Source organism: Rissa tridactyla, chromosome 1 (assembly GCF_028500815.1).
Source record: "Rissa tridactyla isolate bRisTri1 chromosome 1, bRisTri1.patW.cur.20221130, whole genome shotgun sequence".
Classification (NCBI taxonomy): Eukaryota; Metazoa; Chordata; class Aves; order Charadriiformes; family Laridae; genus Rissa; species Rissa tridactyla.
Genome location: NC_071466.1, coordinates 171,793,243 through 171,865,331, shown reverse-complemented (window position 1 = coordinate 171,865,331; position 72,089 = coordinate 171,793,243). Strand labels below are relative to the sequence as shown.

The following is a 72,089-nucleotide window of genomic DNA, read 5'->3' as shown; positions in this document are numbered from 1 at the left end:
TGTGTGTTGGGTCTGAGCCTCCCAGCTATTCTTCTTAAGCTTCAAGCAAAAGTATTTATTTAGTGAATCATGGCATCATATTCCAACAAATTTCCTATTAAACTGGGGGAATGTAATTACTGCGTGTATTTCATTACCCCACAATTAATGAAGGGCACAGGGCCACACAGTATGAAGCAGAGAGCAACAGGTCCTAAAGAAAAGACGTAGTGTGGTATGGTACTCTTCAGAAAGTGTGAGTATTGTTCTGTATTTGTTCCTGCATCCCATTCTATTTCCAACTTCCTGTCTCCATTGTGTTTTTCATTTGTTCTTCTTCACATCATTTAGGTGTGCCTTCCCCTTGTGGTTATCTTGTCTATATAACTCAGGTGCTACACTTAAAACTCCCACTTCCCACAAAAAAGTACTCTAACCTTCTCTGAAAGGTTAGAATACCTTCTATCACTTTGGTGGTAGAGGTGCTAAATATCAGCAAGTGTTGGACCAGACAATCTCCAGGCATCCCTTCCAATCTACATTCTTATCCTATGGTTTTGATTTGATATTGTGGTTTAAGGATGGACAAGGCAGCATGTACCAGCCAATTCTCCCACTTTGGGGACTAAACTGCACCTTTTATGGGTCAACTACTGGCTCTGGGTTTTTTTATATGTGGTAACACATGCCTGAGAAAAATAGATGTTTACTGTCTTCCTGGCTAATCTTTCAGCTTGCTGAATCTACTATAGGAAAAAAAAATCAAAAGCAAAATAATCCACATCCCCCAAGCACTATGCAGTGCCTCTGCCAACAATGGAGAGCTTGTTCTTTCATCCTCTCCTAAAACCCTTTACATGAGACACTTAGCTCTGCCTTTTCTTGCCTTCAGTTGAGACCAGTCCATTGTGTCCAGCCTTTGGAAACTGGTGTCTGCGCAAGAATGTTTTATGGGGCTGTACACGACCAGATGAAATATGCTCCAGTATGTTCTGCTGTGCTTGTGTGTCTGGATGGGTGTGTGCTGGGGCAGGAGGAGAGGAGAAGGCCACTCACAAAGGGCAAGCTTGCACTTACCTAACACTATCCGAATTTTGAATGCTGGGAGCTGTGTACTTGTGTCTGTGGGTATAGCTTTAAGCTTGAGTTTGACTTTGCATAGGCTGGCAACCTACAGACTATAGACTAACGATGGATACCGAACACCTCCCTCCTTCCTGTGTTGTCACTTAATCCTGCACTTGCTTTCTCCTTATCTCCTTTCTGCACTGGAGCTATTAACAGCTTCCCAAATAATCTCTTCTGCAATAGAAGAAAGCCCTACAGTTTGGGGGATTGTATTCCCGAGAAAAAAGTGAAAAATAAGGAAGTCAGCAAGGCACGTTCTGAATCAGACTACAATCCTAAGAGGCAGTCTCATTAACGGTGCTTGCTGCCAAACGCTGTTTCACTTGCCTTCAGAACTGTCTGCACTAATGACTACCTCCACTTGGAAGTTATTTACATAAAGTATTGTTCTCATGTCACTGCTACAGATACTAGCTCCTCGCTAGGTGAGATGAAAAAGAAGCAGATAGAGCAGGTTGCAAATGAATTCAGAGAAAATTGGGTTTAACGTGGTGGTGGGAAGGATGAAGTATTCCTCCCATAATGTCCCTGCTATGCACAAGGGCAAATACGTCACCACTGGGGATGTCCTTACGTGAGACCCTCACAGGTAGGTTTCCACAGTGAAGGTGCTGATCTGTGCTAAGGTAGTCTGTGCTTCACTAGTTCACATCATTTGATGTGTTTACTTGCTTCCCAACCTTTCTTGGTAAACATGGGTGGGTCTATGGGGCAAACAAAGAGGACAACCAGATTCTTGAGGAGAAGTCATAGGAAAGAGGAAATCACAGACCTGCTCAGTGTCTGGGCTGGGCAGTAGTTTTCCATAAACCCTGAAGGAAAAGTGTGATGTCTAACTTTGTGACTGGCAGTGAAGGACTTTGCACAGCTAGAGATGTCACCTGCCCGGTGGCAGATAAACAAATACATAATAGTCTGAAACGTTGCATCCTCGCCCTTGAATTTAAGTGGCTTGCCAGAAAAAAGGAGACCATTGAAACATGTAATGATACTTAGGTGTGATTTAAATTCTGCTCAAAATGAGTATCTTTTGTGCTTTTGACCTGTGACACAGAATTGTCTAGAGACATTTTATCTGAAAAGCAAACCTTATCATATGCACGTCCATTGGTATTATAAGCCACATTTTACAGACAGTTCTAATTAATAGACTTTGAATAATCTAGTGCTCCAAAGGGTGCTAGGCTGATGCTATCATTTGATAGTGAGTCACTCTTCATCTAAGCAAGAAAGAAACTGAGTGTAAAGGCTATGTCTAAAAACATAGATTTCATTGCCGTTTGTTGCTGAAATGCCAGTGGCCCACCGGTCTCATTCCAATATGACTCAGAGAGCTTTTTATTCTCTTTATTGTTTTGATTTTTTGCCCAAAAATGTAAAACTTGATGGCTTTGAATGACTGGAGCCCAAAAGTTGATAGCACTTTTACTTAAGTGAACAGATATTTAGAGACATGATTACTATATAACTTATATAATATGCATTTATTGAACGTGGTGGAATGATATATACTAATATTTTGAGAAAGTCCTGTAATAATCAAATACATTAAAAAGTTGGGTGAATAATTAGTTCCCAGGTGATGTATGTTCTCCAGCTTTGTACAAGCTATTTGTCTAATGGCTTTTGATGCTTTTCCATTGCTGGCATTTATATTGCACCAGAAACATGGTTGGGTTGGTGACTTGTTTGTCAGTAAAACTCATTTCTATCAAAGCAGGGTTTAAATTAAAGCAAAAAACCCTCTTCCTCTTTGTCTCCATTATGCAGTTAATTTGTACATGATGTTGGACATCCTAACTAAACATGCTTGTATAAAATCTCTTAAACTTAATCCTGTTTCAGAATGGGTTAATTTATTTGGAAGCAGACAGTATTAGCTCAGATTTAGAAGGTCCACTCCTGTATTTAATCAGAAGTAGCTATTCTGGAGCAAGTCCCGTGTAGGCAAACTTTTATTTTCCTTCAGAGACAGAGCTGGAATTTCCTTCTTTCGGGAAATGCTATACTATCTGAAAAACATTTATGTTTTAAAGTCACATACAATTACTATTTTTCAGAAAGCCTAAGGAAAACATCTTCTGAACATTTCTGTTCAATATGTATAATGGGTTCTTAACAGAGAACTTCAGTAGCACATCAACAATTCAATGTTTGGAAAAGCTGTGGCATGGCTGTGGGGGGTCACAGTGACTTCATAGCTGAAAACCAGATCTGAAATAGCTATGTCTAATTTCATCATAACACACTCAAAAAAGAGAGCGTCTCAATATACAACATAATTTTGTTGATCAAAGCCACTATATGGTTGAACTCACTTGTTGACTGTTGATTTAGTTGTAGTATTTTCTCATTTGCAAAGTTCCCAACTTGTTTTGTTCTGGACCACTGCTAGTTGTAAGACAAAAATGTTTCCATATTTTGGACAACATTACTTTAAGTAATAAAAATAAACAGGAATACCTACTGCTGTGCTCTTCAAAAAGTGATAGAGTCCACAGAAAGTACTCTGACCCAGAAAATATATAAGCAACAGGAGCTAACTCATACCTATGCTGTATCAGAGAAAAGTAAACAGAGGGATTCTGTGCTAGTGTTTTGGTATCTACTGATCAAGCCCAGAGAAGTAATAAATACTTTCATCCTATTTCAAATATCACTTCAAGATACCACTTCAAATACCACTTCAGAAATGTACTGCTAATTTATAGACACTACCTTTCAGATATATTTGAACCAGTTGGAGAGTTCAGAGGAGAGCAGCAAGAAAGGAGAGCTTGCTGGAAACATGGCCTGTGAAGGACTGAAGTAAGCCGGGTGGTTTAATCTGGAAAGACCCTAGTTGTTAGACTTCAAATGTATAGAAGGCTTCTGAAGAGAGAAAGGGAATAGCCTGTTCTCCATTCTTTAGGGGGGTAACACAAGGGAAGTAACTGCAAGAGAGCTATAAGTGAGACAGTAAATGACACTGTTTTAAGGACAATCTTTTAAGTAAAGATTGATGTCCAGTTGAGTAGACCCAGGGAGACCGTGGGCTCCTTACCACTGGCAGGTAAAAATTACTTGCTTCAGGACTGACAAAGATACCGGTGACTCTGTACTGGGTAGGAAGATGGGTTATTCTTCTAGCCTGTTTTCCTAAAATACCAAAGTAAGAAACTGATCAAGTTTAAAGCTTTACAACATAGTAGGAACTTCTGATAAAACATTTCAGTTCCTATTTCTAGACACATGGGAGAGGAGAAGTTACAGATAGTTGTAAGTAGGAGGAAGAAAACAGATTATCTCTCACAAGCTGAAATGGCCGTGTTTTATTACTAAGAGGCTTATTCATCTTTTGTATCTTTGTTATGCTACCTACTTAATATAAGGACATTTATGTATACCCACCTTAACATGCTAAACCTGAGTTAGATCCACAAAAGATTAAATACTAGGTCTTTCAAAAAAATTAGTTAATAGGTTTTTTTTGCTGAAAACGCTTTAGTATTTTTTTAAAGCTTCCATTTGACAAAATGTTCTAGATTGTTATTCCTAGAGGTAGGTAGAAAAGGTCAAAAAGAGAGAAATAACCAGAAGTGGCTGAAGTTTAAGACCAAAAAAAAAATGCAACAGATATTGTGAAGAAAAAAGAAGACAGGAAAAGCACAATATTCCTTGGAATAAACAATGCAGATACTATGCTTGGCTGAAGCCTAAATGGAACATTTTTATAGGCAGTAATCAATTTTGTACATGGTAAAGTAAATATTCCCAATAGACAGATAAAATGTAACTCATGTTATTTTTCTAAGGAAAAAACTTGAATCTTTGTCCTCAAGGTTACAGCAGGAAGTAAATTCTGCACATCGCTACTTGCAGCAAACAAACTGTGTGATACAAAGGCTTTTTTTTTCAAACCCAGAGAAGTAATGTTTTTAAAAAAGCACTTTAAAACTCCTTTATCTTCCATATCTGTTTCCAGCTGCAACAGCAAGTTGATTTGGCTATTTTTGTCCCACTGGTACTCTGATGTCCTGGCTGTCATTGAGAAACACTGCCTGGAATGAACAAAGTATGCCTCATATAACTGGAAATTAGGCAAGAAGGGAGGGTTTCATCTTCCTGATTATCGTAAATCTAGTACTAGGGAATAACTTCAAAACTGAAGCTTGTGCTTTGATGTTTCTGAAGATCATATGGTACAACCAAGAATCAGTTTTTGTGCTAAGTCAACATGCTTGTTCCCTGGGTGGGTGATTTGCCAGCTCAGTCTGTTGGCACGTTTGCTAGTTTATTTTTAGTAGCAGACTGCAGTCAAACAATTGCCACTGGCTATGATGTGATTTTTTTTTACATTTTCAGGTGTCCGTTAGCAGTCCTTTGCTGGATGTTATCCCTCCTTCCAGAGCTGGCAGAATGTATGATGAGAGAGGTCCTCAACCTTTGCAGTGCTGTATAATCTACATCAGTTTCATTTATTAAATAGCAGTGGTTTTTAAAGTGTTTCAAGTTGGCCTGATTGATTGATTTTGCATCAAAATGGGTGAGAAATGCTTACCTGAGATGTTCTGCCAGCTTTGTTCTGAAAGCAGTAACCTCAGGCAGAGGAGCTGTGATAAATGGTGGGAAACTGTAAAACACACAACCTCTAGAGACTTCTCTGCAGATAATTTTTTACTAGAGCTGTAGCTTTGATTGATTTCCAGAAATGCTAGGATCCAAAACATGTGTTGAAACAGAAAGAAACTTATAATGAGACTGGAAACAATTCATGAAGAATCAGTCATGAATTAAGTTCAGTTCAGAAATGTATTCAATGGCTTTGAAAGCAAGTTACACACATTACTGATAGAGCAGAGAGGAATCTAAGGTCATAAAAATGGTTGTGAACAGAAGGGATATCTTACACTCTTCAAAGAAAAAAACTTGTGTTTTCTTGTTTTGCTGCCTCCTTCTCGAACAGATTTTTATCTTTGCAAGAAGAGTAACATCTTATCAAGTAGATGTCATGTTCTGATATTTCAAGTGCTTTATTTAATTGCCAAAATCATATGATGGCTGTCTCTGTCTCCTGCAGTTGAACTTTGCCCTTATTAGAGCACTGTTATCACTTTATAGAACCACACAGAAAAGTTTGAAGTGGAAATGAAATTAATTTTTTACATAATGACATTTAATAGTTTTCTGCATAATGAATTTGATTTCCTGTCTCTTTCAGTTCAGATTAAATGAATATTTGCAAGGTCCATTATAAATTGGCAGGGTGAGTTCAGGAATATCTGTGTGAAATTCTATGGTTTATATGCAAGGTTTTCATATAATTAACTGGTTAATGTGAATTCATAATTTGCTACGTTCTCTTCTTTTATGTTTATTCTGGCCTTCGGAAGAAGTTATAGAATTCCAGGACCTGGAATTAATATTTTCTAAAAAATAAATGACCTGCAAGCCTCCAAAACCCGATCTCTTGAGTGCAGAGCTGCTGTGCAACATGACTTTTTTCTTTGATGTTGCTTTCTTAATTTTTTGGGTTGCTCGCTTTTATCATATACAGAGTTAGGCAGACTTAGTATAATTTAAAACATCACCATTTTTGTGAAGGCTATTTAACTTTTTGCTACTGTGCTGTTTCTCAGAGTTATTTAATTTTTCTAATTTTAAAAAGGTAGAAAAGTCAAATATTGCAGTTTATTTTTTAAGTCACTGTCATGATATTTAGACATGATATTTACAAAACCATCAGAACAACAATATCAGGCTGCATTCAGTTATACTGACTTCCCGCATTGTTGGTTATGTTCACATTTTCTTTAGAAATATTCCTTTCTTTTTTTTTTTTTTTTTCTTCTTCTTTTAGTATTGGGGATCAGGCACCTGCCTCCCCATCACTGCATACAGGGAGAATAAAGCATATTCCTCCTGTTACTCAATAGTTTAATTGTTAAAGTATTTGCCTGGGAAGGAGGAAAAATGAAATAAAGGGATTCTCAACCATTTGTTCACCAGGCTGGGAGCAAGATCATGCTCCTTTCTCCCTTTGAGTCTGAGTTGCTGTGCAAAACATGGTGCAGTGCTCCTGGGACCAGGGCAGAGGAAAGCTAAAGACAGTCACGGCATGGCTTCCCACAGCCTGTGGAGCAGTGCTGCTGGGGCAGGGTAAAGAGGAAGTGGATGCTGTTTGCCCCCCAGGGCCATATGCTTCCCTCTTGGTGTCTGATGGGTCAGAGCATGTAAGCCTGGCTGCTGGATGGCCATAAGGAGGTACAGACGGTGCTGGGCTGGGTGTGTTGCATGTCTTGGATCAGGAAACACACGCTGCTCCTCAGCCTTGGGTCAACACAGCGAGGTTTGGTAACGGACACGTAGTTAGGGGTGGGAAAAGCACAGGCATTGCATCCACTCGTGGTTGGAGAGGCAAGGGTCACAGGAGGTGGTAGGGATACAGCAAAATGAAACCCATCAAAGTGAACTCTGAGCAAGACCAACAAGAGGTTCACCAGACGGAGAGGTTACACTTCAGTCAGTTTGTCAGCTTTAGCAACAGGAACCCTATGACAACCGATTGCACAAACAAGAATCTGATTAACTTGACCAGCTGTTGCTATAGTAAATCTGATGGGTAGATATTTTTAGGGGAAAACAGGGTTAGCATATCTATGCAGTGTAACCTTTTTATTTTTTCTCTCTGAGGAAAAACTCTCAGGGAGTTTCTGTGCTCACCGCCTGCATGCGTACAACTGCGCAGTACACTTTGCAGTCAGACTAGCAGTATCCCAGTTATAGCTGCACCATGCCCATGTCTTGACAGGCCTGGTGACCTCACCCTTCATTAGAGTTACAAATACAGATTAAGCAATCTGGGACAACTTCAGAAGTCCAGTCTTTTGCTAAACAATTTGAAGTGTTTTCTTCCTAAATACTGTCAGATGTTTACTGCCTACATAAAAACTGCTAATGGCAGGGCTGCTAAGTGCAACTGGGATCCATGAGGCTTTAATTGCAGAGTGTGACTCAACAGGACAGCATGGAGAGTCGAGGTGGGGGATGAAGGAGGGACTGGATAGCGACAGGACACAAAGGTGTATGTATGCAAGAGAGGAAACCTGGGGCTTTGGGGAGTTTCCAGTTATGGTCCAGGCTGAAATGCAGAAGACCTGTTTGAGTCACGCAACGCAAAGACAGATTTTGACTCTCGGTGAAATAACCATGGTGGTCTATATGGAGATTTAGATGGATCCATTACAGGTGCCCCCAGGAATGCGGTAGGTACATTTTATTCTGGCACAAGCAGCCATGGATCAGGAAGGGTGATGCTGCTGAGCTGCTGATGGCTGGGGAGCGCAGCACAGGGTGGGGCACCCAGCGAGCCTTTTGATCAGCCCATGGGGCTTGGCAATCCTGAGGCTTGATCTTTCCAAGGGTTGGATTTATGAAGAGATTCTGCAACGTGCAGCCATTCCTTCAGGGTGTATGATTGAAGTTCATGGTAGTTACCTGTAAAGTTTGCTAAATGCAAACATTGCCTCCTCCCCCATCCCGCTCCCCCCCACCCCCAAACCTCCCATCCAACCCACTTGCACGCAGTACATTACAGGCACATTAATATGACAGCTTAAAACTTTGCTGTGTATCAGTGATTCTATTTGAACAGTAGTGAGTACCCAATTACAGCACATAGCAGTATTGTTCATTTGCACAGCTCTTTGTTTGATCCAAAGGTTAAAGCATTTAAAAAAAATAAATCAAGAAAATACAGCGATTACTGACTGAGGCAATTGGATTCCTCTGGAACAGTATGCAACAAGACTTAACAACAAACTGCCGAGTGGTACCACCATGGTGATGGGATACTTTCTTCTCAACTTCTGGCAAAAGAGTAATTGCCCCAGATAACTCACTGTATTATTCTCAGGGATGCAATTCAAAAGATTTAGATGCTATGTCTCTGCCTTCACTGACTCTATTAATTGGTTTTAAGACACATCCCCATTTTGTCATTTCTAAAGGTGAAGGCTGTTCTGTGTTTTGTTAATGATGACAGCATTGCTGAGAAAAAAGAAGGTCTAAAATATTTAACTTTAAGAACATGACAGATTAAATAACCTGTAGGGTCCTAATAATCATCAATCACAATGTAGGAGATGACAAGGTGAAATTTCTAAGATGACATTTTGTCACTTGGGGTAGTCACTTAAACTGACAAAAGCTATACATTCTGCTCTGCAGCTTCTTTACTCTAATTGGGCCAATTTTACTATCATGCTATTATCCTGCACAGCAGAACTGGTGACAAACAAAGAAGCTTTTGTGATCTTAGTCGACTATTTTTCCATGAGCTCAAGAAAATATCTTCTTTGCCAAAAAAGAATGAAAATTGTCCCTGTATTTTGTGACTGGCCAGAAGCCCAAGGCTCACGTCTGTCTGGAAAAAGTCTAATCTGTATTTTTAGTTCCTTCTTGCTTATCGTGGGATCTTGCAGAAAGGGGCACAAGTCAGGGGAGCTATAATCGCATTTGGGATTTTTCCTGTTACGTGTTGAAATAACTTTCCTCAGGCTATGGTGGAGGAAAAAGAGGGCTAAAATTCCATTCTGTCACTCTTCACGCTTTTGGCAGTCTGCTTTAATTTAGCCTTATTTTCTACTATGCACCAGCACATAATAATTCCCTTTAAGCATATAACAACATGAAACTTCATTGTGTTAGCGCGTGCTTCAGTGTAGTTATTGGGAAACTTAACCAATTTTAGAAATGTTTGAACTTTGGAAGAAAAATTCTCATCAATGGCTACATGAAGAGGAGTAAGGAAGTGGTTCTATAAGTTGTTAAAGTCGTGTGAAATCTGAAAACAACCCACCTCGTTAAAACTAAAAACATCTTATGTATTACCATTCAGAAACTTTGTGCAAAAATACATTTAGTAACGCGCTTATGTTAACACGGAATAAAATTACACTGGAGTGTAACGTGGAGTGGGCATCTATCCAGCTGATCTAAAATACTGTCATTTTGGGGAAGTGTTAAGCTGTTCAAATGTATTGCTATCAACAAACAGTAGTTTATTTAAATAAGCTTTGTTTTTCTGCATGACAGAAGTAGGAAAATGCCGTTATTAATGCTCTTCATGTCTTGGACAAAGATTGCCTTTGTTTTTGACCATTAAACAAGATGTTTATATTCATTGCTTTGGAGACATAGAAATTGGAAAACCAAAGGTAAGTATTTCTCTCGATCCTTTAGCACATTTAAGTTTCCAGGGTTCAGATTAAGTGGTGGTGGTGGTGGTGAGGAGTAGTTAGTCAGCATTATGTAAGGCACCAAAAATTGTCAGACAACCAAAAACTTCATGGTGGTGTCTCTTTGGCTGAACAGTTACATCTGTTTTAACAGACTTTCACTCTTACCCTTTATCCCATCTATGTATGTTACAATTCATAGAATCATAGAATAGTTTGGGTTGGAAGGGAACTTTAAAAGTCATCTAGCCCAGCCCCCCCCTGCAATGAGCTGGGACATCTTCAAAAAGATCAGGTGGCTCAGAGCCCCGTCCAACCTGACCTTGAATGTTTCCAGGGATGGGGCATCTGCCATCTCTCTGGGCAACCTGTTCCAGTTTCACCACCCTCATTGGAAAAAATTTCTTCCTTATATCTAGGCTGAACCTTCCCTCTTTTAGTTTAAAACCATTACTCCTTGTCTATTGCTATAGGCCCTGCTAAAAAGTCCGTTTCCATCTTTCTTATAAGCCCCCTTTAAGTACTAAAGGCCTCAATAAGGTCTCCCAGGAGCCTTCTCTTCTTCAGGCTGCACAACCCCAACTCTCTCAGCCTTTCTTCACAGGAGAGGTTCTCCATCCTTCTGATCATTTTTGGGGCGCTCCTCTGGACCCACTGCAACCAGTCCATGACTTTCCTGTGCTGAGGACTCCAGAACTGGACATGGTACCCCAGGTGGGGTCTCACCAGAGTGGAGTAGAGGGGCAGAATCATCTCACTTGACCCGCTGGCCACGCTTTTTTTTATGCAGCCCAGGATACGGTTGGCTTTCTGGGCTGCGAGCACACCTTGCTGGCTTATGTCCAGCTTTTCCTCCTTCTCGGCAGGGCTGCTTTCAATCCCTTCATCCCCCAGCCTATATTGATACCAGGGGTTGCCCCAACGTAGGTGTAGGACCTTGCACTTGGCCTTGTTGAACCCCATGAGGGTCACATGAGCCCACTTCTTGAGGTCGTCCAGGTCCCTCTGGGTGGCATCCCGTCCCTCAGGCATGTCAACCCCACCACTCAGCTTGGTGTCGTTGGCAAACGTGCTGACAGTGCATTCAATCCCACTGTCTATGTCATTGATGAAGATATTAAACAGTACTGGTCCCAATATGGACCCCTGAAGGACATTGCTCATCATCAGTCTCCACCTGGGCATTGAGCCAGACTACCAACTGCCAGTTTCTGACTTCAGCAAGAGCTTTTTTGTTAGCTAAGAGTTCTCACACTTCATTTCCAGGTACCCTGCTGTTAATTCTGCCTTCTTGAACTTCCAGGTCAAGTCTGCCTCCTTTTTTTTACATTAAATGCTGCCTTCCACATGAAGCACGGTCATCTCCAACATCTGCAGCTACGTGGTGCTCACCTAGCCCTAGCTGAACCAAATGCCCATTGACCCACCTGAGCCACCAATGCTCCTCCTCAGGGCGTGACTTCTACTACACCACCAGTGCAGGGCTCCACGGCTTCATGGCCTTCTTCAAGCCCATCAGCTCTGAATTTCTTGCTGTGTCCACACCAACACCCACAGCTCTCATTCTTGTCCATGCCCTAAATTCTGCTATCCCCAAATGCTGCTTCTCTTTCTCCCAGCCCATTAACCCTGTTCTCTGCTCTTTCTCATTAATCCTTTCTGTACCCCACTCGTATTTGTAAACCCCCTATATCTCCCTACTGCCTTTTTGCCTCTCTTTCTTCCAAGGCTCCTTACCTCTCTCTAAGGCAGGTTGAAAGCCTCAGCAGGTTTATCTGTTCCTCTTAGGCTGGTGTCCTTTCATTGTCTCTCAGAAGTGGAGAGGTTCCAGAGCTCCCTGAGCAGCTCATTTTTTTCCTCCAAATCTCATCCCCTGTCCTGGGCTTCTTACTGAAAAGTCACAATAAGCTATTGAAACCTGGAAGGAAGGATGTTACCCTTACAAGATAAGCTCTGGTCAGAGCTGAAAATCCCTGTTATTGTTGGTAAATGCCACTTACTGCAAAAGATGTGCATCAGCAACATTCAGACTTTTTAGTGGTAAATTAAAATAAAATCCCAATATGTGTCTAATAGCAAGAATGGAATGTTAGAAACTGCCTAAATCAGGGCACAAACAAATTTAAGCTCATTAAGGACCTACAAGAAACTTTTAATTTTGAAGTTGGAATAATTTTTATAATCAGAGATATACTATAGATCAGCACAAAAGGCTGATAATGAGGACATATACTTTGGTGGCACAAGACTTCAAAATGCATGATTAAGAAATGAAATGTATTATGAAGGAGTCTGCATCAAGTAGCATATATTCCAGCAGAAAATTCCTCCAGGAGATGACAGAACTTAAAAAAAGGTTTTAGCGGGACCGACACAATGCAATGTACTAATTATTTGGCAGTGCATAATATCTTTATTTAGAACAATAAAGTATATGTATATAATGTAAATTCCAAATTTGAACTGGTATAAAAAAGGATCTGGGAAAACATCTATCTTTAAGAGGACACATATATACATACACATCACATTTTATAAACTTTGTTGATTACCTTCAGTCAGAATGTAACTATGCAAGACTGTGCTGACATTTACATTGAAATAAATGAATTTGCCCATGATACAACCAGCAAACGTCTGTGTCTCTATCACTAAAGAGTCTGAAGTTTCCGCGTTCCATCAATTTGATAACATAATAGCAACATGCCACCATTACTGTAGATCTGCATTTAATAGACAGTTGAATCAGATTCCTGAATTGAAGAATGTTGGATAGTTCTTTAATGTAAATCTAACTCGAAATATCTGTATTTTATATATACAGTTAGCTTTTCAATTTAATAGTTGTATTGTGTGTACTGAACAGTTTCAGCATATTACAGAGAGCAACAGAGAAAACAGAGCTGGTGAAGATCAGAATCTAAAAAATGTGCAGGTTGTACACATAATCCATAGTATAGCACATTTTATAAGCTTACTTATAAAATGACCTTGCGATGAAGTAAGTACCATTAATTTATTCAAGTAAACACACATCTAAAGTAGCACATTGAGATACTCAGTATATCACTATCTGCTTTTTATTGTCACAAGGCCACTATTAATTACATGCAAAGTTCAACTACTCCAAAGAAAACCTAAAAATGTTTGTTTCGCACAAAACCACAGATATCTGAAAAACAAATTTGGTTGACCTTTGTATAAAAAATACAACACTCACTTTTCCCCAATTTCAATTTTAAGAGAAAGGGCATTCATTTTCTAACTGTGTTAATGCATGGGCTCTGTCTACCTAAAAAGACGACTGAAAAACTGTTCACTCTTCATAAGTTAAATCGCTTAAACTGGATAAAGAAGGAATTAAAGGACTATTTCTGCCATCCCTACTCCCACTAAACAGTAACTTATTTTAATTGATTTCAAAGATGCCTCACAAGCCAGTAGTCTTTCAAAATTTCCTACATCCGAAGTAAGGGCCCCCTCAGTGGGTAGACAAATTGGGCACAGAAACTTTCAAATAATTTCACGATCATATTTCCAAGACCCGAGTTATCCACTGTATCAACAAACGTCTAGAAGTGTCTTTCTGCTTTGCAAAAATGATTGAGAACACCCAAATTTTGTTCAGATCTCTCAAAAGGTGCAGAGAACAGGAAATCCAGGAGCTCTGACAACAGTTCTTTTACTCCTTGTGTTGAACAATTTTGATGCATATTTAAAGAACAATGTTTGTGATGTGAAGCTGGAATTTTCTTTCTGTTCTCATGTAGCCTTAAATCTGCCCTGCTCCACGGAAGAGATTAAAGTGTTCGACACTACTGGAAAGTGACTTAGCTACTATTTCAAGATGTTACTTTTGGAGGGTGAACATTTTGCAGTAGTCTATCTGGCTTTAATGTATGTTTCAATTTACAACTGATATTTTCTATAGTATTGAACAGTAGACTAAAGAGCCTAAAACATCGTGCATTTTGAACATTAAAGTATAATTCGGGGGACACCAATGTGCAACATTATTGTGTATTTGATTTTCTGGAAAAACACATTTAGGAGAACTAACATTATTATGAACAAAGAACTTGAATAAATACAAGATTTTTTTTTAAATGAATTGGAGAAAAATACTGTAAAGCATCAAATGCATAAGCTTGCTTTGAGAACATATTGTATAGCAACATGAAGTATTGAAGGTTTTTGTAAAATGTGTAAGGATAATTGCTTCCATTTATTGTGGATACGTTTCCATTCTGTCAAAATCAATACACAGTTACTCTCCACATTACCAATAAGGTGCAAATTTCTCATCAATTAGGTCATGCTGACATTTTTTTCAGGCTAACTGTTAAATAAGATTGAAACACAAAGTCTGAGGGCCTTGTGAGTAAAGAACTACACAATGTCAAATGAGACTGAGCTGCAGATGGGTAATTCTGTTGTTTGACTTTTGCAGAGCTAAAATTTGGGATGCACTTGCTTTTTAGAAGTGATGAGCAACCTTGATTACTCTTTATTAAGTGGTGAGTGCTCCAGCATCTTCTGAATAAAAATTAAGGCCTAATTCTCACACTAGGCCTCTTTAGATCTAGACTAAGAGAAGTTCCTCAGATGATCATAGAATCATAGAACCATAGAATCTGTTAGGTTGGAAGGGACCATTAAAGGTCATCTAGTCCAACCCCCCTGCAGTAAGCAGGAACATCTTTAGATCAGGTTGCTCAGAAACTCATCAAGCCTGGCCTTGAATGTCTCCAGGGATGGGGCCTCCACCACCTCTCTGGGCAACCTGTCCCAGTGTCTCACCACCCTCATTGTAAAGAACTTCTTCCTAATGTCTAATCTAAACCTACCCTGCTCTAGTTTATAACCATTGCCCCTCGTCCTGTTGCTACATGCCCTTGCAAACAGCCCCTCCCCAGCTTTCTTGTAGGCCCCCTTCAGGTACTGGAATGCTGCTATAAGGTCTCCCTGGAGCCTTCTCTTCTCCAGGCTGAACAACCCCAACTCTCTCAGCCCGTCTTCGTAGGAGAGGTGCTCCAGCCCTCGTATCATCTTCGTGGCCCTCCTCTGGACCCACTCCAACAGGTCCATGATGATGCAAACCCCAAAGCTCGGTTAATGTTAATGGAACTGTGCTAATTTATACCAGCTAAGCAGGGCTTGAGGACCCTTTTCTGACACTCAGAAAGTGCAAAAAGGCCTCAGTATAAATAAAAAATATTTCCACATGATCAAATCCTTGGATCAGTGAATTCATGAGAAGTTTCGATATTGATCTCAGTAGGGTCAAAATTCCATGCAGAGTGGCTACATGCACACATGAGCTCTGTCATCAAACATAGTAAGGTTTTGAGGTTTTGAGGTTTTTTCTTTTTGGTAAGTATGAAAGACAAATCAGTTTTACTAATAGTACACACACACACACACACACACACGTATATATTATATGTATGTCATATTCCTTTTATGCATGGTTCTCAGAAAATTCATCAGATGATTAAAATTTCCACAAGAATTCTTAAAAAAATGAAGTAACTATACACTTTAAAGACAACTCCAACTTTATGGAAAACTTTAAAAGGGTGGTGGGTTTTTTATTAAGTTTGCAAGTTATTTAAACTAAAACTTGTGCTGACTTGGTCGGTTTGATGACAGACGACAGATTGTCATCAGAAGAGCCACCCTTAGCTTCTGAAGTACAAACCCCTAATACAGATAAATAATTCATACCCATTATCTGGAAAGAGCCAAGACGATAATATGCACAACTACACTTATAACTTTTACCATGTTATTTTTAGGATTTACTTGAAAATGCATGTCTGTAGATCAATCCTGTACAGATTCCATGGATGCTATAACAGCAATAGATGCAGAAGACAAGTGAGAAAAAAAGCCTTTCTGTTTTGTTTTGAGAGAATTAACTTTGAGTGGAGAATGCCAGGATATTAAAGCTTACTAATCACTTAAAACACAATGCAAACATTAATTACAGCTGATGTAAATAAATGCTAAATACATTCTCAGGATCTTTCAGATTTTCTATGCTATACATTTAAAGACAAGGTATCAATGGCATGCATCTTCAGCGTTTAAAATGCCTTTCATGGGTTTGTCTTTATTCTGATGTTTGAACGCAATTCAGACTCCTTACTTTCACTTCCCTTGGCATGGCTGGAAATTTCACCAGTGTTCACACACCCAGCAGTTACTCTTAATGCTTCGAAGCTCCATGAGGTACATTCACCTCCTGTTTACTTTGTCTTCATCCAGTATTTGCTCCTCCTGAACAGAGACCACCAACACTGATGAATTCTTGAAGCTTTCTGGGGTGGGCAAGCAGCCACCTGGCACCCAATAGAGACCACATGTTGCTGTACACACGACCTTTGCCAGGCATAAACACAGCTCCTTATAAGTAAAAGGCTAGAACACAGGGCCATGGAATGATTTTGCTTTCAAGTTTTATATACAACATTGAAGAGTATGTTATCTGTATCCATTTCTGCGTTTTCTGTCAGTTCAGAGAACTCCATCTGAAGACACCAAGGTAAGGTAAAGGACACAGAACTTAAATTAAGGATGCAAAGGTATTTATGACTTTCAATGATTACACATAGTTGGAGGCATTTGAAAGATGCTTTTTGTTCAGGATGTACTTTGTTTGGCAGAGTCAGCTGCAAAAACTAATGCAATTGAAAATCCCCAAATGCCACACAAGGTAGATATTCACATAAGATACAGTCCTGCTAAGTGCACACTCTTCTTATCGTTGTTCAATTCAGTGTTGGTTTCACAGTAACAAACACAAATTGTCCTCATTTCTATATCATGTCTATGGAGTCATGGGCAGCAACAACAGATGCAGACTCAGTCTGTCACTCCAGAAGGAATACGAATGTGCTTAAAGCTGCTTCATTTATGAAGCGAACATGGAACTGTTACCTGCCTGAAGAAAAAAACCAGAAATTACAATTTTGCTGATTAGTTTTCCTCTCTGTATTACTAAACAGTAGAGCTTTTCAAAGACAGATGACATAAACATTTTTTCTTATAATTTTGGAAATGGATAAATTCAATGACACTTGCATAGACATTCCTTTATTCTGAAAGAAAAAAATATTGTTGTAAGATGTATTTTCCTGGTCCAAGAACACACTTGCCTGCAAAAGCTCATTGACATCATCTATGGTGATGAAAAAACTCTCATGGTTTTACAGAACTGTTACATTTGTGCATTTTGGTATCTGGCAATCTCTGGCAGCAAACTTCCCTTTGAAATCGTCTGAACAAGCCAATATCACTCTGAGTTTATTTACATTTTGTAAAAGTCAAACAACTTGTCCACTGCAGAGATGATTTCCCTTCTCAGTGAGCAGTTGTTAGCATAAAGCACTTAGGGAGACTGGAAATCTCTCGAGTTGTAGCTAATGAACTCAGCTAACTCACTAGATCACAACGAACACTCTGTAATACACCTGAGAGTGGCCGCTACAGGATGACCTGCAAAACCTGGACTGCCTGTTGTACTCTTATGCTGCTCTTTCCACTCATGTTATAAAATGAAGCATTCAGTGCTGCCTGCATCTTCCAGACCCTTGCCAGAGATGCTGTGGTCCTGCAGAGATTCCTGCGGTCAGAAGCCCCTTGCCAGAGACGTGCAATGTTGTGCAGAGGACAGCTGGGAATGAGAAGGCCCACTCGCCTTTGCTGCTCACTCTTACATACGAGAAGATGCAAGAATGATGTACCAGATAAGGCTACAGAGACTGCAAGCTGTGACGAGTAAGCAACAATTAAGAGAAGCTCAGCTCTACTCGGCCTGTTCTCCTACACTCACCAGCTAGTTTAACGATTGTGTTTTTCAGGTCACGCTGCTTTGAAACAGCTGTAGGACAACAGCCGAAGACTTCTCTGTACCGGTTCTCATGCCAAAAAGGAGAAGCAGTAGCCGTCCTTCATTTTGGAATTCGGGCATATGTCATTTTGTAACATTCAGGCTAAAAGTCAAACACCTAAATTAATGATACAGGATTAATTACATTAGCTGCTAAGGATCATAGGGACAAATGAAGCCTACTGATAGCAAGTTTGGTTTTTTTTTTTTTTCCTAAAATGGACTCTGACTCACTTTATATTTCAGCAGCCAAAAGTTGTTAAGCCTATGGTAAGACTCTCAACTGCAACAACTTACCAGTACACGAAACAGTAACAGTGTTGAGGGAGAAAAAGCAACAGCTACACTTGTAGATGTTCCTTTTCTTTTTGCTGCAACATACTGAAAAAAAAAAAAAAAGGTATTTTATTACTACAATGCTAGTGTTTCAAGGAAATAGAACTGAATGGTTTATCAGTTAGTTACAATAAAAGGGAACTGAAAGTATTAGAATTTATGTTTCCTACTAGGTCTTCCTAGTTACAGATGAATATTACAAATTTATCAGGGAAGAGGGAGAAAAAAACATATGCCATATATTTAAGAAGACATCTGATGGAGAATGTAACCTGTTTAAATTTCCTTTTAAGGAAAATTCTATAAATGTATATGAAGTGAAACAATATACCTTATCTCATTTTCCTCTTGACAGTCGTGACACTGTGTAGTTTCATCACTTTCTGGTCTGGATTTGGGATGTGTTTTCTAGGCAGAAAATGCATTAAATATAAGTATTCTAAAGCTTTCTTTAACAACTCCCTAAACAATTGTTGTATGTTTCAGTTTGCTTCAGATTTTCAATATCGAAGTCATCTTGCAAAATGTAGGCCAAATCTTGTCCTCTAACATATATCTGCTACTGGTATAATTTACTATCAAAGCCTTTGTACTCTAGGCAGGGGCACAAGGGGCAAAGGCAAAAGAATCCTCTTCTCAAGATAAAATAGGAGAACCAGGAAACTGGGGGAATCCCATGTTTTTAATTTCCAATTAGACAGCTATCATGCTGATAAGATAGGATTTGCACTTTGGTGGTGGAATCCAAGAATTTGACAACATAGATTTATATTAGCATGTCACACAGTTCAGTGAAGATCAAAAGAGATGTCTCTTGCTTTCAAATGCAGAACGGTTCTGTTCTTCCCGCCTCCCCATAGCTATGAAATGTAGTATCACTAAATGCAGTATTTCTTACCTTCCAGTATATGGCTCCCAAAATAAAGCCAATAAGAAGAGACAGCAATGAAGTCAGTGCTATGCTGATCCCTTGCAGGCTGGAGCTGCTAATGAAGCCAAGTGCCTCTTCTGTAATTACAGATGTTTTTGTTAGTGAAGACAGATTTATAGCAGCAAACTATCTTCAGGGCAACACTACTATTAGCAAGAGCACTTTTATGCACCACGTACCTAACAGCATCCTAAACAGCAGAACAGATACTTCAAAGTGCTGTGTACACGAGGCACACTTCAAACAAAATCTCATAGGAAATTTTTGACCACAAGGATGCTCCTCCTATTTCTGGAACAGCTGCGTTGAATACTTCCAACACTAATTCTCTTTTTGTCATTTGTAGAGAACTTTCTCTTTCCAAAATTTCAAAGTTTGGGGTTTATCAATTTTTAAAGGTCTTATTTTGTAACACAAAGTAATTCTTTGGAAAAGAATATATCTGTCACTTTGTGCCTTTGCTTAAGTTGCATAAGGTGCATCCCACTGACTGCAGATAGACACTTTGCCTTGCCACTAATGAATGACCAACACGAAGTCTCTTGAGGGAGGTTAATTTAACAAAATAAGCCTGACTTCACTTCTAATGTGTGTCTGAAAAGGTCCCACTGACCTCAGTAAGACCAAACCCTTGTACCTTGAAGTCCAGCTATGTGTTATTTTGTTGCTACCATTTCTTGATATCTTTTTACATTTTACACGGAAGAGCTCCATATGTACGTAAGCAATTCTATTCCCTTCACAGGGAGCTATACGCATGCTGAGACTAAAATGTGGCCCTCCAGTTAATTAATCAAGAGCAGGATGTGAAAAGTCCTACAGAGTCACCCTGGGATCCACCTTCTGAAATGCAAAGCGAGCCATAGGAGACTGACAGTTTAGACACCATCCACCCAGATTTAGTTCATTTCGTGATCTGGTGTCTGCAGCTCGAATGGTGGGTGTATTGTCAGATTACAGGAAAAGAACCAAACTGTAAGCACTGAAAAAGTGTAGGTGATTAGATACAGAAATGAAAATGGACTTATAACACTAAATTTGTGTGACTCATGCAAACAGCAAATGTCTAAGCATGTATGTATGATATACTGGGTCAGGCAATGTGCATTTAGTACATTATTAAACAGCCTCTAAGAAAACACTTTAGTTTAGAAAGGAGCATTCTCATAACTAGCAACTCATTTTCAACTCTCTGAGGTTTTCTGGTTAACATTTTGCAAGCTTTTACACAAATGTTCTTTTTGTCCCTGAAATTCAGCTGTGCTTTCTAGGATCGCAGTAGACAGAACTAAAAAGTAAGAAAAAAAATAGTCTGCCTCTTATATGCTCATATACTACATGTATCTCTGTATCTCATACACTGTTTACAAACTCTAGGTTCTGTCTATAGGAGCTTCAATTTTATTTACAACCAGTAGACCCAGCACACTAACAGGAAACATTGGTCAAGCAGAACCAATGCTAGCTTACCATGACAGAAATCTGTCTACAGAGAAGGGAAAGATAGCAGACAAAGTTCTACACAAGTGAACATCATCTGAAGAAGAGAGGCTATCGATTAGTCTGCCTCTGTCTGCTCAGACATTAGAACTAAGAGCAGAAATTAACTGGAGGAGCATATCTTTTCTCAAACTGTCCATCCCAGGCTAGGCAGAGAGGAGGTTTCTTGCAGGACTGACCTTCAGGAAATCTGGACAAATTCAAGCAGGGCAGAGCCAGCCTGAGCATTTAAAAAAAAAAAAATCCTGTCGTTACTTTATCTGAATTGTATTCTCAGAAGAAAAATCCTATATTGCTCTTGTGCTCTAGTCAAGAAAAATGCAACTCTGCTTTGCCTAATACCATTAGCCATTCTTCCCAGTGACAGACCGCTGAGTTATACAACTGAATTATGTAAATACTATGGGGATGGTCATATTTTCTGGATTATGCCCTGCAAACTTCAGAAAAAATGGAAAAGTGAAATAAAAATCAAAGGAAAAACTCTTCAGGTCATATAGAGCATAATTTATTTGATAACATGTTATGGTAGAGTATGTAACCTCAAACATCCTCTGCCTACTCTGCAATGCTGGGCAGCATGTCATGGCAAGCACTCTAATTTTTATATTAACTTCTAAAGAAATGTTCTGTATGCGGGGCGATCAGTGACAGCCCTCATTATACAATTATTTTTCACAAATTTCAGAGCATCTTAGACGACAGAAAAGCTCTCTTTACAATGAAGTATCTAAAAGTGGAAAAGTCTGATTTCTGAGAAGATATGTCCAACGCAGATGATTTCTATGGAAAACTGAGAGGAATTCATTATTAGCTTTCTACGTGGGGACCTGTAACGCAGGGACCAAGCCTAAATACAGTCAAATTGTGACACCCTTCCCAGCCTACCTTTTAAAAATTGCAACAGATGTTATTTTCATAACTTGATAGTGTGTGAATTAATTTGAAAGTTAAGTAACTCATAATTAACTTAAAAAACAAGCAACAACGGATTATTTAATTCTACTTTCAAGTCTAGAAAAAAGTCTCGAAAGATCTGGAGAGAATGAAATGAGTCATGGCAGGTTTCTTCATGTGCCTTTTATTTATAGTAACATGTAAACCAGAACAGGTTGGAGAATTTTCAGTCTGGAGAACCTCCCAGGAACTGGTGTCCTAATGAAGAAAAGGGAGTTAAGGAAAGCAAGCTGGCTGCCAATAGTTTGATTTTTTTTCCTTCCATAGGGACCTTTTTCTCCGTTAGAAACTTGAGAGCTCTACACAAAAAGAGTCCCACTCCCAGCAGTTGTAAAGGCAGAGTAGGAGAAGGAACAGGAGGAACCAGGTGTATCAGTAACTTTGTGAACTCCCTGGGCAACACCAGAGGAACTCCTGGCTTTGCAGTTAGTTTATTATTCACTTAAAATAGACTCTATCCAGCGCGGTGCAAAAGGGGAGTGGAAGAAGGCCAGCATCTCTCAGAGCTCTCACTCTGCACCTTGTGGAAGATTCCCTAAGGAATTGATCTCATCTGATGTTGATTTATGTTTCGTCTTCATGGACATTGGGATATTAAGTTGTGAACAAAATATATTTACATTAAAAGCCACTTAGCCACACAATGAAGTTATTGAGCTGCTCTCTACCTTGAGCCATGTGTGCAGGTTTAGCAACCAATTATGATTCAAGGCACTGGCTCAATTTTTTTGTCGTATATGTCTCGAAGGAATTTTCATTTACCTCTGCTCAGCTCCAACACAATTACCACAAGATCTTATCTATAAAAACGCAGAACAGCTTTCACCTGTTCATTAGAGTTTTTCATTAAGTATAAAGATGAAACAAAGGCACAGAAGGCAACACCAATTGCATTAAAGCCTCGAGTGAACATTTGCACACTGTTGTGCAATTACAGATTTAAACTATGGCATTCTTTGTTTAATTATAAAAGTAGGCCTTCTTCCTAAAAACAGTTATAGAGATGCTTGTGTTTACACATTCTTTGAGCTATTCAGTACTGAATAATAAAGCTAAATTACTGTGTGGAAATTATAGGCAATAATGGAAAAAAGCAACACTGAACTTTCCATGAAAATAAGAATAATACCATGGCATTAAATTGAGTGAGAAGTGTGAGTAACAGCTAGTAAGTTCTAGCTGTTCGAGCTTTAACCATAGCAACATGAGATTCATCTGATGGGATGGGGGGGGAAGATTACTATTTATTGTTTGGTTCAACCACTGAAAGAAGAGATCAGGACTCAAGACTTCTTATCCAGACACTTGTTCTTTACATAGGAACCATCTTATCTGAGTTCTCTAGACTATGCATGCTATAAAGATGCAGAGAAATATCAATGAGACTGGGACTTAAACAGTTAATTGGAATTTAAATTGGACTGCAGTCATGTAATACAAACAGAAGAAAATAAACCAGCCTAAAAAAATTGTGGGTGGTGGTGTTTTGAGAATTTTATGGGGGAAAAGATGGAGTAGGAACATGCCACAAATCTACATTCAATATTACAAGGATGAAAATAGCACTATTGCCATACAAAAAAAAAAAAAAAAACACCCAGGATAATTGTTCCATTTTACACTTAGTTGGGGTAAGACTTTTGGTGTAGATTTAGTAAAGATTCTAATCTATTATAGTAGTTTAATTTTATTGTCATGTAATAACAGTGAAGTCATGAAATACGCTGCAACATCATGAAAAGTAACAGCATAATGAAAAAAAGTATTTTAGCTAATTTATATTACATAGAATTTATATGATAATTATTTCACAAATTACTTTATTAGATGATGCACTTCAGGTTTGTCTCAGTTTAATTTAGAATTAGGAGCAGTTCAAGTCATCTGACTACAGAGACTTTATTAATAGATTCAAAATTTATTATTAATCTGGAGGGGTTCTTTTGCAAACAGTGAAGGCTTCTAAATGGTCTAGAAACCCGAATTTTAAATAGCTCAATTTAAAACCTTTTAAAATTAAAGACGGTAATTTAAAAAGAAAATACTGCAGTAGTTTGTATCTGGAGATGCTTTTGTCAGGTTTCTCCTCTTCTCCAAATGTTTTCCTTTTTGAAATTTCAATCTAGTGGTGCTGTTCTGAGAACAGTACTGACACCAGGAGACAGGATCCCCTGTGCTGGGGATTCTTCACATGGGAAGTAATAAGGTTTATTCACTGTTGTTCCTTCCAAGAAGGTAGGGATTAAGTAAAAAAGAAAACTTACTCAGCAATAAAGCCAAGACAAAACTAAAATCAGTACTGAAGAGCATTTTCAGGGAGTAAGACAGATGCCAATAAAGATGCCACAAGTCCTTCCCCGCAAAAAAGCTCCAAACAAACAGCTAAAGTGTAACAAGTCAGCAGCCAATGTCCAAGTTAATTTAATTTAAGCTGATTAAGAGTTCAAACTGTCCTCAGCCCAGACATGCAGTCCTCATGTCATTTCTATATAAGGCTGTTAAGTGATATCCAATTTTCCAATAAATTGCTTAAGAGAACAATAATCAGTTAAAACACACCTGTACAGCATATGGCCAGCCAAGCAATTTCTTTGACTTACTGCATTATTTTAATTAGGCTTTTTTCCTACTTGATTATCAGTTCCAGTTTTAAAACAAGATTAATAAACCTGCTTCTGTTCTCCCCCCCAGAGTACAGACACAGGTGCCACACTCCACTGTGCTGCCTGGCATCCCTCCTGTCACTGTACTGGGTCAAAGTCCTTTCATCTGAATGCTCCTGTAATGTATCTGTCTTTCTTTTGGCTCCTTCATCCATTCCCATTGCTTCAGGCTGCAGCTGAATACTCTTCCTCTAACAGTGACAGCAAAAATTATCACATGTTCAGACCTGAGAGAGACAGGTCTGCGCTCTTTAGTCCCCTCATAATTGGCCCTGGGCTCATCACATTATTTGCAGCCAGCTCTGTGACCTCTTGGCACGGATTTTATGGCAGTGAGACTTCTCTTTTCCAGAGAGGCAGGCTGGCAGCCAGGAGCTGAAGGTGGTTTTTGTTCTAACCTTCTACTCGGGGGGTTCTGGGGAATGATGACTTAAGAACTTCTCTTAATTAGAAAGCAATCAGGAAGGGCTTGAAATCTGACAGCAGCTGTGAGGCAACTAAGAGGTAGCACGCATAGTGATAAAACCCTAGAGAATAACTAGATTACACATTCCCTAGAGAAAAAGCATGAGAAGAAACTCAATCTTAGCAGTATCTGTCCCATTGTCAGGAGCTACCGTTGTGCCCACCAGGCTACATCCTGCTGCCTCCTTGTCCATATTTTCTTAAGCGCAAGGAATGCCAGCCACACACTTCATCATCACACATTTAGACAACATAGATACTTGTGAAGTGAAAGGGGGAAATTGTAAAAGAGATACACATTGTCATCCTGATGTGTCTGGGAAACAGGAACAAGGGAAACAGCAACATGGTTAAGCTTTAATCACCATTTCACAAACCTCTAAGGAAAATCCCCTTCTTTTGTTCACATGGAAAGCTCCAGAGAGTATTCACCTTGTTGTACATGATGTCACTAAAAGCCCCTGAAACTTCACTGCTTCTCTTCACCTTAGATTCCTATACCCCTTTTGACCTCATGACGGGTAATGTTGAGGCTCTTACAGCATCAATTCGGGGCTCTCTTATCTGTCAGTGACCAGTCGTGTAATACACTGACAAAGACAGGTGAGAAACATGGAGATGGCCATGCCAGAGAAAGATTACAAACTGCCAAAACTGTAGTGACTTTGTCCTTGACCTCAAACGAAATCACACTGACTGTGAAGCTGGCCCTACTGTGACTACAGCAAGCAAACACGGGGACTGTCTTCAGGTTTGGTGTCAAGCTTGGGATTGACAGTGCTCTCAAAATGCAATGTACAAGCAACCTCTTTGTCCACGTGACTACCCTGGGCCTGATTTTGGACAGCTATTCTGATCGTTTGGAGCAACTTCCTTTTCTGAGAGTTAAACTGAAGTGTTTGGGACAGCCAAGTTTGCTGAGGCCATATGACTAATGAGACCTCATGACAGCCAAAACGAAGAGACCTGCCCTCTCCAAGTTGTAGAGAGCTGTCACATCATTGTAACTTGATAGCATCTCTAAATTTTGATTAGATAAGTTCATTGCATTTCAATATGACAGCTGAGAAACACATGGTACACCATCCGGCACAAGTAACTTCCCATTAATTTGCACAATTAATGACATTCTTTTCCTCTGAGCTCTCATAACAACCAGCTACCAGAACAAAATGGAGACACATATATTAATTCAATCACTTGTACTTACTGTTACTGCTAGTGTTACTGCCAATGCTGTCATTCCTAAGGGAGCTGGCAGCAACAGGAGGAAACAAAAATGTTTTTGTGACAGCGACTCTGGAATCTAAATAGAAAATCAGTGTGTCAGCATTATGTAACTTTAAAATACAGTTCCCTCTATATAAGATGATGGGCTATAGGGCTGCTGTGATTTGGCCATAGGGCTGTTTTAAAAATCTGGCCACAGGGCTGTTTATAAAGTGGATTAAGACCCAAAAGGCAGTCATATTAAGAGGCAAACATGTCTACACACTGAGCTGCTGCTGAATAGCTATTCTGGAAAAGCAATTGCTTTAAACAAGTTCTTCCGTTAAGGCACTGATCTACTAGTTACTACAGGTGTAACTGTGCAACTGGATACGTTGCCCTAATTAAAAAGCTAATAGCTGTCACTAGAGAGAGTAAAATAAAAGATAATACAAACCCTCCATTTAGTGGAAGGATGAGAATGAACTGCAGGAGCCTGGCTTGAGCCTGATAAATTTTATAAATGAAGTAAATGTGGCCCTTTTCAGGGGGGTGGGATGAATATGGAGGTGACTTGAGGCTGCTGCAATTTACAACTTGTCCTAGCTTCCTGTCCTGTCAGTAGTGCAATCTTAGGCTCCTTTACTGCATTATAAAAATTAAATAGAGCATTAATGGAAAATAAGGAGAACAACAATGTAAAAATACAATCCAGGACATATTTGGGATGAAAAGAAACAGAGCAGAGTATTGTGAGGTTATTTGGATTACATTAAGGAATGATGTCACTAGGAATGACAGCACTAGTTTTACTGTCAGATAGAACTCTGACTTAGAACAGAAATACAAGCTTCGGCATTGGTAGTAATTTTAACTGGCAGTAGGAAGGAGACATGGAGATACAGCATCAGATCCTTAGCATCTCTTAAATCAAAGGGAAGTCACCCATTTATATCTACTTAGATTCTGTTCCCCAAAATGAGAGCCATCTTACCATTCTCTGGTGTTTCTACTGTTGAAGGCAGAATGCAGTCATTCTTATCCAACCTGTCTGCAAACTCCTTGTAGACCTCAATGGTACTATTAAAGTGCCTAAAAAAATCCTCAGGAATGAAGCGATCTTCTTTATAAAGGTGACCATTTTCTTTTACAAAATCCTAGGGTAAAATATAGAATTCCGCTTGAAAGAAGGTCAAGAGAGATGCTCATTTCAGCACCCCAACAGATGATCAAAATATCCAAAGATGACACAACAGAGTTTAAGTTTTTAACCTGCAGAAGACCAAATTTTCTGTATACAATCTTCATAAAACATACAAGTCCTCTGATCTGAGAATTTCAGATTAGCTTTGCAAATAGAAATAAATTATTAATCCAGTGTTGTAAAATTGCCAAGGAATGAAAGACATTCTCTCATTCTACGCTGAAAATGAAGAAACATTTTTTTTTTTATTTCCCTCATTGAAAAAGTTACCTTGATTTCACATTACTTTGCGATGTTCTACATGATCCTTTTAATCTGAGCACAGGAACACAACATAATCATAGCTATTGTCATAAGAGTACAGGGAAGAAAATACAATAGCTGGGATACACTACTGCACAGAAACAGGCCGAGATCCCTGATAATGTACCTAGAAATAAGAGCAGGACTACAAACAAGGAAGCCCAATTACACTGAGGTTTCACAAACAAGTGTGTTATGCCAGACTAAACAACAAGACTGAGGTCCGTGTTAAGATCATTGATGGTTATCTTTATTTCTTTTTACCTGACGCTGGCTTTCATAACAACTGTTTCATGTGCCAGCAGGTTGAATTTGGCCTGCGGTTACTCTGTACTCCCAAGGAGGACAGTGGTAAGACCAGGGGTTAAATATGTACTAAGGAAAACTTCCTAGTTTTGGCTCCAAAATTCTTTTATATTTAATGCTGAAAGTATTAGACCTCCTTCTTCTCTGAGGAAATCAATAGCTAGTTTTTTCTCTGAATTACAGGATATTTACTTCTTCATTCTACAAAATAAAATCCCTCTTCCCCAACCACGTACCAGCTGAGTGCTTCGAATCATCAGGACAAGAATAGAAAAAGAAATATAAAGAAAGAGATACATCAAAGACGGGACAGAATTCAGTTTGAAATGGAAAGGTAGGGAATGCCGAAATACTCTCAGCCATATAATGCCAACATATGGCAAGGTTACAAGGTTATGCCATTCTGAATTAGCTTGAGTGTTTCAGTCCATTTGATTCATTCGGGATGTTAAAGAGGTGCAATTACAACAGCTAAGGACTTGACAAAAATAAACGTATATGGTAGATTAAATCCTTGGCCTAAAGAACATGATGGATTTTGCCCATTTTGTTCAGTGGGACAAAACCTTCGACTACAGAACTTTTTTTTTTTATTACTGATAGACTGGTTAGAGCTAAGTAAGGGATTGGAAAGTTAATTTTTTTTTGCCCCCATCATTTTCACACCAGAAAATCAGACATCTCTTGAGTGAGACTCCTGGAATCCTTCCAGCTGCCGTTGGCATCCATAAACACATGGGAAAAGGACGATATCCTCTAGTCTTTGCTGTATCTTTGTAAAAAAAAGTTTATTAAACCATGGTGAAGCTTTCAGAGCTGTGATACATACTAAAAGTATATTAATAGCTTCAACAACATCATCTTTAAATTTACATTAGGATCACTAGCAAAATGAATAATTTAAGCTGGATGCACAAGGAAGATTTCTGCCAGTTTCAAACAGACCAGAATGAATTAATTATCTTAAGGATGATGGTTACATTTTTGACTACTTAAATAACTGTATACAGGTCATTGTATATACTGTAATTCCTTGTAAGCCACTTTCCTTTGAAACAGGAGATAACGACTAGCCAATGTTAGCACAGTGTACTCAGCTCATTACTAAACAAAGTAGGATTTCAGATGTACAGGAATAGAAATGAGAACAAATCTAATGAAGCTTTGGACATTTTTAAACTATTACTGAGTACTGTGCAACAGAAAGTTTAAATAAAAATATCCAGTATGAAAGTAGGAACTCTGCATAAGATTACCTTATTTTTATCAAAAGCTAGGCATGCCATAAGATCATTAATTATCCTTGTGAGATTATTGATGATTGAATAGTTGCTTAAAACATCAGACATATCTGAAATATCTGAAAATTTCTGGAGAAGATTATGTAGACTCCTTGAAAACTCAGGCACCATCAAATGCAACCAACAGTGATTAGGCTGTCAGAGGATAAAAAGAGAAACAGAGAGGTAGATTAAATATCAGACTTTTGCAAAAACTGGTTAAGCAACTCAATGTGCAAAAGTAGATTAGACTGTCCTTTCCCATTTAAATTATCTTGAAAGTCTAAATTAAAATTCGTCTTCTTTAGTGTGGCCAACTTTCTCTTCAGTCCTTCTGGTAAAATTTCTATTCTCACTCATACTGACATATTTATGATTGTCTGTTAAATGCCCTCCCTTCATTAAATTCTTAATGAATGCTAAGCATCAGTCTGTTGAGAATTTGAGCCTTGAGACATACTACCACGAACCCTCTTCCATGCTTTCATTAACCGATTTTTTTTTTTAAATAACTATTACTTTAACAATTTTCTTCAGACTCTCTTTAAACCAATCTCAGTTTTCATTTATTATTCTTACCCTACATGACTCAGTTAACCCCAAAGGTCCTTGATTTAAATCTCTTCTGAGGAAGGTTTCCATAAACATTTTGCGTGAAATTCATGTGTGCTTTTATCCACCTTTAAACTAGTTAGCTCGGTTAACTCCTTCTCTTCGGCTTTTTCACTAAATGCCATTCCTGGGAACAGTTTCTAGATCTAAAAGTCTTTCTTTGCCTGAGTCTTGGTGAATAAAAGAGTTCTGCACAGCCTGTTCTGGTATCTGCCGCATCTTTGCCACTGAATCCTTTCACTGACACCTAGGCAGTTAGTTTGCAGATAAAGTTTGTACAGCTGTCCTTGTGATTGAAACCTGGTCATTCATCTTGCTTCCTTATAGGGAGCCATTGCTTCCTTTACTTAGATTTACATAACAGTAGTCAAGTAAATAAAAAAGCCACGCAATCCAGGAAAAAAACATAGCCCAATATGGTCAGCAAAAATACGGGTAATGTATTAGTCACACCGCAACATGTACCTGGAAATCCATTCCCAATAAATGCTGAATTTTTAATGGTAAATGTTATGGGAATTTATTTCATATGTGAAGTTATTTTTTAGTGGTAAAAAATGTCTTAGGATCATTAAAGCCTGCCCGCTATGAAGATCTTGGCCTGGCAACCCCTAAGTACTCTCAGTACCACTAAATCAGTTTCCAGTTGCTGACCAGTGGATGGGCAGCATCCACTGAATCCATCCATTCCACCTTCTGAAACATATGGGAAAGATTTGGTGTTGTATCTGCTCCTAGGCTTAATCTCATTTTACTCAATTTCTGCCATAAACCTGCAGACAGATTCTTTATTTAAAACCCCCCCACCTTATTCACTACTGTCAATACCATCACTTGGTGACAAATTCCTTTCTCGGTGACACAGGTGTTGTTCTGCCTTGATGTGTCAATGTTTTTGATGAGGAAAAACACACTTCACGCTTTTGAACATTACCCACACTGTTAGGCTTCCAGGCTTAGAGAACCAAATGGAAATACATTGTTCGGCTCCACCTGACTTTTCACTTTTGCGTACAACTCTCACACACTGGTAACAAATGGCAGGTCAGTATTATCACCTTTGGTAATTACCTCAAGAATGACTTAAAAAAGAATGAAATAAAATGTGAAATGGATGGCGTTTGTCTCAATTCTGCTTCCCTTTTCTCCCTCAAACACAACAATGGGAGGGGAGATGCAGAAGTAAATAAATCACAGAAAGCTTGTTGAAAGGTACTCCGTTCAAGCAGCATGCCTTGTGCCACATCCCATTGCCCTCACCGGACAGACAATATGTTGTCCTCTGCTCTCGTGTAGGAACATGGACACAGAACTTCTGTGCTTCCCTGAACTTCCCTGAACTTCTTCAGTTCCCTGAACTGAAGAAAAGAACTTCCCTTTTCTCTCTGAGGTTTTGTGGGTGTGCATACTCCTCTGGCAGGGACTAGCAAAACCTTGCTGCTTCTCCTAGTGAGCATTTGGTGATTCCAGCAGGGAATCTATTTTGTTGCTCCCATGGTTTAGCATGTGCGTGGGAGTCTCCTCACTGAACCGTTCTGACCTACAAAGCTGTATTTCACGAGAGCTTCAAGTTTTCTTTTCAGTAATATCAAGCTGTGCAATCACTTGTTTCCTCAATAGCTACCAAACACATGGATGAAACTGTTGAAATTGAGAAATGTGATGTTGTTTGCAAGGAGAAATGGGGGCTTATCTCTGCTTTTTTGTGTAAATGTTGACCAAGATTTACGTTTTAGGGCAACCGCACACCTGACTTGCCTTGTACTTCCAGGTAGTCCTCATTTAGCTTTTTCTCTCTACATCTATCTAAAAGTTTCAAGTTTATCTACTTTTCTGAATTCAGTCTCTGCTACTGCCATCTTTGCCTTTTAACCTTCGGGTTAGACTACACAGTTCACTCTATGCGAGACTACTTTTAAAGCCGCTCAGATGCCTTGAGCTAGTGCATAATGCAACAACCCTTCTGTTTAATGGATCAGGTCAGTCTGTTCCTGTTATATGCACTACACTGGCTTCCCATCTGCTTCGCGTTCACCCTGCCTTCCTACCTTTAGACATCTACATTTGAGACATGCTACCTTGAGTACATTTCCCACCTTATGCACGCACTGAAGACTGAAATCTATTGGAAAAATATTGCAGAGCACCATTTCAATCCTCTCAGAGCTGAACAAAGAGCATTTGCCTTATGCAAAGATGTGGGTCTCCCAGCTTGCAGGGGCCTTGTAGAACCCAGAGCAAAACCTACTTATTCAGCCAGCCTTTGCTGTGGTATGCATAACACAACCTGAAATCCCCAGAGAGGAATTTGGCAAAGTGGGATGTGAATACCGCTGAATACTTCCTCCTGCGAAGGCATGTGGCCAAGAGCTGTACCTTCCATCACCGTGACTGAAAGTGGTGTACAAGCAAAGGGAATACGGAAATCCCAGCTCTAAGCTTCTTTTCTTCCTATTTATTTCTTGGCTGCTCGTTGTAAATGTAAACTGGACCTAAGTTTCTGGATATGATGCAGCAAGATGACATGGCATTTAAACTATAGAAAGGAAACTGTGTACTGGCAGCCAAAACTGAACCATGGAGTGAGGTAAGAGTCAAGCAGTGAGAACGACCAGGACCCACCGCTCAAGCAGGCTCCCTGGCCTTCTTCATCTGCAGTGCCAACCTTCCCAGGAGTGCAGTGAACAGCCCCGATCCAGCCCAGCTCTGACCCGTCAGCTGCTGGGCTCGTCCCAGAGGCTGGGGAGCAGCGCTTTGGCTATGGCTGCCCTCCACAGACGTGAATCTTATCATATCAGACACCAAAATAACTGAATTTCAAAAAGCACCGCAGCCAGGGGATGGTGGCTGCCAGTCTTACTTCCCTTTTCTCTGGGTACCTGCTATTTTCACAAATGGAATTTTTTCCATAAGTTTTAATTACATTATATAGGATCTTGCGCCTGACTTCCATCGTATTTTTTCTGCAGTTTTTCTGTCTAAGGAATCAAGTTTAAACTGAGTTTCCTAAATTACTCTATGCTCTAGTAAAAGCCTTGAGCTTCTGACAAAACTCATAAGAACACTGCCAGATCTGCCATAATACCTCGTAATCTCACAGTTTAGGGCACTTCACTATCCCTCAGCCTCCTTTTCCTCCAGCCATCTTCTTGTTATTCAGGACTGAGAGAATGTTGCTCCTGCCATCGTTCTCCAATATCAATACGGAATATTGCTAGATTTGCTATGATGTTGTAGGATAGGATGCATTTTTATATATGTATTGCACACAAATTGAATTTTCATAATGAAAACTTTGTACAGACACAAAACCAGCTTCTTAGACTTACCAGATGATTTCCAACTACTGATGTATGTCTACAATAATTCATTGTTAACAGGCACAATATTGTTCAGTTTTATTTTCAAACTATTGCTTTTCTTACCTTTTTTCTTTCCTTAAATCTATTGTTTTAATATATTACAGTAGAGCATTCAGCATAATTCCTACTTTCACCTTGTTTCCTTCTCTCCTTTTTCTTGCAGTGTATGCAACATTCAAGAGAGTATTTTCAATACATCATTCTAAACCTATTTTTTTTTAATTAAAAGAAAAACATTGAAAGTATGTAGTGGAATAAGCTATAAGATAATATGAAAAAGTTTTTAATACAAAATGTTATAAAATTTTAAAGAACGTAGATGATACTTATTTGAAAGTATCACTATGTATTAGCTGTGGGATTATATAGAAAGAATAATACAATGCATGTTTGAATGAAATAATGTCCTCACTTTCTAATGGTTTGTTTAGTTACTGGTGCTACCATTTGCTGAACTTGAGGTTCTCTCTATTGGCTACTCAGTGTTTGTTGTGCTTTAATGGCATTTCCACTAGCTGAAATGAGAAGGACATTCTACACTATATTCCAAAGTACAATTAGAAAGAAACTACTTCCTTAAAAAAGCAACAATTTTCAATTGACAGCATGAAATAATACCGTAGTTTGACTTTTTCCAGAGAAAATGTTAAAAAAATTAAGATGAAAAAACATTTTCCTAAGATTCCTGTAATTAGAAATGTTTTAAGTGACTGCAGGAATCTCTCTATATTTCTTTTAAATGCATATTTTTGAAGCATATGAAAAGTGAAATAACCATTATTTAATTGTAACTTAAGAAATCATAGGACTAGGTATAAAATGTTATGGCCATCACTGGTTCCAGTGGGCTATTTTATTGGGATTAACTTGAAGTGGTTGTACATACCAGACTATCCATCTTCGGGACATATTTAAGGGTTATCATATAATCATTTGGGAGATTTCCGACCTACAATAAACAGATAATAAAAATGTTATTACTGACTTTGCAAAGTAAGATTTCATTTCGATCACTGTATTCAACAAAACCTATAAAATATTCAAACAAATTTTCAGTAACCTACCATTTAGAGCTTACAGTCAGTTTCCTGTGGAACTGCTACTGACTTCACTTGGTCACAAGTGAAGCATCTTTCCACACCTCTGTAACATTCCCAGATCTGATGTGATCATGTTTAATGCTACCCCTTCCCAGCAGAATTAAAGTCAGTAATGTGGTGAGGAGAAGCAATCTGAGGTTATTCATTACTGCAGAAACTCCATTGCATTTTCATTTTTTAATGGCATGTCTTGAAGTGTTTATGTGACAATTTGTATGTAACACCAACTACTCCAAACAGCAGAGGACCTAGTAGTTTCTAAGCCTTTTTCCTTCAAATAACTTGCAACTTCAGCAAGCATTTGAACCTAAAGAAATACTTGCCTGCCTTGTGCTTAGTTACGTATCAGGTCATAAAAACGCTTGAGCACAACTTCAACTTTGAAGCTGTGCCTATTACTAATGATAAGCAATGTAATTATACCACAACAATGTCCTGGGGCAAAGGAAAGCTTCCACAGAAGTAAGCTGAGCGCAGCTTTGCAGATGTAGGTGAGTATGGGGCGTGCTGAAGCAAAGACAAGGAGTGGAAGAAGGGTTCTCACTGAATTGTACAATGCAGTATCCCACAGATGGGATCCAACACTACCATGAGACATGGCTGATCATCTAGGGAATGTGCTCAGTGGGGAGATGAAGAGGGAGGCGCTGCCACGATCCACAATCTCTTGAAGTACTTTTTTCAAAAGGTTTACCAATGCTATGATGCTTAGTGATACAGCAAATCTATTTTTTTTTGTATCAGTGAAAGATTCAATTTATATTTCTCATCCTGGTTTGAAATACATTTAGTCAAAAGACAATAAGCACTTACATAATTCCTTTGGTGATCCACAATCTATACTTTGTTCAGCAAAATATTTCTACTTCTTCAGGTTAAAGATCATCCTGTTATGGCTGCTTTTGATTCTGCTGCTATAGCAACCAGCACAGGGATATTTTTTTTTCCTGTGCAGTTTTTAGGTACTATTTTGTTTGACACAACAGAATGTTTTATTTGTTAATTAAAATTTAGTTTCAATTAAAAATTAAAACAGCAATTTCAAAATGTTATGGTTCTAGAAATAATCAAGGACAATACTTATGCACAGTCACTAGTGAATTCCAAACATCTTTTTTATTTACCACGTGGGCTGAGTGACAATCTTGCAGTTCAATGACATCTAGCTTTCTCCTATAGCTCTAAAAAACAAGTTTTATACAAATGATCCTGGTACATTCCTTTCCATAGACCAGTTTTCTTTTTTCTTTTTAGTTTTTATATACACATTCCCAAAGCAGCAGTTGCAGAAGTGCCACTAAAATTCTCTGTATCAATTTCCATTTACTTGGCATTTTGAGAGTTGATTCAAGAGGCTATAAATACTGAAAAATATTGCAATACATTCTTTCTTTCTTTACAGCATCTGATTTATTCTAAATCCCTATCCACAATTTTCATATATTTTTCCTTCCTCTAAAAACACCCTGACATCATGACACATTAATAGGTAATCCAGTTTCTTTTCCAGCTTCCTTTGCATGCCTAGAGAGGTAGGATTAGCCGCACTTTAAGCAGCAAAGATAGCGGAGACGCTACTGTATGTGCAAAAGTTTCCCATGCTCACTCTAGAGGGATTCAGTACTTAGCAATGTCAGCAAAAGCACCATTCTTTAAGAAAGGTCACTGGAAGATTAAATTTGTTCCAAATCAATGAACACTACAAGAATTGATATGCATTATGTATACAATCTACTTTACTGGCATTAGAGCCTGTCAAGCACTTTTCATGCACAGTTAAAAAAATGTAACTGCCCACGAGCTCTTACAGTTTCTCAAACAAAGCCGGAGAATACAGCTCAGCCTCAGATATTTTTCTCCTTGACAGACTGTGAATCAGAAAAGATATTTTTGAATTTACTACTAAAAATGAAGATCGCTGGGGGTGAGGGTGTCAAGCACAAAATATATGCCCTGCCTCAAGACGAAACAACTTGTTAAAGTTTTATTGATTTTTTTATTAAACTCCACATGCCAGATGCTCTGCTGATGGTAAACGATGGAGCTCAAAGTGAGGGAGTTATATTTGTGTCCCAGTTGGACTTCCCAAATCACGCATAGAAAATAGGGTAGAGCCCCCAATGTAAGAGTGAAGGATGTGTTTGTACTAAATCTGTGCATTTTGTACTGTCTTGCTTTCCTGAAATGAATCTTGAAATTTCCTTGAAGACTAACCACCAAGACTCTGATCCAAAACCAACCACTTGATTTTCAACTGCTCAAATGATCCTGAAAGGAATGAAAGGACTCTGCGTATGGTGTCTTTGACTGCTGTGGGTGTCAACAAGGAGCAGAGGACAAGAGGGCTCTGAGCTGCCTGAGCAAAGGGGGATGGAAAGTGACTGTCCCTTGAAACTCTCTGAGTCCCACAATGGCTTTTTTGGTTCCTATACTCAACTCCTTGACTACAGTGATAAATCTGAGGACTACAAAACACCTGCCTGCATGACTTTCCTTGGTTCAGACAAAAGTAACCGTTTTGATGATTATAGAGAACGTCAACTGATAATCTTGGAAAGTAATGTGTGGAACTATAGAACTAAAATAACCCTGCATTGCAATTAATATGCCACAAAAAATGTCTCTGATTTAGTGGGTGTGTGTAGTTGTAGAAATCCTATCAAGGTTTGAGAAGAGGTGAAGAACAGACGTATGTCTTTAAATCCATATGAAACCAACATTAAGTGCTATATTCCCAGTTGCAACAAAATCTCAAAGTGGGGAACGTAAGATTCCTTTTGACATACAGAGGTCTGAATATTTAATACAGCACTGCTAACATTGCATCACCCAAATATACTTTTAAAATATGCTGATGGTCACATAGACGGGGAGATGAAAAAGGGGTGTTGTAAAAGCAATTTGGGTTCCATACACTACTCTTTCATCACAACAGCGCAACAGAAATTAGATGATTTATCTCTGCAGCTTTGAAAAGAGAGCTACTGCTTTTGGAAATTCTCTTTATTGTGACTGTTCTGAAAATTTTAAGGAGACAAGCATAGATATCATGATTATTATTTTTTTTTACAGACCAAAGATAAAGTAAGTCCTTAAAGTAAAAATTACCATTTACCATTGTCAGTGATTTCTCTTTTACTCCGAGGCATATGATGGGAAAACCATACTTTCCTTCCTGCTACCAATTCTACCCCGCATTTCTCTCTTCCTCATCCCCCTTTCCTACTCTTTAATGTCTCTGCATCTCCCTTCTTTGCATCCTTGGCTTTTTTTTCCTGCAGGAGCTTCCACTTTCTGTCCATCATCTCTGCAATCTACTCTATCTATCTCATCTGCTAATGAAGCAGTTAATAAAATCTTCATCATTTGGCTTACGACAACATGCTAACGATTTCCGTTCACACTTCTTACAGCCATAGTGGCAGATTATCTGCAGGATAACAACACTGGATCATTTTTTATAACCCTTTCACTCAGGAGAGTTAGATCCATTTAAAAATAAATATCAAATGTTGCAGAGAGTGTAAAGTACACATTTACAGCAAAGATGCAATGTGAAGGCAAAGTGTTTGAAACAGCGTGTCTCCAACAGGCAACCTGATCAGTAAATGCTGACTGTTGTTTGGGCTTCCAACATTCAAAAGAAAAAAATTGCTTTAGAGAAGTAGATCATCGTATAAGAAGTGAGTATCTTAGATTTTGTTAATGGATGAAAACAAAATATGTAGGTACATTCTATAGACACTGCACAGCTCAGTGAAAATGCTACTCATATGTAAAGTTGATGTTCATATTTAACAAACATATATACAACAGATTCCCAATTCTTATGCAAAATCAGTCACAATTACAGCAATGCAGCTTTCTGATGACTTACTGTGCTGAAAAGAACAATGGGGACAGGCTTTATTGACAGGTGCTGCAATTACAGTTTCATAATACAGAACATTTGTTCATCAAGTAATGTGTTTCCCTCCAGACATCTTCATTAAAAAAGAAGCAGGAGTTCAAGCAATTGGTAATGCAGAATGAATACTCTTTAAATACTTTCATTCTCTATAGGTATGAAATTCTGCTCTTTTAAAGTTCACGCTATTAAAAAACAAACAAACAAGATTATTCTTTGCTTCTTAAAATCATTTTACTTAGGACACATTCTTGATATGACAAAATTATGTTGTAAAGATTTGAATAAATTCAATCTTACAGAAAATACAAGTTATTTTTGTATGAACAGATACCTGTGTGATTTGGTCTTAATTTGATTAATGCTCTTTGTTATTGATGCTTATTGTTACTGAATCCGCTCTTTCTTTCCGATTCTAGCTTCTGGTATGAGTCTAGTATGATGCTAGTGAAAAGCCAGGTTAACACCACTGAAAGCAAGTTACACCATACATCTGTCCTCAATTTATTACTCAACACAAAGTTGATTGGCAAATGACCCACATTTTCAGGCACTGCACTGTGTGCCTTATTTATTCTCCAACAGCTTAGGCTTAGTAGACATCCCTGGTCTATATTCACAGAAAGAGTTGACTAAGGCATGTTCTTCTCATATTCCTAGAACACAATACAGTCGAGCAGAACACAGCCACAGCCATGCTCAGGGGTTTTCTGCCAGTGATATAAGGGGTTTATGGTACTTTGAACAAGAAGCCCTGAACCAAATAAACAAATAAAGACTAAGATGTACAAAGCTACAGGCAAAAGAGGTTGGTAGGTAACTGTGGCACTGTTTTGCAAGCTGTAGGTGAACTGCAGTAGAGGTAGGGAAGAATAGAGTAGGAAAAAGAAAGAAGAGGGATATGGATTCACGCTGCAAAGAATTCTAGCATGAGATAGGAAGAGGATGAGAATGTACCTGAAGCTCATCAAGGAGCACCCTTCCTGCGGCCACAAACAGAGTAGCAGATACCATGGAAATAATGAGGAGAAGCAAAGAGGGCAAACTCAGCATGTGTTAAGACATCACAGGCAGTGTTAATAGTTAGAGCCTTTGAAGACAAAACCAAGAAGCTTGCCGTTGATAATGAAAAAAAGGAGGAACAGCTTGAAGGAAAAAAGTAGAAGATACAGGGTCAGAGCAGCAAATTAACAGACAGAAGGGCAAAATTACAGAAGTTGAAGCCAGAAAAAGACTTTTCAGTAAACTGGATTTTTATCCACCAAGGATTTGAAAGAAAAGTGAATTTTTATGGACAGAGAGCTACAAAACCTTTTTTTTCCTATTACGACAGAAAAAAACCCCAAACATGGAGGTTTGAAAAGTGAACATACAAGGATCTGTGAAGCATCAAGAGCCAAAATGGACACCTTTGTTATAGACCCGAATTGCTGGGGGGAGATGGTGATATACATTTACAGTGAGGAGAAAAGGCACAGAGAAGACTAACATTTTGGGGAGATGAGGAGATCATAATCTGCTTCAGTGGAGGATTCAGGCGATACTGAATCTAAGCTGATGTCTGAGCATTTGTGATGAGACAGCAGGAAGACAAGCCAATATCCTGAACTAAATGATGGGACTTTTGTACTACTGACGAACGGCAAGTTTATTGCACATAGATATGGGACTATACTCATGACTGTGGACAAAAGTGTTTAAAGAACATGACAGCGTGGCTGAGAATAAAGCCGTTAGAAACAACTATCATACCACTCCCAGCAAGTGTGATAGAGCTTGTCGATAACATCACAATAACTGTGGGCAATAACTGTACACGTAACATTAGCTTCTGTGAAATCCTCGGTGCTACAATTTGTTCTCAGTGTGAAAGGGGAGGACATTTATTAGACACTGTATGCAGCGCACAAAGTCTTTGGATCAGCGGAGAACTAAGACTTTTAAAGGCCAATAGGATCAATAACGAACCCGACACCCTATGGGTGCTACATCTAATTTTGAAGATGTAAGTCATCAGAATATCATTCCTTAATTCAATGAGCATATTTTGTTTCAAAAAGGAGAAGTGATACAAAAACATTTAAAGTAATTTATAAGAGTTGAACAGTCTCCTGAACTATATTTTTAAGCAAAATCATGTTAGAGTCCGGATTCTATGTACTAAGACTATACTCCATATAGCATAAAAAAATTGTACTCTTTAGCAAAGTAATGTGATCTGTCAGGATTCTCTGTGAACTTCTCCCTTCCCGTATTCACACTGTCAGCTAGCGATATTTTGTTTTAAAAGTACTGTAAGCCTTATTATATTTTTTTTTCATTTTGTTCTCAATGTCATGTTGTCATGGTGTAGCATTTCAAAAGAGAATAACTAACTTGGAATATAGTCAGTTCAATTGAAACCAAGAGTTCTTATACTAAATTTAAGATACTAAACTTATTTCCATGTTATCCTTTTCAATTCTCAAGTGGCTTTATAGAAATTGTTTCCATATGAAAAATCTATGCAAATATTAACACAGACAAAATGGGGATACAGACTTTCCTTAAAACATTCTCAAATGCACAACTCAAGACAGAGAGAATCCAGGTGTCTGGGCTTTGTATTTTCTGCGTCTCTCTGTTATTTCTCCAGCCCAAAACATCTTTAAACTCGCCAGTTGACTTCACCCAAATTTTGCATTTGGTAGTGAGATCTGAAAGGTATGGGTGACAGTCAGAAGAAGGATCATACAGCATCCTCACTGAGGAGTGGGAGAAGCTCAGTCCTACCCGGCTGAGTCCTACCCTCAGAAACGCAGGGCAAGCTGGACAGTTGGCAGAGGTTTTCTTCCAGGACAAGCAGCACATACACCGCAATAGTCGCCACACGAAGTCCTTCCCGCCCAGCCAGCAGCCCAAGTAAAAGGGGATACAAATCCGGCAAGATCTCAAAACATTGCTCAGGCAGGGATCGTGCCTAGGGGGACACGGGAGGGAACTAGTGACCATGCTGCATGTGGAGAACTAAGAAGGAATGTGGAGGAGGGTGGGCGTATGGAGACATAGTGCTGCAAAAACTGCAGTTGCTGGACTGGTCTGGAGGAAGGTGTAGGAACATGATATGGAAAGTCACAGTCAAATTAAAGACTAACCTAATTTTTATGATATTAGGTTTCTTTCAGAATTTATTTCAAAAGCAATTCTGATTGCTCAAGCTGCATGCAAATTTTTGTAACCTGCTTTTATACATTCTTGAAGTTTAAGTGGTACTAAAGGGAAAGTTAAAGCATTTTTTCTGAGGATACATAATTGACAAAAAGTTATTGCTAACCCCGTACCAGACAATTTCACCAGCCCTCACGGGATTTCAACAGGTTTAAATCAAAGCTTAATTCTCTTTCAAGAGATGAACTATTATCTTGAATAAACATGCCAACACACCAGAATTCTGCCTAAAAGGACTAATGCACTAAGCATTTGAGTAGGACTATAGAGCACCCCAGAGATTTACACTATATAACAATGCCCGAAGAAAACAAGTTAAGAACATTATCCTGGCAGAAAATGCAAGGTATTCCAAATTAAGTGTTTGATAAAATTAATGCTGGTTATTGCAACTTTTTTTCCATAATGAAGCCATAATTTTCATCTACATCAATATATAGATGAAAGTATGCTTGTTAAGTTTCAGTATATATTATTTCTTAAAATCTTTGGTGTTAGATCCTGCACTACTGCAAGTTAGCATAATCACTGACCTCAATGGAGTGGAGTAAAATACCAACTGACTTCACACAAGGACATGCAGTTTTTCAAGTTAATGCACTGCTCAATTAAGTAACAGTTAAAATGTACTTAAATGAATTCAGTTTGTGAGTCCTTCAGACTTAAACTTCTAGGTACAGCAAGTAGAGAGAGAAACAGACAATAAGTGTAGCCCACTCACACCCAAAGACTGTAAGAGCTGTTCAATTGTTATTGCCTTGATTGCTACAATGATGCCTAATACTATTTTTATATATGGCACAAGTTTCCCATGTACCTAAGGTAAAGACTTCTGGTTCATTTCAGTTGTGTTTGCTGCCAGTCTGCTCCACACAAATCAGACACACAAAGACAATAATCTTTCATCTACACGGGAAGCAATCTGATCCCATACAACATTTGAGGAAATCAAGAATTTTGATAATTTTTATGGAAGTCTGGAGGGAGGAAAATACATATGTATCTACGCTCCAGCTTATCAAGAAGGTCAACTCTTCAATGAACTCTGAAACTATTCTCTAGTCTCTGCAATAAAGATTTTGGTTTTGATCAAGTGACAGACATTGATGGATTTATTTATCCTTTTTTTCATATTCCCCTGGTTCTAATATAGATTTACTAACTTTGCTTAAAAATTTAAGTGCCATTAGCCACTGATTATTGTTTAACATAAAGAATAATTTAAAATAAAAGCTACTTACCAATTTTGCAATGTCATTCACATCATCTGTCACTGGATTCCCGCAGGAACTCTGGGCTTTGACAAGAGGATTAAGTAGGAGTAGTTGAAGACAAAAGCAAGTGATAATCCAAGTCTATTTATTAAATAAAAAAAAAAAAAAAAGAAATCCCAAGTAAGTGATCTCCAAATGTGAAGTAAAATATTGTACTGATGTTTTCATATACAAAGTCTAGATGCAACAATACCCTTCAACTTTCATGAGGACATAGTCGTACCATTACAGTATAACATTCACGGCAGGGATCCACAGAAAAGCACTTAATTGATCTTTTCTGGAGGCAAGTGACTTCAGAGTAATAAAGGAAAAAACCTGGTATTGAGCCATCGCTTAGGTGAGTTTCTGCAAAGTTCACAGATATTAAAGAAGAGAATGAGACAAACTTTGCAATATTCTTCATCATAAAGCTAAATACTTGCCATTCACCTGTTAAGGTATTTGATAAACCTGTGCCTCTAATGTGATAATGGATGATAAGGAATAAAATGATACCACACCACAGCGAGATAACAGGAGAAAGTTCACAATCACAGCCATTACATTCGGGTACTTTACACTGCAAGCTAAACCACAACTGGACTCTGCCCAAATACTGAGATCTCAAGAAGCAATACAATATGTTTTCTCTAAGTGACGTGCCCTGGCCTCTCAGGGGCGTCAGCCTGGCTTTGGCACTACGTTCCCCTCCTAAATCCTATTAGGAACGGCAATGTAATGTACTCACACAGGCTTGTGAGACTCAGCCAGAAAAGCACCAGATAACTAGCTGCGATGCACCTGGGTGTCTCCTTGGCTACACTGCCTGAACTTCCTCGCCTTCTGTTGTTCCTTGTGCTTCGCTGGTTTCCCACAGATCCCTGTGCCAAGTTGAAGCTGCAGATCTTTATTTCCAGAATGTTAAAGCATTTAAGTTATGGATAATCAAAAGTTGCCTCGGGTTGTGAAGCTTCTTGTGCCAGCTGTCAGCAGGGGCCGATGATGGTGTACATTCACTGCAAGTATGGAATTTGCCTGTGCAGGCTCCCGAGCCTCCATGAGGGCAGGACTGAGACCAGAATTTGCTTTTGCACAAACCAAGATGCATCTCAGCCTCATCTGATCCCTGCAGCAGGCAGAGAGCTCCCGTCTCCAGCCCTGCCTTCGAATACTTTCAATTTAAAATCAAAGCAAATCAAACAACATAGACGAGGCTCTTTAGGAAAGCAGAAAGAGAAAATCACAGATTTAAAAGATTAAGTATTATTATAGTAACCTAGAGGGGCTAAGAAAGCATGATAATAAAGAGTGCTCGGGAAACATGACAGAACAGTGACAGGTACTTTCCCTAGAGCTGTTACATGACAAGTAAATCTCGCTCTTGTACTGTCTCTTAAATCTTATATGTATCTTACATCTCAAGGAAAACTGGTCATTTGCTCTCTTAGAATACGATTTCCTGACTCATTTAGGCAAAAGCAGTGTGGGCTGCTACTGCAACAGGCAAACCAGCCTCCTCCCCCTGCCTCTTGCACTGGCGAGATGGTTTAGCCAGCTGTACCAGGCAGGCAACTTCCGTCTTTGTTTTCCTGTGACATTTTTTCAGGCAGACCAGCTTTCTGATCCAGGTAACTGAGACAGCAGAAATGGCCTGTTACTGATGGGACAGGCCAGGACTGCCTGTTTTGGTGGAGCCTGCACTTGGCTTTCCCTAAACTACCTTCAGATGCCACAGGTTCATGATGATGGGTAGACTTACACACAAAGAAATCAAAAATATTCTGTGCAAAGTACATATTCAATATGCAGCATGTCTTTTGAGAATGCCTCTTGCTTCGACAAAACTAGCATTCAGAAATACTTTTAATTTACTATTTGTACAAATAATTATTGAGAATAATTACCTCTGTGAAGAATTGAGAATAAGTTCCTAACTTGAAGTTAGGTACTTAGCAGTCTTTCTTACAAAACATCTGTATCTTATGCTATATGAAACTTTACAGTTTTACATATATGAACAACTCAAGCTCTGGGGAGATGAAACAAAGATGCTACTAGTCTCTGAGAGGACCTTTGAGAGCTCCTTGCAGTGTGTAGGAGCTCCGAGTTGTTTAAGAACTAGCTTTAAGTGGTCAAAGAAATGTCTCCCTCGCCTCACATAAGCTCCACAATCACAGAGGAAACCAAAGGGGACCTTAAGTTAACAGACTACTTTCCCACTAGTGATTTTTGGAACAAAATTGTTATAAAAAAGGCAAAAAGTTCATAACAGCTGGTTCCAAAATGGCCTAACTATACTGCTTTCAAGAATTAAAAAAATGTCGTTCTACCTTCAGCATTAAACAGTACACTAGCAGTTACGCTCGCTGGGGTTCCGGGACATTTCCCTGATGTGTTTTTTGGAGATGGAGTCCATGCCAGAAACTGCCAATTTCTTTACTGGGTTCCTCAATACTGAGTAGTATGTAAAGGAAGATGGGATTTGTTCACTGACTTGTGTCACTGCCATAGGATGATGTTTAACCTAACAGTCTAATAATCAAAAAAGTGACAAAACTTTTTAACTGGAAATACTTTTTTGCCAGATCAGTCGAGCAATATTAATAAAAGCAGCAGCACACTCTAAATAAATCTTGTCCATTTTCATACTTCTGCATCTAAAAAAAACCCATACATCAACCTTAAAATCACTACACACTATAGTGTGTATATATGTGTATATGTATATATGTGTATATATGTATAGTGTGTATATATATATGTATATATGTATAGTGTGTATACACTATACTATAATTATGCAAATCAGTAAGAATACACTTTTTTTCTATGTAAATAATGGGATTTAAAAATATAGTATTTTTTGTAACTGCTATTAAAAACAAAGGCTTTGTAAATTTTGAGGTGATTTGAGGCTTTTCTTGCTTATTTCTTCCCTGTGTCATCCAACAGGAACTGAAAATCTGCAAAATACTGCTAGTTTCAACACACTCATTATCCAAAATCTTTTAATTATTTGCACTTACAAAATATTTATATTACACATGCCTACAGGCACATTGTATGTAAGGACTGTATAGATCAAAGAGCTAAGCTATTTTTGTGTTACTTACTAATGACGAAACCTGCTGTCTGAACAAAACTTGAACAGACTGAATTAAATCAAGGACAGAACAAAAGGGAAGGTTAAACAACAGCTTTATAAATAGGGATTCCAGTTTTACACTTTACTAACCATAAATGAAAGTTACCCACACAGTACTCACAACAGATTTCCATACATAATTACTTCTAAGCTAAAATGGGATTTCAAAGCTGGCCACAGGATTTAATCACACATCATCTACCAGCTTCAAATTGAAGATATATGGCAGACAGGAGGCAGACCTGTACACAAGAGGGCCTCTTCCTGGTTTTGGCTCAAAAATTATTCAATTGTTTTTACATTCTGAAATCTCTTAAATACTGAATATTTAAGTTGCTTTTGTGAAAGGGGAATAATAATTATTAGACTGGAAAGGATAATTCAAATTAAAGATTTCAAGTACACACTTTTTGGTCATTTTGCACATTATTTTTACGATTCCTTATAAGCCGAAATCTATTTCAGTTAACAGCATTTTAGAGACTTAGCTAGCCATCCAATGTGTTGAAGGCCATACTTTCAGTTGTAAATCAACAACTTTTTTCATTTATGTTCTTAATTTATGATCTGGAGTGTTGGCAAAGGCTGCTGAATGTGTGCTTTAGCATCTTTTTCACAGTATGCTATCAAAACTCCTTAATCACGCTGGTTAATGTTCAGCTAATTCCTTAAGTGGAAAGCAGCAAGGGGAATACCATATTGCTAAATAAGCCAAACATTGGAAAGTCTGGACATTTCCAAATATCTAGTTCATACTGATAACAATTCTAATCATAAGCAGGGAGAAATCACCCCCCACACCCCAAAAAAAAAGATAAATAATAAAACGCAAAAAAAAAAAAAAATCATTAAGGACAGGGAGAGTTAGTAACTACACAGATGAGAGAGTTCGTCATTATAAAATTTCTTGCATTCAAATCATGTTAGCCACGGAATTTTTCAGCCCAGTTTCTTGAGCAAATCATCCAATTAACCACAACCAAGTCCCAGCTGTAGTAGGGTTAGCTGACAATGTGGAAGAATATTCACCCTGGGCTAGGCTTCCCAAATTTATTTTTCACTTCTGCTAATGCTGGGGTAGGAATATCTCTCATTGTTGGTTCCTCAGGCAGTCTTTGCGTGCTGCTTTGCTGAGGAGCAACTTGTGAACTTCTGACATAGACAACATTGGCTGGTCAGTCACGGATAGCTAACTTAATGTTCATACTTATGCCTTAAAAAGCCTTTTGTAAAAAGATTCAGAGGAAATGAAAGCAGCAAGAAAAGATATTTCTTGACTTTTTTTTTTTTAACCAGAAAACATCCAGAAGCATAAAAGCACAATAAGTCTTTCATATGTCTCCTAATCTGTTTAGTTATGTAGCTGCGCTAGAGATAATTAAAGTCATAGAAGAAGTGTCTTTAACTAATTAAGAAATTTACTGTGATCGTGGAGAAATCTTGAAGTGAAAGAAGAACATTTATACAGAGTGTAATCCAATTCTCATTTTCATGGTGTTCAGTGATACCTTCACCGATGCAAATGACAGTGCTAACTTTAGTCCTCTAAATGGTTGTGCCTAAATAGTACTTAAATGCTAAATATTGATCAAGCCCAAAAAAAGTGAGTTAATTGTGGGAAAAAAGTCACCCAGACATGACCACCTAGTCTGGAAGCAGTGAAGTATTTCGGCAAGCACATTTGGAACTGGAAAGGTCCTTAAACGCTCTCAGGTACCCTGGAGATGACTTCAATGCAGTTGGAGGAACCACTCCCTGATCCCTGAATAACACATAGTTGAAACATTAAGCCTAGTGTACGCTCATCATTGTCCTGCAAAAGACTGGCTAGTCTAACCAAATATAATAGCCTATCAACTCAGATGCTCACTAATGAGTGACAGATCTGGGTTAAATTTCCTCTAACCAAGCTAATTCCAGCTCACAGGTATCTATATTCCTGTGATATCTACCTTGCAATTACCACTGGAGGCACTGCCCCACCTATGATGGCTTCCTAGCCAGAGGGTCCAAATTGGGGGTACTCTGGTATTCCTGACCCTTATTTTTCAGAACATGTATGCATTTTACACTGGCAAGCCATTATGTAGAAAAAAAAGACATGCTTGCTGCACAGGCATGAGAACATTTATGTGTATCCTCCTCTCGCACATGCTCCTCCATCTGGGCACCCTAACTTCTGGGAAGCTCCCCAGTCAACATGTGAGTTTTCTTGAACAACCTTTTGTCAGTCCATTGAGCAAAACGGAGGCTAACTCCAGCTCAGTGAGCCACCCTGCCGGGGCGAGACACCTAAAAATTTCTGGATCACACCCTACAGGCTTTGTTATGATTACAAAAAGCAGATGCATATTTTTCTAGTGACTTGATACTATTCTTTCTTTTTTTTTAACAATGATGTGTAGTAGGGAGAATGATGATAAAAGTAAACAAAATTCATCAGGGAGCATCGGAGTGATTTATTTGGATTCTGATTTAAACATAGACTACAGAAATGCTGCTCACTTTTTCAAATTAAGTTTTGAGTGGTTTAGATATGAAATATTTGAACAATTATTCAGTTATTTATAAAATGCAGGATGCTCTTCTACCCAGTTCCGCATATAATATTTAAAATACATAATACAAGGGTACTTCATGGGGAAAAGGGGAAGGAAAATAATAAGTTATTGTTACAAATATAAGCAGTGAGAGGTGCCACTGCCCCCTACGTTCACATGAGTTCAATGGGTAACCTGCTTTCACAGCTGTTTAATCGTTTTGTGACATTCTGGATCTGCCTTTCCATGATGTTCCCGCCCATAAAATCTCTTCCCCCTAAACCTTTGAACACTCACTTGCTTTCCCTTGAGGGACTTCTGGAATGCCTAATGACAATTGACAAGAGCAGGATTTTTCAGCTAAATTTCCTTTTGGTGGCAGAATGCTAAATAAAGTGGCACTTGCCAGACTCCACCAGCCACATAAGCAAAGAAAAAGCCAACTGCTGTATTCAGATGCTTACAGACCTTGTTCCCTTCTAAGGTACACTGTTAATGAATCAAAAATAGCTCTATTCAGGTCAATGGATAAAAATAGTTCCAAACCTGTTAGATGCTAACGTAGAACTACTTTTTCTTCACTACTTTTTTTTCTGCTGAAAGAAGAAACCATTCTCTAGTTCTGCCAAGTTATGCACATCTTTTTCCTGAGACAGAAAAATTTAAGATGCATAGTCTTACTGTGCTGAGAAAATGATAAAACACACTATTCTTTCCCGCCATCCAGATCTTGGGAAAACTAGGAAGCTGCTTAGACTATATGCCAGCTTCATTTCCTGCAACCTCAGGCCAGTTGCCATCATCCTCTACCCCTTCCAGCTCTCCTTGACAGATGCAGAAGCAGCAGGCTGCTCCAGCCAACATGCTCCTGTTGCACTGAATAAGGTGCAACCAAACTCCTGCTGTGTTTGGTTTGTGAGTTTCAGCTGGAAACGACAGGAACATGATAAGCAAGAGGAAGTGTAAATTGATATAGAGTTTGCCTTGCAAATCCATGCAATCCAGGTAATTTGTAATTACAACTAAAACCAGTGGGTTTGATGTGTAAATTTATGTATTTATTTTCCATCCCTGTAAGGATACCAATGTGAAATATTTGGTTGTCCTAAAAATGCTGGCTTTGGCTCTTTAAAAATGTTATCTGCTCCATAATAAATTTTGCCCACTCCTTAATCTCACTTGACAGCCAGGGATTCAGGCAGCTTCCATGCATCCCAAATCTGTCCTGGATGACAGCCAGTTTGTTTAGTTCTCAAACACTGGGAAGTGAAGTTACCAAGAGACAGGTAATTATATATGGATGTTGCCTCTGGAGCTTGTGTTAACAACATTCAAATAAATATTTACTGATAGTCATCCATCAGGTGACATTCTAGGTCTGCAAAGAACCAGGAGTTTTATGGACAAAAACATTTCAATTGTAAGAAAAGTTAAAAATAAAAAAAAACCACCAAACATAAATTTTGAAAGAAATCTTCCTGTTAAGTCATAATCAGAGACTATGAGGACCTTCAGAGGTCCTGCTCTTAGTACAAGTCTTTTTAGGACATACTTAGTGGCAAGAGATCTTTTTTTCCCCTCCTTGTAAAGTTTCATTAAAATCCTCCAGGATTGGTACTGAAATCTTACATTTTTTTATCCCACTTCAGGGTGATAAAGACCAATATTTACTTGTTCTGTTAACAGAGACACTGAGATCCAAAATACCTACACAATCAAAATAGAAATAAGCAGAAGACCAGATTTCAGTTGACTCAACAAAACCTCCCACAAACTCCCAAGAGGAAGTTGTCTTTTTTTTTTTTTTTTTTCTCTTGGGAACTTACGAAAGAGTTTTCTAGCATAAATCCAAAGGCATTTTTAAGTAATTGAAAGGAGAAGGCAAAGCAAGATACAAGATTATCTTGGCAGGAAGGACAAGATTCTCACACTGTATGGAGGTGGATGATTTGACTTCCTCAGGGAATGAAAAGACATTCTCTGAAGTAAAATACTTTAAATTAAAGATCGTTTTTAAAGATTTATTTCAGACGCCTTGCTTGTTTGACAAGTTTGTGCAAAAAAATGCACTATCTTGAATATTCTTTTGAATTATAATGAAAATGCATACAGAGCCACCCTTTTTAATCTTAGACCTTTAAGCACCAGTAAAGGAAATGGATTATGAGCTGTTAAAGAAATTCTGTACTGGATCTTTAATTCTTACCATCTGCTACAAAGTACATGGAATTTGGGTTGGGAGAACTATTACACTGACAAAATTAAAAAAAAAAAAAAAGAACAGTGAAAACATCAGCTATTTTGATACTTGGCATATGATAAAACTCATGTACATGTACATGATGAAAATGTCTCTGTCCTCCCTAGTATTTCATTTGTAGTATGAATTAAAACAGGTTAAGTGTATTCTTACTCTTTCATGCACATAAACTTTGCTGAAAAGTAAGTGGTATTATAAATCTGAAGAGTTTTCAGTTCATGCTTGAGCCCGTAGAAAGAGAACCCCAGGAAAAAATATTCTTATCTGAAATTAAGAAGTTTCTAGGCATTTTTTTCTTTTTTCCTCTTTTTTTTTCCTTTTCAATCCTATTATACTTTCTTGTAAAAGCAGGGGATGATTTTTGAAATATAAATCACAGACTGGTCAACTTGGTCTTAAACTAAAGACATGTCCTCAGCCAGACACTGTTCTGTTTCTGAACTCTGAAGTTCTTTGACAACATCCCTGACAGGTCCTGTATTTTTATAGGGATATAAATTCAGAACTAATTTCTCTGACCTGCTCAATATGAGAGACCTCATTACAAAAGGATAATTGCCAAAGACAGACTAAAACTAGATGCCAGTCCAGTCCAGATGAAGTGTGTTTCATCCACCTACCTTAATTGTATTACATCCTTACAATTACAAGCTTAGATGTGATTAAAGAACAGTTTGGATCCCTCGGATATGCCGACACCAGTATAAGCTTTGACAGTGCCGAAGGACGATATTTTTTCACATCAGTATTGTACTATATATTGTGAGACTATTCATTTCCTGACTTTTTCAAGCTGCTGCCTACATTGGTGGTCTACAGGAGTTTGCATCATGACAAAGACCACGGGATTGAACTCCAGCAGCTTTCCCTCTGCCATTGTGAAGATCTCATGACCAACATCAGTCAAATGCGGTACTCTGCAGCCCATCCAGAAAAGCTCCGGCATCATTTGCTACTAAGGCAAATGGTATCAGTAACTCAAATTCCAACATACAGGGATAGGTCTGGGCCATCCTCCTTAACAGGCAATCAAAAAACTGGTATTCCTGGAGCATAAATTTCTAGACTGACTTTATTTGCCCTATTCAACAGCAGGTATCAGTTTTCAAAGTCACTGTGGGCTTCAGCTAACTCCTGGGACAAGTAGGCTCCAGTTCTGTTATATCCCACTCCTTTGATGCCACAGACAGCTTACATTTAGAACAGAACTGGATAAAAACAAATAGAAAGAGTGGAGAAGTAAATTGGGAGTGGAGGGAATAATCATAGAATCATAGAATCATTTAGGTTGGAAAAGACCCTTAAGATCATTAAGTCCAACCTTAAACCTAACAGTACCGAGTCCAATCATGTCCCTAAGTGCCGTGTCTATCTACACATCTTTTAAATACATTCAGGGACAGTGACTCAACCACTTCCCTGCGCAGCCTGTTCCAATGCTTGATAACCCTTTTGGTGAAGAAAGTTTTCCTAACATCCAATCTTAATCTTCCCTGGCACAACTTGAGGCCATTTCCTCTCAACCTATCACTTGCTACTTGGGAGAAGAGACTGATCCCACCTCACTACAACCTTCTTTCAGGTAGTTGTAGAGAGGGAAAAGGTCGCCCCTCAGCCTCCTTTTCTCCAGACTAAACAACTCCCGTTCCCATAGCTGCTCCTCATAAGACTTGTGCTCTAGACCCCTCACCAGCTTCGTTGCTCTTCTTTGGACTTGTTGCAGCACCTCGATATCTTTCTTGTAGTGAGGGGCTGGAAACCGAACACAGTATTCGAGGTGTGTCTTGGGAAATTGCTCCAGATCTTCACTGTTCCGATGGTTAAAAGCCTTCTTGTACTGTCTAGTTTAAGTGTACTAATAGCAGTTTATACCAATGTGTTCTCATGGCAACACTGCTCTTGTTTATGTAGTTATACTCCCATCTTTCCGGTTGTTCTTATGACATATTTATGGAGATCAGCCTTAGTATCTGAGTCTTTGTTATGCCCAATTAAAAAGCCCATCTGACTTCCAGGGCTCCATGACACAGAAGCAACAGAAAACCCCCAAAGCTCATGGGAAATAAACAAAGCACTCCCTTTGTCTCACCTCCTCTCAGATTACAAATTGAATTCACTTACTCTCTATAGTTCCTGAGTTTCACAGGCTCTCCTCTCCAGCAAAGGTAAATAGATTATTACCCTACCTCTTACTGAGCATTGTTGTGGCCATTACAATGGATGCAGTATCCAGCCAGGTGGTTGCTTCTGAAGTGAAGAGGAGCAAACAACTTAAAATCAACACTTTAAGTCATGCAACTTTTAACAGGGAGAGCTCCCATTAGTCAGAGCAGTTTCTCCCATTGATAAATAACAGCCAACATAAAAGGTATTCCCAATTTATAAACACAAAAGCTGGCTTCTCTGGATATATTCCAGACAGTAGCACCTGCATCAGCTTAAAAAGGCTTGGAGCAGGAAATCACAATGCGCCAGAACTGAGAAGTTTTCACTTTGATCCCCCAAAACCTCCATTGATAACTGTTCCAATTATGATTATTTTTCTCTTGTAAAATGTTGGTGAGGAAAGTGTTGGTGAGAACCAGATATTTAGCTGAGCCTGTGGTTGAAGTTTTCAGCACCAACTACATTGATGAAAGAAGGTCATTCTGCTTTTCAGCTATTTTAAAACTTGGATCTTTTGAGAAGCACTTAAGGGATATTTTAGGTTTCCTTCCATCACCAGTAGTGACACCTAGAATTATGAACGTAAGGAATAAAAGCTGTTACTCATTCTTTTGGAATTCAAGAAATACTTTTATAAGCACTATCCTAAACCTACATGATTACCCTGGAGCACTTAACAGGCATGAAAAATATTCTTCACACACTGCTCTACTGTAGGACGAAAGATTGCCATTACACAACTCAGCTGCAGAAAGGGGCCAGGTCATGATCTTCTATAGCTTTATTTTCTGCTCCTTTTCACTATTTTTCATTTCATCAAGAAATCCACTATACTGGACACAATATCTATTAATGATGTACCTGTATACCATTGATGATTTAGAAATGTGGCTTTACAGACTTAACGCAGTGTTTTACAAGCATCTTGTGTACAAAACCCTATGCTAAATCAATAGAAGACCTAGTATGCGCCATAAGTGAATATTCAGAGGAAAATTTACAATAATAGTGCCTAGTTTGTTAGAAACAGTTTGAGTTTTAAAACTTTTTTTTTCTGGCCCCATCAACAGCCACTGCAGATGTTTTAACAATAATCTAGAGTCAATTTTTGCAAAAACTGCAGGAGGTTTCTGGAAGAGAACTTTTCAGGGGAAAAGATTAAAAGCATCTACAGGCAAGCCGTTCAAATGCCAGCACACCAAAAAAAACCAGCAAAAGTGAAAAATGACACCTGCATCTTCTGGCTTTGGTGCTAACTTTTCATCTTCCTTTATCAGGAGATGCAGGAGAAACCCTAAGGACTTTGAGCGTGTTGAATTTAAACCTTACCTTTCAAAAATTTGGAGCAGAAGACTTCACATTTGTCAATAATCAAACCAAGTTTCAACGAGCCCCTCAGAAGCAACATTGCTAGGCTGAAGTTCTTCCTAGACCTATTTAAAACTATTCATTTTCCATAGATCTAGATTTTGTACTTTTTCTTACCACTGTACCTGACAAGCCGAACTGTGAGTATTAATAGTGCGCCAGGAAATATTTGTGAGAATCATGCAAGTTTACCTCAGCTGTTTCCAAACAGCACAGAGTAAAGAAACCACCAGATTTAAATCATTTTCTTACTGGGGAAAAAACCCCAAGGACATTTAGAAGGAATCTATGTTTTTTTGTGAAAAGAATATTTATCCAAAGTGATAGACTGATGGATGAGATTAATCTCAAATGCCTTGAAGTTACAGCTTGTGGGACTGCAGACAAATCAGGTAACTGACACATCAAATTAGAAACTAATCTTCACAACATTTAAGTATGCTTGCAAGACAATGTAAGCACTGGGCAGGCAATAAGCCATTTACCTCAGCGAGCTGGAATTACAAATACGTTTTGTCTTGCCTTAAAGCAATTAACATGGTACATTAGTAAGAAGAAATCAACTAAGTTTTTTTAAGTTTTCCATCTAAATTGAAAATATTACCATATGTCAAAAATACCTAAGTGATTATTATTCCAACTGCACATCAAGCGAACATCAATTCCTTTTTCAAGATTTACTAAAATGCATTGTGCCATTGTTAATTTTAAAAGTTCTTTCTGAAATTATTTTCATGAGACATATGCATTTATTTTTTTTTTCAAGAAAGCAAATTGCCGGTAAGGCCATTTTAAGGAAACTGAAACAATGTATAAGGTTTTTCCAGGACAATATGAGTTGCAGATGGCAAAAAATAGTACAGTACTCATCAAAATGCTTCCTGTAACGTAAAAAGCCCGCGACAGCATTACTGCGTCAGAAACTCAAGTATATTTTGAGTTCCTATGCACCCCTAAAAGGGGAGGACATACTTTTAAGCGCCTTTTCCCTTTGATACTGAAATACTGGACAAGAGTATCTTTCGGGGATGGTCCATGGAAAATACACTGTCTTTCAATGGTTAGAGCTATGCAACATGTCAGCATTGAAAATAATTTTATGAGTTCTAACCATTCATACTCAAGTGCTGAAAGAAAGATCTTTCTGTATAAATGTCTCAGCTGTCATTACTTTCACATGTAACTGGAGTTCAGCTACAATATATTTCAAAGGGTTTTCCTTTTCTCAAAACTAAAGGCTGAATTGTTACAGATGGTAATTTTGGCAGATGGTTGTATATGAAATTGAGTTTATAATTAGGCCAAATCTGACTCGTGCAATTAAGGCAATGAAGATTTGGAAAATAAGAAGTGTCAGATCGGTACATGATCACTCTGGTAGCCACAGAAAACGGAAGAAACCCGGTCATTCACATTCACAGAATATAATGCCTATTGAAAATTTCTTCTTAATTGCATGAATTTCAAGATAAGCAACCTCTCATGCTCAGAGTGTAAACTAAAGTAACCATGGCTTTTTACCTACTTAAGTGTATAACCTTTTTTTCTTCATTCGAGGTCTGAAGCAATCTAAGGGCTCCCTGCTGCTGAGCGAGGGCTCTCAGTGTCTCCTTCTCTGTGGCTTCCCTCCCTCTGACATTCACCCGACCCCTCTGCAAGTCAGTAAATTCACAGTGACTAGCCAATTCAGCTTACAGACAGAAAACTAATCCCTGAGGAATGAGTGGAGGAGGAGAAGAGATATGCAAGGATGAGAAGACTAGGACTACCTCTTTCAGTGGAAGTGACCTCTTGGGCTCACTCTGACATTTATCAAGCTGCTTTTCAAGCCGTATTATACCTAGTGTCAAAAAGCTTTCCAGACTGGTAATTGTGTGTGAAGGTAGCATTGCCTGTTTTAGCATCTTCTGACTTTCAGATGTGTTAAATATTTCTTTGTTCTTGTACCAAGAAAAGATCAGTAATGTCCAGTAATCATTCTTTCTACTACTTCTTGCATATCACTCAGTATTTCTTGCCCTCTGCTTTCAGTCCCCCTTCATATGCACATTGGTTCCATATAATACTTTTGCGTACTTTAGGACCACTATTTCTGTTATATTCTTTTTTCTGATGGGGCAACCAGGACTTTTTTCAAGATGACTGACTATCACCATCATAAAAGCATTACAGTTTTTATGTTTCTCTTTCTGCTGTACTGCATCCCAATATGTTGGCTAATTTGTTCTACCACAGGTACAGCACAGCGATTTTTCATCGATTTTTCCCGAACAAGTGTTGCCACAAGAACACTAAAAAATGAGCTTGTAAGTAGTTTTTATAACTAATGAAAACTGCTGTTATTAATGTAGTTACGATTAGTTCAAAACATTCCTTCCAAAATGCATCCCTCTTGCTCTTCAACACCATGAACTCCACTTGCCATCATGCCATCTGTTCTCCTATCTTCTCTAAACCTTTACAAAGTTCCTCAGAATCTCTTTTAATTTCAATTAACCTGAGTAATTTATGTAGCTTGCACATGTTGTCATCAATCTGTGAACCCTTTTACCAGATTGAACTATACGAGGCTGCTGACAATTAGAGAACATTACCTCTTAGGTTTTTGCCATGTTACAAATTAATGATGTATTCCTACACTTTGCTTTCTGTCCCTAAATCATTTTTTCCTCAAACTATTACGATAAGGGAGATACAATATGGGACTATTTCATTTACTTCTTCGACTTTTTCTTTTTTAATCTAAATAAGTAATTTCAATGCTTTTGCTTTATTCATCAATTTTGAAACACAAAGAATTTTAGTACATTGAAAGCATTTCTTTTACAGGAGCTGGGCTTTTCTATTCCTTTGATTGAACTCTATTAATATAGAGTTCCCACCTTCCTTCTACTGACTGATTAAAATACAGCAAGATCTGCTGACAACACAACAATAGAGGCAAGCTGTTAAGAAAAATTCTTTTTTAAACTCTGGACATATTCATTAACTCTAAAGGCAAGAATTAAGAGTTAATACATTAAGAGTTACTATATATTTAAGAAAATGAAGGGAACACCATGATCCCTTATTGTTATCAAGTTATGAGCACTACTGTAAAGCTAATCCAAGTTATAATTTATACTCTGCCCCAAACTTTAGACCTGTCCACACAAACTGTAATTCTAATATCCTGGTGGTTTTGGAGTGGGTTTAGGGGTTTTGTTTTGATTTTTTGTTTGTTTTGGGGTTTGATTGGGATCTTTATAGGCTAATGACTACAAACACCATCAAAGTGTTTCTAGTACTTCAGTCTTTGTCCACAATTCTCCTACATTTCCAGGAAGAAGAGGCACATTCCCATGTTGTATTTCAATGTGCAGGTTGTCTCAGCTAAGAGCAAAGAGACACGGGATATACTCCAGCTAATTCCATTGTCACAGAATTGTGACCACAGAATTAATATGAATGTCATTCAAATGCTGCCTCAATTTTTTTGCTTCCATTATGCTAACTGGAGAGAACTGTAAAAATCTAGTCTTAAACCTGAAGCTTCACTGGCGACTTTCCTTAAAAATTGCAGAAATTGTGGGGTAAACATACCAAAAGAAGCAGCTGAGTCTGTCAGTTTGTGGCTTGGTAAAACTAAGGAGATGCAGATACAACTGGAAGAAAAACAATCTGAGAAAAAAATCTCCCTAAGTCTGCACAATTTTGGACAAATATAAATGCCTATTAAATACAGATGCTTATAAAATGTAATTCTAAAGACATCAGTAATGCAACCCTTTGAATTCAGTAAATAGGTATCTTCACAACATTTGCAACGATGCGACAGAATGCAACCCTTTGGGAAAACACCTACCTTACCTTAATTTTACTGATGATTTTCATAGGCGTTACTTATAAAAACCACAGTTGTAAATTGTATGCATTGCATTTACTTCCTACAGAGCTTTACATTTAGTCAAAAGTACTCATATGAATGAGAAAGAACCACAGTTGTCAGTAGTGAAACTATTCTTCTGATACATGTTCTACAGCATGTTCATTACAGATGTGCTGATAAGAGAAACTCATGCAAATATTGACACAATATAATATGGTTTCTAAGGTGATGTATACACCTGGTTCTCACAAGTTTCCTAGGATTGCTTTTCTTAAAGAGGACACGTTAAGTTGCCTTGCCTATCATGAAATTTCTTTGGCTTCCGTAATTAATCTCACAGAAAATATATACCATCATTGAGAAGATTAGTGCAAATCCTCTCAGAATATATATACTTTTCAATGTCTACACTCTAAAATTCCAGTAAGATGTTAGGTATTTTCATAAGCGATGCAGTTTCTTAGCAAGTTTACTTAAGTGACACTTGTCAACTTGTAAAGGAAAAAAAATCCTTCCCAGTTTCATAGGAATTGTGCCATTTGCTCTGAAATAAGTAATGGAGCATGTATGTTAAGAAGAAGAATCTACCATAGTGAATAATGCCAAAAAGCACATCATAGTTTGACAATTAGCACTTTAAACAGGTACAAATTCAACAGTAGCTGAAATAACGTTCTTGGACGCAAAGCAAGAGGGACTTGTTTCAATAGGAATAAACCAGTAGGCTGAAATCAGATTAACTTCACGTATGTCTCAGACCATTTGTAAATGTCAACAACATTCTGTTACAGTGGGAAATGGCCAAAAGCACTGTAGACAATCTGACTATTATCGACAAATGTCTACTTGATCCCGAAAACCTGTGTGTGAGAAGAGATTTTTTCTAAATGTGCTGAGGAGAAAGAGAAGAAAGACAGGGAATTCACTCCAGTTGATTTAAAGAATGTTTTAGGCCAGTATTTTTTAAAGGCCAAATGAAAGCACAGAATTAAATATTTCTAACACGGTTAGGTAACAAAGATGAGAGATACAGCAGAAAGCAATAACAATTACTTCTAAAAGGATTTCCTTTGATCTCAATAAGTATCTGACTCTTGCAAAAAAAAAAAAAAAGGCAAGAGTTTTCTTCGTGTATTAAGAAAATTACTGAAGTTACAGAGGAAAGGGTATTGTCACTTCTAGAAATGGCAGACCAGGATTTCCAGAGGGCTCTTCATAACTTTATTAATAGCTTATGAGTGTCATCATATAAATAAACAACATATTCCACAGAACAGCAGATTCGTTCTAATCCTGAGATGTTTACTTTTTACAGGCAACACGAAATACAAAAAAAACAGGTTATTCAGAGGATTAATATTTGAAGTGGGCCTCAAAAAGATTGTGGGAAATAAAAATGGCCACCAGACAGGCTACTACAAAAATTGTAGAAAACTTTCAACAGAGATGAAGCTTAGATTTTGTGGAAGGAAACAGCATGGTGACGGAGACACCTTCAGTATTTTGGATGCCAGAAATGCTGAAGTTTAATTGCCAGAGGTGAGGATGCTGACCTAAACATAGCAGCAGCCGGGAAAGGTACACAAAAAAATGAAGGCTGCCCTGTTAGTTTTCTGTCTGAAAAGGAGAAACTTGTAGGATCAACGATCATTTTTAGATGTGGACTTGAGATATGAAGATAGAAAATGAAAAAATCCAGAAATCTTGGTCACAGACGCGGGGTGGAAGAAAATCTTCCCGCATTTGTGGCAGAAGAAAATTGATGGAGGATTACGAACACCACCCTGCTTGGGAACAGAGCCTAATTTTTTTTAAAAGCAAGATTTTCACTGGATTTAGTAGCCTGAAAAGAGGGTTTTCACTACCCAGCTTTGCTCTGTTAAAGGAACAAATACTGAAGAAATTTATCAAAACAGTTTGGAACCGACTATGATTATGGCCAGAATTTTTAAAGGACACGGATTTAGAGAATGCATGGCAAATCTAGGGCACATCCTTTGCCAGGGATTATAATACAGAAGATCAAAGCAGCTTCAGTGACAGTATTTAAACTTACAGTTTATAAATAAGGTTCATATTTCCTTGAAAATAAAGAATGCAATACCCATCAGAACCATTTAAACTGGTGTCAAATACAGCACTGATAGTTTTTGGTATTAGAATAGAAATGCAATCCACGTGCTGCAGAACCACAGCAATTTGAAAAAGACAGCAATTACAAATATTGGAGATATTATTTTTTCCTCCTTTTTTTATTTTAAAATAACCACTAAAAAGCTCTGTTTATTCAGGAACATATTTTTAAATCCAAATGAAAGAGAGTGCCAAGCAGTGTTATACAAGCTTCCTAAATGTGTTTGGTTGACTAATGTTCCTATTCCTGCATGCTTCAAAGTAGTAAAAGAAAAACAAATCTCAAGAAGAACTGACTTTCAGATCTATATCAGTGTAAAGACATAATGCATAATATTGTCTGCTCACCATTTAATATAAAAGACAAATTTTGCTGAGTGCACTTAATAACGAGCAAATGGAGGCTAGAAATTAGAGGGCTGGCTCTTAGGACTTCTTAATAATAAACCATGTTTAAATTTCAACCTCCCTAAATTTCTAAGCACTTATTTTCATTTAGTGAATTATTTTGCATATATGCAACATATTATTAAATTAAATATATCATGCCTGACTCCTTACTGCCTCACTTCAGTCCATTACTGTAGTTAGACCACAAAAGTCAGCCCCTTGATACCCTACTCCCATTTTATACAATTATGAAATCTCCATAAACAGAGAGGAATTTTTTGGATCAACATGAAATGGAGGAACAAACTTCCCTACCCACTTTAAAACCTCCACATTTATGGGCACGTTCCAAAAACACACTTTAAAATAATGACCCTTGTATATCAGTGCATTACTCCGCGTTTTCAGTACGTGCTGTAGACATCGTTAAGTTCATTCTTTTGCCCGGGAGCAGCTCTTAGAAAAAGAGTTGCTGTATGATTTACAGACTTCATTTTCTGCTCTAAATGGAAATAAGATTGTCAGGACATGCACAACGTAGTTTTACAGTCTGACTTACATTGCCAGAATAACTTTTTTCCAAAAATAATTGGAGGTCATGTGTCACTAAACAGCTCAAAGAATCCATCCGGTGATGACAAACCTTTATTCTGAGGAGGTTCTGTTGTACTGTCCTCTGCCTTACTTCTTTCATGAAGTATGGTATAAATTCACCGACAGATTATGTCTCTACTGTAAAAGAAATAGCCACCGTCGGCAGGTACTTCTGCAGACGTGTTACTCTAGGCTGAAACTGAACATCCTCAGGGCTCAGCTGTGCCCACATTAAATACACATTTTCAAATGTCTCGGGCAGAAGGCTTGCACACCATGCTTAGGACCTTGATTCTGCACAAACAGAGGTTGGCATCCAAATAAAGAATACTGGATATGAACAGCTGGTTTTACACAGTGTGTGTTCCTCTGTATGCACGTGGACACTGATTCAATGAGGTGAGATATTTGGATTTCTTCCCACGTATGTAATAAAAATTAAAAAGTGACGTTCATTTAGGAGGGAAAACACTGGAAGGCTATCAGTACAAGTGATCCTGCCTACATCAAGTAGAGAGATTCCAGCCAAAGCAGATGCAGGTGCAATGATACTGCATAGACATAATGTATTCCTAAAGCTATTTAGGGTGCTTCTAAAAACTTCTTAAGGTGCTTCTAAAGAAGAGATGGTAGACAGAACTGCACTACACTTATCCTTGGCCTTAGCTGTCAGTGAACTGATGCCCCTGGAACGTAACGTCAGCAGAACAAACGAAAGGCAGAAGACCAGCTTATTGTCACTGAGACTGTTAATGTGATTGCACTGAAGCCAGGTTTGGTCACATGGGATGGCCATGCCTGGAAATACCAAGCTACAAGAACAGATAGGCCTGGCAGACTGATGTTCTCAGATTCTGATATGCAAACACCTAAATCTTTCTGAATGGAGGTTCAGAGGTTGGCATGATTCGCAATCTGTGAATTTGGACTTGGGGCCTGAAATACAGTCCCCTCTACATTCCTAGTTCATGTGTCAGCCACCCTCAAGATTGAACAAATAAACCTGACAGCTCACTTAATTTGGTCTTAAAGTATGATTTAACTCAGGGGCATTAAAATCTTAATCTGCATAGACCCAGTTCAGATTTGGAGCAACACTGAAATTACACTTCAGATTCAAAGTCTGGACTTGATTTTTTTCTTTTCTTTTCTTCCCTCTGGCACAATGCATAATTACTTACACAAAGCAGAATAGCTTCAACAAGACAGACTGGATGGTTAGACCCTTCTTGGAGACCTAAGTTCCTACCCAAGAACAGATGTGAACCTGTGTCTCTCTCACTCCAGTGAGTATGCTCAGGTAAATTCTTTTAGATTAGCCTTTTTCTGTCTGGCCTGAACCAAGGTTGTTTGCAAACGCAGAGGTAATCTCTGTAGACCATGCACTCATCCTCTTGTGACAGCCCAGCTTAAACCTGCAGGCTTTGCAGAACAACAGACTGAGCTGAAGTGGGCAACCTACCCCTGCCCCAGCCCATGGCTGCCAGCACACTTCCCTCTCCAACTTCCCAGCTCTGCTGCCCAAAATCAGCGAGAAGCCAGTCAAGGTGGAGGAGTACCAAGATACCCAGCCTGACTCCTAGAAACTTTTCACTGGAACATTGAGAAATACCTTGCGAATGGCTGCTGCAAAGAGGCAACAAATCACAGGGAGGAGAAGAGGTAGCTCTTGAGGCTGGGGCTAAATATCACCTCGAGGGTCGTTCCTGAACCTGATCTTCTCCATCCAGTAGGTTTTGCAGCAAAAATGAAGAAAAAGAAAAATAACCAAATGCTTCAGTCCCTGCATGCTTACAAGGGCTCTTTAACAGCAGTGAAGGTTTGGGGCCAGCAGATATCTGAAAGGTGGGTCTACAGCAGACCTGCTTTTGGGAGAGCCTTCCAGGAGCCCTGACTGCTGGCAACGAGCACTTGTTGGCCCTGCAAGGGGGAGCCTGCGCTCGATCCTCCCAGCCTGCACCACCTGGTCTCACTTCTAGCAGTGGTTACACTGGTGATGGAATAGCTGGAGGCTCAGGAATTACCCACTTTGCAAAACCGTGTGCTCCAAAGCCTGGCTGCAAAGCAGTGAGTACCACAAGAGCCTCCTTCAGGCGATACCTGCAGTGACATCTTAGACCTGATGCTATTTTCGCCGTGCACCTAAACATAAGTCTGCTCTGCGCAACAATGATAACGCAAAAATATGTATAAAGCAGAAAATTCCTAAGCAGATTTAAAATGGTTATGACATCCATCTACATTGTATAATTTAAATATTATTTAAACAGATACAACAACCAATCGTTCACCCAGTGGTTATTAGATAACAATAGGAAATTAGAGGCTAATTTATTTCCTACATTATTGTGAACCAAAGTGTTCATTAATCTGAACTCCTAAACTGGCTTTTATTTAGACATACAGTAGAAATAATGCGTTCAATAGCGTATCTACTTTCGTTGACCTCAGACACTATACATGCTACCGGCTTTAATCAAATAAAATACTTAACACTATTTTTGTTTTCTCTGTTTGTAACTGTAACGTATTTCCAATTTTCATTCTCTTACTAATAAATGTCACATGCTATTTACATTTGTCAATAACTAAAGCCATCCAGCAAAGAAATCAATATTTTACGTGCTCCCCGCAGTCAGTTATTTCAGCATCGCTAATATTTACGAACGTCGGTTTTGCAGGATTACATATGACTCAGTATGCAATGCAAACATGGGCCAATCAAGAAAAATAAAGAGACATACTACCCCTCTCCACTCACCTTACATTCGTCCATCTCCTTTTTCCACAGGGAGAAAAAAAAACCAAAAACAAAAACAAACCAAAAAACAAGCGGATTTGCAGTGTGTTTAAAAGGCTGACTAACCTCAGGTTTGGCATACCAAAGACCAGGGCGAGAACAAACACTTTCGTTTTCATCTGTCAGCTCCCACACCACTCAAATGCAATTGCGTAGGGAGATTTTTCCTGCCTTGCTTCAAATAAATGGGTGTTGTGTTTACATACTGCATACTGAGCATTGCCCATCCGAAGCCAAGGGCTGCATCTTGCCAACTCTTAACTTTCGTACAATATGGCGATTACATGAGCCAGCATACCATTAAGTCACAGAACAAAACTTGGGAGAATGGCACTGTCAGCTTGCAGAACTGTACCTGAACGACTGACATGCGGTGCACAAAAGGAGAAACTGGATTTCAGTGCGACGGCAGAACTGGGTCAGAAGCAGGCTGGGTTAGCGGCCGCAATTTAAACTACAAAGCCAAGTGCCGCATAGTTCACGGAGATAAAAACTTACAGGAGCACAATACAAGCAGGCGCACACAAAAAAAGAAAAAAAAAAAAAAAAGATCACTAAACATGCCTTACAAAACGCTCCCCCACCCTAGAGTCTTCCAGGTCATCTGCTGTTTATTCTCCATACAAGACTTTATTCCAGGATGTTCTTTCCAGCTGCAGTACTTGCAAACTGCCCTCCCCTAGACAGCGTCAATCCCAGGGGAGAAAAGAAAGAGACCTTGGTCTATTACTCACTGTGAACAGCAAAACATCTTTCTGGCTCCAGCAAGTTCTCTTTTTCTATCTGATGAGCAGCAGATCTATGCCTACCATGAGCTCCAAATGTTTTCCAGTGCCTAGCATTCCTCTTTTTGCAGAATGAGCAAGAAAGATTGGAGAGCGGAGCACACTATTTCCCTAAAAATAATGACTCTGCAAGCTCGCACCAATGTATTAGGTATCTGCTTTGCGTTTCTGATTTAGCCTGCCAATATAAGAGCAGGGTGGATGATTTGTGTACTAATTCTTTTTCCAGGTACCGTTCCATAATAATTTCTACAGAGGCTCCTGCTTCAGTGACACAAATGTACTACGCATAGGACAACCTAAGAAGGTCATTTAACTACCAGCAATAGTGTACACATTCAGAGGTAAAAAGCCGAGCTCAGATCTAAGATCCTTCTAACACTGAGGTTTCTAAGAGGTTGTGCTCCTAACCCACTGCTGAAGATCAAGTGTCTGAACCAAGTAGCTGTGATACCTTAACATCAGCAGCCTTCTCAGCTAGCCCCATGGGTGACCCCTCCTTGCAGCATATTTCTTAGTAACTTAATCCTATTTAGATTGTCTTCAAATCAAAGAACTGGCAAATCAGAGATCCGCTACATGTTTTTGCAAGATTGTATCGCACTAGCACCACTCACCCGGTTTTATTCAAAATGTAAAAGGCTGTCCAGACACCAGTGGTATTTTATTTGTTGTGATATTAGCATGCAAAATTACATCAACTCACTTCTGATAACAGTTTTAATTACTAAGTACATAAGCCTGCAAATCCTCTCATACAAGTAATCCTTCAATACGATTAATTCATCGAAATAGCCCCGTTGAAAAAGGATTTGTATGACTGGACCCTAAATGTTTAATCACTTTTTAAAAGGCTTTATTACTTAAAAAAGTATAGCCAGAAGCTGTTGGTATGTTTAAAACAGGGGTTATATATTTATCAAACTGTATAGTTTCAGAAAGAATCCTTCTAGGACTGCCACTGTTGGGGAGGACGCTTCTGCAGTTCCTGTGGTTTCTCAGGTTAAGACTGATTTAAATAAACTGACCAACCTGCTCCCTTCCAGCCTAGCGTTCAGCACGACTCTTCTCTTTCAGCACTGTGGTTGCTCTGACGTATGACTCAGCTGCTCCTTCAGCTGCACTAGTTATATATTATCCCTGTGTAATATCACCTCAAACAGCAAAACCCCTGATTTATTTTAAGCACTATCCAGGTGTTACTAAGTGTTTTAAAGGCTCGGTGATGTAGTGGTTCTCACTTTCTGTACTATGTCTATTGCAGAATATTTTGTTGTGAGAAATGTTAACTTCTTTCCTGGCTTCCCAATCCTGTTCTTTTCACTACGCCACTTACCAGTCTAGACAATGGCAAAAGTAGCCACAGGAGAGCATAAAGATTAAAATTTACTTTAATGTGCCAAGTGTCCCAATGTGCTTAAGTCCTCCTTCTTGTACCCGCTTCCCTTGCTCTCTCTTTGCACACAGGTCTTCACGGTTTTAGTGGAAAGTCTTTCTTGAAGTATCTCCTGCGCTGATCCCCTCGAAATGATTAATGGTTTGGTATCACATTTGTTTGCTAATCCTTAAAATGAAGGAAACAATCCTTTGGAGAGCTAGGAGTCTGTCACTGTCTCCAAAAAGCAGGAAGCATAACTGCTTGAAGGCTGACAGATGCTTCACCACCATGACAAGAAGCTGTTCCACAGGCTACAGCTCGTGAGCCCCTGAGTCAAGCCATATGGTCCTGAATGCCAGGACTGCCTGTCTTTCCCAGTTTATTGGGAGAGGGATTATTCCTGCTTTGCTCTGAATTTGCAAAAGTACTCTGTTGGTTTTAGAAGTTTACAGTTCGTATGAAATAAAATGCTTGACCGCTTGTACTAATAAATCCTCATTTGCTTGCTGAACACTTCTTTCTTCTCTGAAGAAACAGCCCTACATGTGTGCTTCTGTGGGCTAGGATAACATCTTGTGGCTTTATGGCTATCCACTCCGAAGTTAAATGAATGCATATAACTAAGCACACATAAATATGGCTCTTAGGCTTTAAGAGACACTTCCCAACTAGTAATCTATTCAGCGTATTTGGCCAAGCTTGTATATAGGGTCTGAAACAACAGCTTTGAGGTGCAAGGCATCTTTAGTCATCTAAAGGGAAGAACAGCAATGGATATACACTGTCAGAATTCGGAACTGATCATTTAACACAATACCTCACTGTACTGCAGCATCACAAAAAATAAATCTCCAAGTTATAACTCCTTAAGCATGGGTACACCCTCCAGTGCTATGGCCAGCTGAGATTCAAGTATTTCAGAAAGCGAGTCTTTCTAATTCCTGCTGTCTCTTGAAAAACTATTTAACTGCCCAAAAGACTTCAGTAAGGCCTTTCCCTTTTTTTTTTTTTCAAAATATATTTTTTTGTCTTTTCCAACCACTGTATGCTGAAGTGTATTCAGGCTACTGGCGTGTGGGCAACCCAGCAACCGCCAAGAAATAGACGAAGGCAAAAAAGTATCTTGCTTCTAACCAAGAAGCGGAGGGGAAGGCAAAAGCCCCCAGCGCAGGACCAGCGGTGTGCGTGTCTGTGCATTGTTCTCCCTCAGAGCTCAGTCTCGGCACCGATCGCCCTGGTCAGCCAGGATGGAGGGGACTGGCACCTTGCAAAAGTCAAGCCTTAAACTTTTTAGAGACGGCTGCTTCTTGTTACGAGATGTTTTTTCCACTCGTGTCTGTCCCCATCCTTTTTTTTTTAAAAAAAACCCAACAAAACACCAAAAAAACCGCGCAGCGTAGCCATTGCAATCTCTACAGAATTTGGTGAAATAATGGCAGGGACCCCCACAACGGTACAGAGCGGCTCTTCACGGCGGGGTGAGGGAGGGCGAGGGGCGGAATGCCGGGGGCTACCCGCAACACCGACCCGGCGCCGCACGCCGGAGGGCTTGAATGGAGGCACAGAGCGCAGCAGCCACGGACGGCACTGCTGCCTCCGATGTTTTCGTGTTTGCCCACTCCGCTCGTCGGTGTAACACAGGCAACTGATTTATTAAGGCAATTTTTCCAAGTGCCTTCTGAGATCTCCCACGGCTCAGCCGCCGATCCGGCCGCTTGCCGTAACTTTTCCACGGGCTGGCGGGCGCCGAGGGCAAGACCGAGCGGTAATTTTTGTGTACCCCCACCCCCAATCCCCAATCCCGCTCCCCCAAATCGCTCATTCAGCGGCAGCAGTTCCCATCCCGGGCGCCCCTCACCTCTCGGCTCCCGTGGGAGCCGCCGCCGCCCGCGGACACCCCCACGGGACGCGGGTGCGCACCCCGCGCCCGGCGACCGCCCCGAGCCGCGCATCCCTCTCCGTTCCAGCAGCCCCCTTCCCCCGTTCCGCGGGGGGACCTTCCCCACGGGGGAGCCGCGGTCCTGCCCTGCGCCGGCAGGTATGTCCGGTCGCCCCCGGCCTCCCCTCGCCCCCGCCGCCCGCCCTCACTCACTTGTGCCTTCTTCATAAGGAACGGCAGCGCTGCAGTCCAGCCCAGCCGGCTGTGTGCAAACTCCCTTCAGCGGAACTGTAGCTCCAGCATAATGCAGCAGAGGATAGTCCACGCATTGGGGTTGCCCACGGCCAGCCCCGCGCTGCCTCTGCTTGCCCCGCTCCCCCCGCCGCCGCCGCTCTGCGCGCCCCGCTGCTCCCCCCCCCCCTTCTCCCCACGGCCTCAGCGCCCGCACTGACTGAAGCCACCGCCGGCGCCCGGCCAGGTCTTTTATATCCCCGATCTGCCTCCAGCAGCGGCGGCGGCAGCGGCGGCAGCGGCAGCCCAGGCAAGACACGCCTTTCCCCGCCCTCCCTCCCTCCTGGAGGACCGGGAGCCCAGGCAGACCCCGCGGGGAGGGGGAAACCCGAGTGAGTAAACTTAGGGGAAGTTGGAGGCAGGAACGAGCCGAGCCTGCCCCTTCCCAGCGCGGGAGGGAAGGAGCGCGCCCGACGCGGGACTGCGGGCTGCCCGCCGCCGCCGTGGGGAGCGGCGGGCGGGGATGCGGGGGGGGGGATGCCGGGGGGGATACGGGTCAGGGCGCGGTCGGTACCGGCCCCCGGCGTTGGGAGGGTGACAGAGGGCTTCTCCCACCCGATGCCCCGGGGGCTCGGTCGTGACCGAAAGAGGCGACCCCAGCCGACCGGGACAGGGCGGGAGTCTCCGGCCCCCTCCCCGGTGGGCTCCGGCGACTTGCCAGGGAAGCCTCCTGCCGCCGCCGCAGCGAGGTCAGTTAGGGGGCCGGCGCTGAGCCAAGCCCTTGGACTGGGTCCCCCCCCACCCACCCACGCCGGTGAGAAAGGGGAGGGGGGGGAGTCCCTCCCGCCGGGTCCCGCCGCCGGGGCGCCGCCTCGTCCCCCGGCGGTGAAGGCAGCGGGCTCGGAGGGCTGGCGGCGGGCTCGGAGGGCTGGCAGCGCTCCCGGCAAGTGCGCGGTATTGTCAGCGCAGCACCTCGCTGCGGCGCGCACAGCCCGGAGGCAGCGCCGGGTTCTGCGATTTCCATTTCGGCGCTGCCTTTCCATAACCGGCCAACACAAGTCAGGCACCGGAATAAGCATTTCAGCTAGAGCTTGGAAACTCCTTTTACCTGCGCTGCAGCCACAGAAAAGTTGTTGAGCAGTGCCTCCTAATGCCTGCGTAAAGGTGATCCTGCAGGTCTTTTAACATGCTGTTACAGTTTGCATATTGTGTAAATAATGGATTGGTGTTGGGTGTGGAAAAACGATGCGACTTTTACTGCGTGGAGTCCTGCTGCCAAATCCATCCCAGCAGTAGTGACAGAATTTGAGTCCTCTTCAGAGAAGACAGCTGTCAGGTTAGCACAGAATAATCTTGTGTGTGCATTAAATGGAAAGAAGAGCAGTTTATGGAACTAGCATTTCTGAGACATCAATCTTTGGTGATGATGAAGCAGCACGTTAACACGGAATGAAGAAAGAATAGTCTGCCCAAGTCAGCGGTCATTTCCTAAGCGAGATTAGATGTGCTCAGAGTACACAGTAGGATATTTCATTCGAAATGTTTATCTAGTTTTAACCTAGGACTAATGGTACGTTTTCAGAAGACTAAGTTTCTGCCAAAGTAAAAATGAGCTGTTCAGATACAGAAAGATTTTGAACTCATCCCCAACTCTACTATATATTGGGGTTTCAATGTAGGGCAGGTAAACATCTAATCTCTTTGTGCCTCTGCATCCAATCCAGAAAAATGGTCCGATAATTTTCTTTTGCAGCATAACACTGCTGATGAATTAATTACAGCTTTTTGCATTTCTTGATTATTACCATACTGAATTACCTTGGACTTCTTGTGTTACCCTCTGAGCTTTGTTAGACCATTTTATTTGCATACTGTAATAGTCTCTTCCTCTAAAAGGTTATGATTCAAGCAATAGACAAGCAGTGAAAGGGAGGAAGCCTGTAACAATAAAAAAAATCAAGGACCACACTCACTGAAAGGATATTCTTTTATATCACCTAGTGGTGATCAACCAAAGCTGCTTCCACAGGCTACGCATTTAGCAAATAGGGCCAGGAAATTAAAATGCTATGGCATATTTCCTCCTTAGAACAGATGAGACGTTTAGTCTCCCGGGGAGAAGCCCTGGAAAGTGTGAAAGAGCAGTCTGTCATAGCAGTTACTTACCTTATGGAAAACACTTCTGGTCTTTCTCTACCTTGAGCTCCATCACAGTCCATCGTTAGTCATGACAGGGAAGCTTTAGTGGACGCCCTGTGTCCCATTACCTTACTGATAGTCGTGCAGAGACAATAAGACTCTTGGGCCTAATTAGGTTTCTTCGCCACCCTGGCATCATGCATCTTTTCTCTCCATCCCCCAATCTGAGTTCTTGAACCTGCCCTTGTGTTTAACCAAGCCCAGCTACAGTGGAATAATACCCTTTTCATCTCTTTCTTTACCCTGGCAATTTGCAAGTGTATTACTGCTGACATGGACCTCAGTATGGTTTGGGAAGTCTTTTCTATGAAATTCAGAATTTAATAATTTAAACTCATTAATAATTTATGTCCATAACACATCGGAAGGCGTGGTTTTATTAGTCTTGCCCGTTTCTAGCATCCAACTTTTGATTTACCAGGTGAGAACTGGTTAGCCATGGGCCGTTAGCACATTGAGTGGTAGGTTTCTAAAGCACAACTGCAAACCACATTCAGCCTTTTATGGCCTACCTCATTTGCATTTCTAAATGCTTGAGGGTGAATCCAGGCTGCTGTCATAGTTCTGTGAAAACCTGTTTCTTCACCGCGAAGCTATGGAAAATAGTGTTGGTCATCCCAGCTCTTCACAGGATTTGGTTCCACCCACTCAGCAGGATTGTCCTTCACCGGGAGTTCTGTTCTGTGTACATGGAAATGGCAACAATTGAAGCATAAATGACGCCTTTCCAGTCTAGTGTGAATCGAAGAGTCTCACCATCTTTTGCAGGTGAGAAATGGCAGTTACGTGCTGTTTATTCTGGAATTTTACAGAATATCTGTTGTGCTTTCTATAGCTCCAGTGACAAGAATGACCCTTTTCAGCGTGTCAATAGCTTGGCTGCTGGCTGTAACAGCTGGAATTCGGGAATATGCTGAATCAGATCCATTCTCTGAGGCTGCTGGGTTAAAAAGTGCGCTGCAGCAGCTTGGAAAATGGAAAAAATTCTCCAATGAAACCATGTAAGCTGTGAAGGCCAACACCAGTGTGTATATAACAGAAAGATAACACACTGATCCCATCTGAATGTGTGGAGGCCTTTGCTGGCACAGAGGCCCAATCTATACCATTAGCTCAGTTAACTCCATGTCCCTTCATCTGTTTTGTGGACATAGAGTAACAGATACAAGCTTTCTTAACCTACTTCAGGCAGATAGAAATAAAAAATGGAATTAAAACTGAAGTATATACAACCAAGAAACTGGAAAGGTGCCCTCAATCTTCCTTAGGTTTAAGAAGTACTTGATGGCAGAGGAATCGCTTCTCTACAGAAGAAAAAAAAACCCTTGCAAACTTGCAAGATCTACAGAAAATTACATTAATTACTTTGATATTGAGGAAGCACAATGAAATAACTAACTTTTTAGGAGATCTTCCCTGTCTCTGATACCACAAAATGTATTAGGTGTTATTCCATGACTGAGAACTCATATCTTCAAATCTCGTAGCCCAACCACAACTGAGTATTAATACTTTAATATTGGATCAAAGTATGTA

General features: G+C 39.6%; 1 protein-coding gene across 3 annotated transcripts; it reads right to left on the bottom strand.

The window, feature by feature from the left end:
• Positions 1-12,626: 12,626 nt before the first annotated feature.
• KITLG (KIT ligand) lies at positions 12,627-68,504 on the bottom strand. Of its 3 annotated transcripts, none has more exons than XM_054217504.1 (10): positions 64,043-67,989; positions 42,803-42,916; positions 34,234-34,296; positions 29,350-29,529; positions 27,275-27,437; positions 26,282-26,377; positions 19,454-19,563; positions 18,887-18,963; positions 18,517-18,600; positions 12,627-17,271 (listed from the first exon to the last, which is right to left on the bottom strand). In XM_054217504.1, exons 1-9 carry the CDS (start codon positions 64,055-64,057, stop codon positions 18,561-18,563), a joined length of 858 nt encoding a protein of 285 aa, XP_054073479.1. In that variant the 5' UTR covers positions 64,058-67,989; the 3' UTR covers positions 12,627-17,271; positions 18,517-18,560. The 3 variants fall into 3 exon arrangements, with proteins under 3 accessions (XP_054073479.1, XP_054073485.1, XP_054073470.1); XM_054217495.1 differs by lacking the exon at positions 64,043-67,989 and adding an exon at positions 68,337-68,504 and having other exon boundaries at positions 12,629-17,271; XM_054217510.1 differs by lacking the exons at positions 26,282-26,377; positions 64,043-67,989 and adding an exon at positions 68,337-68,504.
• Positions 68,505-72,089: the final 3,585 nt, after the last annotated feature.

Bases quoted from the DNA above. Each gene is read 5' to 3' on its own strand.
- KITLG (XM_054217495.1), bottom strand. The intron at 26,378-27,274 runs GTAAGATGGCTC...TTTTCTATTTAG, and splicing joins AGTAGAAACACCAGAGAATG to ATTCCAGAGTCGCTGTCACA. The intron at 19,564-26,281 runs GTAAGTACAAGT...CTGTAATTACAG, and splicing joins CAGTAACACTAGCAGTAACA to AAGAGGCACTTGGCTTCATT.